The 60,948-nt window shown below is 36.5% G+C and overlaps 5 protein-coding genes and 1 long non-coding RNA gene across 6 annotated transcripts; 2 read left to right on the top strand and 4 right to left on the bottom strand.

Annotated features, from left to right (window-relative positions):
• Positions 1 to 470: 470 nt before the first annotated feature.
• On the top strand, positions 471 to 2,817 carry LOC130743389 (polyubiquitin-like). The gene is made up of 2 exons (XM_057595616.1): positions 471 to 620; positions 1,302 to 2,817. The coding sequence occupies exon 2, from the start codon at positions 1,302 to 1,304 to the stop codon at positions 2,766 to 2,768; it is 1,467 nt and encodes a 488-aa protein (XP_057451599.1). The 5' UTR covers positions 471 to 620; the 3' UTR covers positions 2,769 to 2,817.
• A 4,242-nt stretch (positions 2,818 to 7,059) lies between these two features.
• LOC130743738 (putative F-box protein At1g67390) lies at positions 7,060 to 9,032 on the top strand. Its single transcript, XM_057595966.1, has 3 exons — positions 7,060 to 7,962; positions 8,357 to 8,497; positions 8,631 to 9,032. The coding sequence occupies exons 1-3, from the start codon at positions 7,060 to 7,062 to the stop codon at positions 9,030 to 9,032; spliced, it is 1,446 nt and encodes a 481-aa protein (XP_057451949.1).
• Positions 9,033 to 14,152: 5,120 nt separating this feature from the next.
• LOC130748867 (60S ribosomal protein L18a-like protein) lies at positions 14,153 to 17,811 on the bottom strand. The gene is made up of 4 exons (XM_057602111.1): positions 17,442 to 17,811; positions 16,543 to 16,618; positions 15,048 to 15,162; positions 14,153 to 14,454 (listed from the first exon to the last, which is right to left on the bottom strand). Exons 1-4 carry the CDS (start codon positions 17,701 to 17,703, stop codon positions 14,395 to 14,397), a joined length of 513 nt encoding a protein of 170 aa, XP_057458094.1. The 5' UTR covers positions 17,704 to 17,811; the 3' UTR covers positions 14,153 to 14,394.
• Positions 17,812 to 22,200: 4,389 nt separating this feature from the next.
• LOC130749279 (uncharacterized) lies at positions 22,201 to 24,569 on the bottom strand. The gene is made up of 4 exons (XR_009022886.1): positions 24,357 to 24,569; positions 23,917 to 24,012; positions 23,652 to 23,825; positions 22,201 to 22,863 (listed from the first exon to the last, which is right to left on the bottom strand). It is a non-coding gene; the product is annotated as an uncharacterized LOC130749279 (long non-coding RNA).
• Positions 24,570 to 32,237: 7,668 nt separating this feature from the next.
• LOC130743737 (uncharacterized) lies at positions 32,238 to 33,848 on the bottom strand. Its single transcript, XM_057595965.1, has one exon. It carries the CDS (start codon positions 33,846 to 33,848, stop codon positions 32,238 to 32,240), a length of 1,611 nt encoding a protein of 536 aa, XP_057451948.1.
• Positions 33,849 to 34,398: 550 nt separating this feature from the next.
• On the bottom strand, positions 34,399 to 37,379 carry LOC130743736 (uncharacterized). Its single transcript, XM_057595964.1, has 7 exons — positions 37,232 to 37,379; positions 37,049 to 37,126; positions 36,873 to 36,914; positions 36,332 to 36,770; positions 35,304 to 36,229; positions 34,983 to 35,196; positions 34,399 to 34,633 (listed from the first exon to the last, which is right to left on the bottom strand). The coding sequence occupies exons 1-7, from the start codon at positions 37,377 to 37,379 to the stop codon at positions 34,399 to 34,401; spliced, it is 2,082 nt and encodes a 693-aa protein (XP_057451947.1).
• Positions 37,380 to 60,948: the final 23,569 nt, after the last annotated feature.

Raw genomic sequence — 60,948 nt, 5'->3', positions numbered from 1 at the left:
GGCAGGTGGCCTTGTACCACACGCTTAGGGAAGGAAATGCTTGTGCTGACTTCTTGGCGAAGCATGGAGCGGAGCAGGATTTGCCTTTAGTAGTTATTGAGCACCCCTTGGTGGGCATGAATTTTCTAGTGTTGGTCGATGCCTTGGGAGTCTCCTCCGTGAGACCTTAGCTCTTTTTTGTTTTTATGCATTGTACCAAAAAAAAAATTTGATGACAAAGTCACATGTTTATAAAAAATAGGGCATTGCTCTGGTACCCATTGAAAATAAGAGGGCACAACACCCTTTAGTTCATTTTTTACTATACAAAGGTCGTATTTGTAAATTTTAAAAAGTCTATTATGGAGAAAACATGACTAAAAGGTATGGAACCCTCCATTTTTGAAAGGATTCCAAAGAAATTGCCTAAAATAACTAGTTGAAATTGAAATTAAAAAAAGGAAACCCTTTGCCGGTTGCACATATTTATTCGTCCAATTCAAGGATATTTTCATCATTGGGCCGGTATAGCTAAACTATAAATACGGCTCCTCCTCGCCCCAAATCTTCATCTCGATCACCAATTGAATTCAGCCAAACCTAATCTCGCAGTTCCTGTTCTTTGAGATTCTCGTTTCAAGGTGCGTCTCACTTTCTTTCTTTTCTGTATAATTCTATTAGGTTTTGATTCTTCTTCATGCTTAGGTTTTCAATTTCTTTCATGCGAGAAAAACTCTTTCGATTGATGTTAATTTCCTGTTGCTCTTGTTAATTTGTTTAGATGATTCTGGTCTTTGCCAATTTTAGATTCATCTAATTGCGTTTCTGATATCTATTTTTTATGTATGTGTGATGATTTCGTTCCCAAATTTTATGGTTATGGTTATGGTTTTGATGAATTAGGGTTTGTATCTGATCTCTTTGATGTGCTGATAAGTTTCTGATTTATGGAATAGGTTTTCAATTTCTATCATACGAGAAACACTTTCTTTTGATGTCAATTTCTAGTTGCGTTTCTGATTTTGTTATGTCTAATTTCATTCCCGAATTTGTGGTTATTGTTTTGATGGATTAGGGTTTATGTTTGATTCTCTGATGTCCTCATAATTTTCTGTTTTTTTTTTTTTTTTAGTTTCATGTTTGAGTATTTTGGTACGAGCAGATGCAGATATCTATTTGTTTTGTTATGTGTGATTTCGGTCCCCAATTTTTTGGTTATGGTTTCAAAGGATTAGGGTTTATATCTGATCTTTTTTATGTTTCCTTAATTTCTGTTTTTTAGTTGCTGTTTGATTGATGTTTTAGTGTTTTGATATGAGCAGATGCAGATCTTTGTGAAAACTCTAACAGGTAAGACCATCACCTTGGAGGTGGAGAGTTCGGATACCATTGACAACGTGAAAGCTAAGATCCAAGACAAGGAAGGGATCCCACCAGATCAGCAGAGACTCATCTTTGCTGGCAAGCAATTAGAGGATGGTCACACCCTTGCCGACTACAACATCCAAAAGGAATCCACCCTGCACCTCGTTCTACGCCTCAGGGGTGGCATGCAGATCTTTGTCAAGACTTTGACTGGGAAAACCATCACCCTTGAGGTCGAATCCTCAGATACCATTGACAATGTGAAGACGAAAATTCAGGACAAAGAGGGTATCCCTCCAGATCAACAGAGGCTTATTTTTGCTGGGAAACAACTTGAAGATGGAAGGACCTTGGCTGATTACAACATCCAGAAGGAGTCTACCCTTCATTTGGTGCTGCGATTGAGAGGTGGCATGCAAATTTTTGTCAAGACCTTGACAGGAAAGACAATAACTTTGGAGGTTGAAAGCTCAGATACTATTGATAATGTGAAATCCAAGATTCAGGACAAGGAGGGCATCCCGCCAGATCAGCAGAGGCTTATTTTTGCTGGGAAACAACTTGAGGATGGAAGGACCTTGGCTGATTACAACATCCAGAAGGAGTCCACCCTTCATTTGGTGCTGCGACTGAGAGGTGGCATGCAAATTTTTGTCAAGACCTTGACAGGAAAGACAATTACTTTGGAGGTGGAAAGTTCAGATACTATTGATAATGTGAAAGCAAAGATTCAGGATAAGGAGGGCATCCCGCCAGATCAGCAGAGGCTTATCTTTGCCGGGAAGCAGCTTGAAGATGGTAGAACTCTTGCTGATTATAACATTCAGAAGGAGTCTACTTTGCATTTGGTCTTGCGGCTTCGTGGTGGCATGCAAATTTTTGTGAAAACTTTAACTGGGAAGACGATCACCTTGGAGGTTGAGAGTTCTGATACCATTGATAATGTGAAAGCAAAAATCCAGGACAAAGAGGGTATCCCACCGGACCAGCAGAGGCTTATATTTGCTGGGAAGCAGTTGGAAGATGGTAGAACCTTTGCTGATTATAATATCCAGAAGGAATCCACCCTGCATTTGGTTTTGCGGCTCCGTGGTGGGATGCAGATTTTTGTCAAGACTTTGACAGGGAAGACCATAACTTTGGAGGTTGAGAGCTCTGATACAATTGATAATGTAAAAGCCAAGATTCAGGACAAGGAGGGTATTCCCCCAGACCAGCAGCGGCTTATTTTTGCTGGGAAGCAATTGGAAGATGGGCGTACACTGGCGGATTATAACATTCAGAAGGAATCCACTCTTCATCTTGTCCTTCGTCTGCGCGGTTTGAAGTTTATTTGTTACTCTGTTTGTTTCAAGTTGTGGATTGTAGCCCTGTTTAGTGGCTGTTATAATGTTTCAAGTTTGGTGTATGAACCTGCTCCTTAATTTCTAATATTTCATTTGATCAAGTAGTATCCTTGTGTTGTTTGCCTTAGTTATTCGCTAGTTGCCAATTCATTATCTACAGAACTAGAATCTGGTATGAAGAAATCAACAAACTATGCTTGATCGTTTAATATTTTACCTCGCAAATTTTTATAGCTTATTTCCTTCTCAAGTAATCATGATTCATAAGATAATTCTAAGGTGTGAGGATTCGGTTGATTTTGTTGCTTAGTAGTTATGTTTGATTGTACCTGTTTTGGTAGTTCTAGTTAGATATCCACACTTATTGCACATGAAATTCAAGTATCTTGCCTAATGGTTTAACCATTCTACATTGTTTAACCATTCTTGATTTTTTTTTTTTGATAAGCTTTAACCATTCTTGATACAACTGGACACATTTCATTTAAAATTTCATAAATATTTATTCAAGGAAAACTAAGTATGAAATGGTAACACATTGAAATTAACCTAAATCCATTTACATACATAGGAATCTGGCACCATCCCCTCACTCTAAATTTATTATGTATCAAAGAAACATTTGCCTACATCGATGTAATAGTGGTCCGTGATACATTTTACATAAGGTCCCAATCCCCTACACCAGAAAAACTAACTGAAATCTCATTGCTTCTTAGTACTCTGCAAAGACTACTCGGCAAACGAAGTAATTGTGCCATGACCTTGACCCAAACCTTTCCGTTGGAAGTTGGAACCCTTCAACTACTGAAAAGGATGACTTCATTTTTGGGCCCTTGCAGAGTACCGAAAAGCGGAGTAGAGATGAACAAAACAGTTTGTAAGAGAAGACTAGCTCAATGCTGTAGAGTACATTAGAGAATTAGAGGTTACACCACATTAAAGCAAGAAATATGCTAAGGCCCTTTGCTTCCAAAATTTCCTTCTCTGTACTGTCTATCCTCTCCTCTTATTCCTGATTTCACTTTCTCCAAGCATCAATTAACATCATCAACAGCTAACTCCCACAAAATTATTAGCGGTAAGGTGGTAATTATTAATGCACATCTTGTTTAAAAAAAAAATTATTAATGCACATCTGAGAACCAGAAGTTATACCAGATTAAACTAAGAAATATTCCCAAAGTTGAAGTTATAGAATCAGTCAAATTTGCCTATTTTAACATAATCTTTTCTGTACTCTATTTGTCTCCCTCTTCTTCCTGCCTTTACATTCTCCTAGCATCTATTAATATTAGAATTGCTATTTCTTGTTCAGATACATCCCTGTGGAACTATGTCCCTTTAAGTCTGTCTACTTTTAATCAATAAATAATAATTTAAAAAAATGGCTAAAAGTAAACATATTATCATTACCAGTTAACTCACATGTTAATATTAACAGGATGGTGATAATAATCAATTAAACTTAGGAGCTTGAGATCAAAATTTGTACACTTCAAACTGTTGTTGAGCAAAGGGTTTCTAAACTTGGTATCATTGCTCTGACTTATTTTTACTGTCCATTGCAATCTTTCTCAGCTTTCTCTACTTCAACACACCAACTATTAAGCTTTCTCTGCTTATCATTGCTTTGATGATTTGATCTATTATATAAGCTAGATCCAGACTTGTAATTCATTTTATATACTTGACTGCCAAATAAGAGACTGCTCAATTAAATTAAGTAGAACTTTCTTTTGTAGCATTCATGTACTTCAATGGATTCTTTTGATATGATACATTAAAACTATACACACTTGAATTTTTTTTCCTTTCTCTTAATGAGTTTTGTAGCTTCTACACTCATTAATCAATATCTTTCAGTTGCGTCCGTTCTTTGAAGCATTCCTATTGACAAAGAAATGATTCAACTCAAGCCTACTTCCTATGGCAGATAGGGATCCATCGTAAATATCATGTATTATATCATAGCACATGGTTCATATTGGCATAAGGGAAAAAGAAATTACTTGAGTCACTAATGAAATCAATTTCTACCATTGGATGTAGCACATAGTTCATATTGGCATGAGGGAAAAAGAAATTATTTGAGTCACAAAGAAATGATTCAACTCAAGCCTACTTCCTATGGCAGATAGGGATCCATCATAAATATCATGTATCATATCATAGCACATGGTTCATATTGACATAAGGGAAAAAGAAATTACTTGAGTCACTAATGAAATCAATTTCTACCAATGAATAATATAGTTATTAATATTGTTATTAATTTGAGTCAACTTTACTTTTACCTATTATTATCATTAATATTTTTAATTTTTTCAAAAGTTGTGATTAATAATTCAACTTTAAATAATGATAAATATTTATTTTGAAATATAAAAACTAAAAATATACAATTAGTAATTAATATAATGAATAATATAAAATGTTACTAATAACTAATTAATATTTTTGTTAATATATATTTAAATTAATGTTATTTAATTTTTTTCCTCCACTTATGATTAATAATATTAATATTTAATTTTATATAAGAGATTGAATTTTTTAAAACTAGTAATTAATGTAATAAATAATAAGGTTATTAATAACTAATTAATATCTTTATTAATATGAGTCAATTTTACTTTTACTATCTATTATCATTATCATTTTTAATTTTGTTCTAATCTGTGATTAATAATTAAAATTTAAATAATGATGATTTTTATTTTTGAATATGAAAAGTGAAAACAGAAAAAAATTACAATTAGTAATTAATATAATGAATAATATAAAAAGTTACTAATACCCAATGAATGATACAAATCAAATTAATAATATTTTTAACAAGTTACCTTTATGATCAATGCTACGATCTAATCTGCTTTCTCAAGTCAATTTGACTATTGGGCCCGTTTGGTGGACATGATAGGATAGGATAGGACAGGATAATAATCATATCCTGTTGTTATCTGTTGTTTGTTGTGCCAGCAGGATAGGATAAGACTATCCTGTCTCCTATCCTATCCTGTCAATCATGTGTAAAAGTTATCCCGAGGGGGGAGCTAGGATAGAACAGGATAGGATACCAGTTATATATTTTCTTTCAGTATCCTAACTCCAAATTAATTTATTTTAATATTATATTATTTATAATTTATAATAATATTAATTAATAAATATAAAAATATTAATTTAACTAAAATAAATAATAAATAAAATTATTATTCATAAAAATAAATAATAAATAAAATTATTATTCATAAATAGTAAAATAGACTACTCACTTACAAATATTGATTTATTAATAATAATAGACTAATTTAATATTTTCATTCATATTATTTAAAAATTATTTATCTACTTATATAATAATTTAAAAATAAAGTATTTTTGAAATAATAATATTTTTAATTTAGTTAATTTTCATTGTTTATCATGTGTCACAACTAAGTGGAAACCATTGATTACAAATATTGATTTTTAATAGTAATAGATTAATTTTCTATTTTCATCTCCTATTATTTAAAACTACTTATCTACTTATATAATAATTTATAATTTAAATATAAAGTTCTTTTGAAATAATAATATTCTTAATTTAGTTAACTTTTTTTTGTTAATTATCACGTGTCACATCAAAGTGAAAACCAATTGGTTAACTGCATAATTTTATTTAAAATATAGGCTATCTTCAAAACAATAAAATAAGCTAATTAATAAAATTTAAATTAATTTTATTTATTTTAAAATATAGACTTATTCATGAAAATGTAAAGAAATTAAATTTAATAGAATGATCAATTCTAAATGTATTTTTTATTCAAATTTAAAACCTGATACATTTTTCCTTATCATATCTTGTCCTTATCATGTGCACCTCAAACACAGGATATGATAAGAGTTTATCCTGCTCTTATCATATCCTGTTGCTATCATGTTCACATATCATATCCTATCATATCATATCCTGACCACCAAACGGGCAATTAATCAGAATTTAAACTTTGAATGTATTCAATAATAAATTACATTATTAAATATAAAAATATTTATATATCATAAAAATATAATTTATTTATCATGAAAATAATAATTGTTAAGTATTTAAAATTAATTAATTAATTTATGTAAGTATTGACTACTAATATTATTAAATAATAGAAGTAGTCAATGAAAATGCTAATTGTTAAGTATTTAATATTAATTAATGGAAAATAATAAAATCATTAAATGTTTCAATAACATTTTTAAAAAAATTGCTAATATTTTTTATTGATTAAGTATAAAAAGCAATTGAAATATCACCAAGGTGTTCTTCACAAGAAGCTCTTCTCACCAAAATTCATATTTCTTGTGACCTTGTTTTTCGCTAAGAATGACGGGAGGGAAGATAATAAGCGATGATGGTGACATGACCAACCTTCTCCCAAAGGAGATCTTGCAATACATCATCTCTTCACTTTCTGTCGATGAGGCTGCGAGAACCAGCATCCTGTCAAAGAGATGGAACCCCTTGTGGAGGCACGCTGAGCGCCTTGACTTTGATGGGACCCGCATGGTAAAACCCGTATCTATGCATCGCTATCCCCGCTCTGCTCGCAAATACGGTGAGCTTGTGAGCACCGTGCTGAAAAATCACCTCTCTGGCTTGACCATGTGTCGCTTCAGGTACCTCTATAAGAGCCTAAATGCTAAAGAATTGACAGCTTTAGTTAAGCTCCTCATGGAGAGAAACAAAAAGTTGATTTCTCTTACCCTAGAGTGCATTGACGCTAGACAATATTTTCATTATGTGATGCTTGATTTCCAGCCTGGGATCTTTTTGAATTTGTGTTCACTCGAGTTGAACAGCTACTTGATGAGGAGGGCTACCGCATCTGCGTTTGAGGGATGCAAGAAGTTGACGACCTTAAAAATGAAGAAAATGATCATGGAGGAGGGTGTCGTCAATGATGTCCTAGAAAAATGCTCCAATCTGGAGAGGTTTAGCTTGGTGGAGTCAACTGGATTTAAGAAACTCAAGATTTGTAACCCGAGCCTAAAGTTTTTGGAGCTTCGATGGTTAGTTGTGAATGAGATAGATGTTTTTGTTGAGAATCTTCAGGATTTGGTACTCGATTCTCTTCTTTGCCCACCCAAGGGTCTGAAAATTTACATTGTGGACTTAAGAACATTCCATTCGGGATGCAACCCAATGGCTCAGAAAATTCAAGCTAAGTACTTCGGGCAAAGTGTTATGAAAAGCCAGGACATTCTCGAAAATTCCAGTGGCCTTTTTGTAAGTTTTCTTTTATTTTAAATTATATTTATCATTTCAATTTAGGTTTTAAATTGAGATTTCCCTAATGTTGCAGAAGTGTATACAAGTGGGGTCAATGCGACTACAATTGTCATTACGACACTCTAACGAGATTCAAAATCCTTTACCTGGCAACCACAAATGTTGATGCGAACCTCAATTTAAAATCTTGTTTGAAATAATGTATATGATGAAAAAATTGTAGTTACAATTAGAGTAAAACCTAAAATTTTGATATGTTTCTATGAAAATTGTTACTGCACATTAAGATTTAAATGGCAATTTCTTTTATGTAATGTTTTAGTATGAGCTAGGTTTGCTCATTTTGATAAAATATATTGTAGTGCTGATAATGCTGATCTCTTCTTTGTAGGAATCTCAAACGATCAACATTTTTCGTAATCTGTTGACCATGTCAATTGATTTGGATTTGAATAACATAAGAGAAGCTTTAGCACTTTCATTTGTACTCAGATCGTGCATCTATCTAGAATCTCTTGATATTACTATACCGGTACGTGAGTCATAACCTTGTTACATTCTTACAACTTCAATTTGGTTATTTACTCATTAAGCTAAACATTAAAAGATGGAATTCATTTATGCTTAATATATATGGTTCTTGAAATATTGATTGTGTTTTATAGGTGGAGAGAGATTCAGATTCGAGTGATGATGGTGCTTTACCATTTCCCAAGTCAATGTTTTGGGAGAGACGGACAATGCACAATTGTGTTAATCAAAAGTTAAAATTTGTTACTATAAGGGGGTTTACAGGCAAAGAACAAGAAGTGAAGTTTGTTGAGCATTTGATATCAAGAGCCACCATGATCAAAAAAATTACTATAATTTGCAATTCCTCACTAGTGGAGGAGGCGACAAAGTTACTATCACTGCGAAGACAATCAATTTATCTCTCCATCATATTGAAGATAAAAGAGATGAATGAATTAACTGAGGTTGAAGAAGTAGTCAAGGATAGGTTATCACGTCTAAAGCATAATAGTAAGTTTTTTCAAGTGATGCAAATGATACATGCTAATTTGTAATAAATTTCTATACACTTTTTCGAAACATTTTTGAATTATTCAGTGAAATTTACCTTATCCCATCAAATAAAAAGTGAGGTCTTCTTAATGTATGAGTCGTGAGATTTAAATTTAATTTCATAATAGTACTATAGACTGATGATCGAAAATGTATGTTGAAAAGTGTTTATCACATTTCTAGCTGTAATTTTTTTTCCTAAAGAATTTTTTTACTGAAAGCAAACAAGCATGGGAACAACCCTCTCATGTAGGTGATTACAACGGATCACAAAGGCCCTAAATAAGATCCTCCCAACTACAACCTTGATTAGCTAAATAATCCGCCATAATATTACCTTCCTTGCTCTTGGTCTCCATGATTTCTGATTCTCCAGGGAATTCTTATATTTGTTTTCTTCTTCTTCTTCGAGCATAATGTAGGTGCCCTGAAAACCTTCCATTGGTGTTTCTTTTCCCTGTTACTCGAGTTCTTGTGTATAAACTTCTGTCTTCATCTCTTTCTTCTAAATTGTTTTAGAAATGTGTTTCCTTTGAAAGGTTGTGTTATTTATGAGAAAAAGAGTTATATTCTGGTGAGTTGTTAAAATTTGTTTTAATTTAAAAAGCTTTCGATCGGTTTTTTTGGGTGATGATAAGCCATGTGTGACGTTGATTTGAAAAAAAATAAGGATTTGCTCGTGTTGTTGTTTTGGCAGCAGCACTATGTCTATTTTACGATTGAAAATCATTTTGAAACTTATTTACGGATTGATGAATCCTAGCTTCTATTTAGAGGTTAAAATTGTAAGTTTTTGAAAAGTAGGAGGACCTGATTTTAATTAATAAAAGTGTAAGGACCTATTTGTAATTAATTAATTGTATGAGGATATGTTTTTTTATTATGAAGTTTATTGAAAACCATTTTGATAATTAAGTGGTTTTAAGAGGACCAAAGTTTAATTAATTAAATGCTAAAGGACTCATTCATGAACTATTTTCTTTTGAAGGACCAAATCGTGTTTTCCAATAGTCATTTTAAAACCTTGGGTTCTAAGCATAGTTCATGCATGTTCCTTAGACCATGTCTTAGATTAGGAATGTTACTTGTGTATCTATGAAGGTTCGGTTAGCATGACTGTTAAGGATCTAGGACATGTGCTTCATAAGGAAAGTGATTCGAATAAGGGCACTTCGTTGTTTTTCTATATGATGTATGGCATGTGTTGTTGTTTGGCTTGGGTTGTAGTTTGATGATGTGATGTGATCACTTCGAAATATTGTTTGTTGTTGGCGAATAACAAGTTATATATGTTTAGGTTCTGGTATGATGTTGATAACATGACGATGCCACGCTATGTATAATTTACTTTAAACCCGGTTTGTGGTTATGTGATGTATGTAAGTCGAACATGATCGAATTAAAACGTGATGAGGAAGCTGTGCTAGGTGGGTAGTGCGCACTAGATACTCAGTGGGGAGTGATCCTTGATGAGGCTTGGACTCGTGAGGAAGACGGTTCTGTAAGTTCCAAATAAATCATTCATAAAATCTCAAGTCTTAAGTTTTGAGTAATAATAACGTTCTTAAATGACTGAGCCTGTGGAACGCAAAACTACTTAAGAATTTCCATGTTTCACCTTTTCAGGGAAGTTAAAACATCCATAATCCCTGTCGTCGAAGGAATCAGTAAAGAAGCATCATCCTCTTGGAAAGCCAACATGGTCCGAAGGCAGCATGGTCTAAAGCTCTTAGCGTCCAATTATACAAATGTCATGTTGCCCAGAAAAGGAATGCGACACTTAGTTGAAGAAACAAAATAGATCAGTTGGAGCAACTAAGTCAAAGCTTTATGAAAGAAAATAGATAATTAAAAGAGCGAAGTAACAAGAAGAAAGAGGTGAAAGCACAGAGCTGCCATATCAAGTCAAACCAGGCAGCTACCTATCAGCTCTAGACTCTCTTCCAGAAGATAGAAGATCCACTGCTCGAGAAATCTCACCTAACACTCGAATCACCAATTGAAAGATTTTCTCAGAGGCAAGTACAAAAACGGGCGAAAACAATTCATGCTAGAAAAATGACCGTTGTACTCTCTAGAGGTATGGGCGATCAAGCTTCGAAGCTCATCAACGTTCAAAGGAATATTCACATGAAGTAGTATAAAAGGAAGAATACACACCTGGATAAGTTAAGAACTTCATTGATCATCTAAGCTTTCAAGCAACCAAATCAGAGAATCTAAGTGTCATATCTTCTCTGAAATACTCTTGAGCCTATTAGACTCAAAATCATACATTTGTAGAATACTAGGAGGAGAATCAAAGTAGAACAAAATCCTGTTGGATTTGGGAGAGTCTTGTAGAATACTAGGAGGAGTTCTGTAGAATACTTGTTGGGAGGATTCTTGTCGAATACTTGTTGGGAGGAGTTCTGTGGAATACTTGTTGGGAGATGTCCTGTGGAATACTTGTTGGGAGGAGTCCTGTCAAATACTTGATGGGAGAAGTCTTGTCTAATACTGGGAGAAGTCTTGTTTAATACTTGGTGAAAGCCAATGCATGGACAAAGCTCGCCGATGTTGGGTGAACCAGGAAAAAAATCTCCTGTCTTGTTTTTGCTTACTATTTTTCGTTATCGGTTAAAATCGTTTAAAACAATATGCTGCACAAAACTCTTTCGTAACGATTTGAGAACGTATATTTTTGTGAGCAAAACTTTTTGAAAATATCATATTTCTTTAAGACACAATTCAAACCCCATTTTCTTGCTTCACTCGTATTTTTATCAATTGGCATCAGAGCTTGTCTTTGGGGTTTCTAACACATCTTAACAGATGACAGAGAAAAGATCCATCGCAGAAAGCGACAAGGGAGGAATACCTAAAATTCAAGCGACATTCAGGCTCCCATACTTCGATGGGACAAGTTATCAACAATGGAAAAAGAGCATGATCTTATACATAAAATTCGTAAGCTTCAAGAGGTGGGAAATAGTGAACAATCGAGACTACGTTCCCATAGCACTAGATACTCAACAACCTATTCCAATAGAGAAGTGGCTTGATGACCACAAGATCTACAACCATTACAACTCCAGCGCTAAGTTTTGCCTCATCAATGCTCTAAGCCCAATAGAGTACAATAGGATAAACAATTACAAGACTACTAAGGAAATCTGGGATGCTTTTGGAAAAGCGCACGAAGGAACCTCAAATGTCAACCCAACAAAGATAAATTTGTTGGTGACTCAGTACGAGATGTTCAAAATGCTGGAAGATGAAAGCATCAAGGACATGTTCACCAGATTTCAAGGAATGGCAAACAAAATGAGGTAGCTGGGGAGAATCTACGACAACGCAGATCAAGTCAACAAGATCCTAAGAAGTCTATCGAAGAAGTGGAAACCCAAAGTGACAACCATCCAGGAAGAAAAGGACCTTAGTACTCTGAAGCTGGATGATCTCCTCGGGTCACTGATGGTTCATGAGCTTGAACTAAGTCAAGATGAAGAAGCAAGGAAAAGTAAATCCATAGCCTCCAAATCTAAAGTAAAAAGTTCAAATGCCTTAAAAGCTGATGAATCATTTGAGGAAATCAAAGATTCAGAGGAAGAGTCAGATAAGAACAAGCTTTTATCATTAGAAAATTCAAAAGGATGTGGATGAAAAGGAAGAATGCAATGAATGATTCACGAGGAAAATTCAAGAAAGACTCAAACTTCCGAAGACATTCATCACAGTACAACGATGAAGAAGAACAAAGCTCTAACAAGAGTCCCATGTTGTGTTATGAGTTGTTGAGGCGCGGACATATGAAGAATGACTTTCTCAGACTCACACAGAGGTCTGCGAAGAAGAAGAGCTCCAGGAAGAAGAAGAAGAAGAAGAAAGCGCTCATAAGAAGTTGGGATGATCTCAAATAATCTTCAGATGAAGACGAAGGAATCAACGACAAGGGACTTTTCATTGATGGCCTCCATAAATGGCAAAGACGACGAATATGATGAGGTACAATACGAATCCCTTCAAGATGATTATGAAGAACTGTTAACTCATTCACATGCTTTATCAACCAAATATAAATTGTTGAAAAAGAAATTCTTAAAACTTTAAAAAGATTTCAGTTACTGCAAAACTGAACACGTTAGCCTAGTCAAAGAACATGAGGAACTCAAAGATAATGTCTCAGCAAAGGAAATAAACACTCTGAAGAAAAGAGTGCGATCCTTTATCAATGATCTGTCAAGCTTCACTCTTGGCCATAATAACCTTGTAAGACTGGCCGGTAACAATCGATCCATCTATGATAAGAGTGGACAAGGTCACAATGAGAAAGACCAGTCACATTCTAGTGATACATCGTCCGATATCACATTTCTATCGTCCTCAGTGACATCGTCCAGTCAAAAGTCCTTTACTGTTAAAGTGAGACTTGACAAAGAAAAAGAAAAGCCTTCATATAAGAAGATGCCTTTCAGCCCAAAAAATAACTCTAAAGGACCCAAGAGAATTTGGGTACCTAAGTCCAAAATTGTAGCTATTGCAAAAGTGGTTGATAGGATAAGGAAGACTCTAGTCATGGTATTTGGACAGTGGGTGTTCGCAGCACATGACGGGAAGAAGGTCTATGTTCCCAAACCTCCAAACTAGAGACGATGGTGCACCTGTAACCTTCGGCTGCAATCAGAAAAATTAGAAGGAGACTTGATTGACCTTAAACCACCTACTGCTTATCAACGACGGACCTATTCTCATGCAAATGTTGTTGGATGGGAGACATCATATATTAGAACGCATGCAACAATACCAAGAAGAAATTGCAAAAAAAAAAATATGGGTTACCTACTTTCCTAGACATTGCTAATGACTGCACAATTATATAATTTATAATTACTATTAACAGAATAATTCTAGAATGAAGGTTAAGTTTATTTAAATTGTGGTGATGGTTGTTTAATTTTTGGATGTATGATTTGTGTTTTATGTAATGTATGAAATAGTAATTTTCATTCTAATCTCTCAATAAAATGTCAGACAATTTTTAACTCCTTTTTTATTTTCTAAATTTTACTGTCAAATTTCAAACATTTCGTCTCTTTAATTAATGAAATTTCAAATTATACCTACAAAAAAAAAAACAATCTGTACAACCTGATTCCATTGCATTGGTCAAATTGTATTAAATACTAAGGAGTCATAATAAACCAGACCTGTTTCAGTATCACGATTATTGTCTTCTGTGTTAGTCAATAGCATACAAATTACATAAGGTGGCAGTTTAAAATGAATATGGCAAACCAAACTTGCTCATATTTTCCAGTAACTAATAAATACACTTTAGATACACTCGACGACTAGCAAACTTTACACCTCTTGGCGAGAAGATTACCAGTCGTCTGCTCCCTTTGTGGCTCCAACAATAATGGCAATTGTGCCCAGAACAGCCTGCAAAAGCAATCACACAAAGCTAGTGTTATTATAGGTGCCTTTTCATACACTATGGAACGATTTGATACAGCTAGAAGTAATTAAAAGTCAAAACAACTTCAAGAAATTTAATCCACAATCTAATTATACATGAGTTAATTTTCATGCACTGCCAGCGTAGAACAACAATTTCAAACTGGCATCCAATCTTGCTATGTCATATAGGACCACATTCTAGGGGCAGTTATATTTCTTATTTATTCTAATTAAAATAAGAAATTATTTTCTAATTTGGCGAAAACAATTGGATGTTTAAGTAAACAAATTTTACACTAACAGTGCATAGACTTCAAAAGTTCAAATCCATTATACTTTACAAGCTCATCTTAAGTTTAACAATTATGCAACATGCAGCTAACTACATAAAAGCTTGGATGATCAGGAGATCAAAACCTCCAAAATGATTACCGGTTTATGCCCACAACACTGAATAATACCCGTCGTGTATCTACTAAAATTCAAACAAGTAATGGTACAGCAAATAAAATAAAATAAAAAGAAATTAGAAGTGAATAGGCTTAAGCGAAAAATGAAAGGATGGAATCACTTACACCAACTATACAAGCAATATATCCGGGTTTCTCTCGATAGTCTACTCTGGAACAAAGCATAATTATTGCCCCAACATACCATGGAATACCACCAAGAAAGAAACCTAATATAAACCTACACAACAGGAAAAATTACTGGAAATCAACCCAATATTAACTTTAAAAGTGGCTAATAATACAAAAGGAAAATAACAAATATGAGACTTGGCAATTATAATGGATAAAATAAGAGAAAACATCCCAAACAGTTCCAGCATGTTTGCAAGATCATACTAAACAGAAAAAGGTGAGGATAGAAGCATGTATGAACCATACCCATCTCATACCCATATAATCAGGTAAAAACTGAAATTATCTACCTGGTGCAAGTTAATTGGTACTATAAAGAAAAACATACACAACCAAGACAGGATATAATACTTTCTAAACGATATGAACAATGCTAAATTGAAATGTTTTCAGCAAAAATTAAAGAAAGGCATAGTGAATCATGTGAACAGTTTTGGTGTTTCAAATTCTGAATACAGTGTGTCAACTTTGGTTTATGGTGATAGTAGCCAATGACAAATGTTGGCCACGCCTTAAAATGACAAATTATGATTTCAGCCTAATCCATCATAAGCTGGTCAAAATAAATGCTACATGCCTACAATAATTTTCCTATCAGAATCAATGGAGAAAGAGGTGGGAATGGGTTACTGTTAATACTGAAAAGGTGTAGACACCTATAGAAGAAACAAACTGCTGAAAATTCAAAGCAGGCTTCCTGGAAGGTGACCATTTTTAAAAACATATAGTTGATGTTCGAGAAGGGTCTCATGAAATGGCAAATTCTATGCCATTTCCCTCATCTCACCCTCTCACATAGTAATAAATTTTATAGCCCAGCAAGCATAATGAGAAAGCTATGGTATTCAACTCCCATAAGGAAATTTGCAATCACAAATCATAATATGATGTTGAATGATTTCTCTTCTAAAAAAATGTATTAAAAAGACACCCATCATAATTCAAAATCAGAAATCGTTTCAATTTTCTCTTGGTATCCAATAAGATCAAAGATAAAAGCACATTGGAAGTCAAAGAGACAAATTTGAAATTTTAAGATTTAAGTTGTCTAGCTTTAAATGAATTTCCTTCCATGAAAGTGTTAATGGCGGTAGAAGATTGACATAAGTTGATGCAATTATCCACAAACAAAAAATAGAGGTGAACACATATAATCTGAAGCAATGAATGTTAATACCCGTAGTGAAATGAATGTGTGTGTACTTCCTGGTTAGTTAAAGCCAAAGAAAGACCGGTGATCACATACTCTACAACAAATAGAAATGATAGAGCCTTCTTCCATTACATGGAATAGCACTTTTAAGTTTTAACCAACGGAACAGGCTATGAGGTATCACTTAGATTTGGATTGTAAGATACGTATAAATATTCTGGACCTCATCATATCTAGTTATCTACAAAACCGCTACACTGGAAATTTACTTACAGGCACCACCCGCAACCAATACCACAGCAACCAAGGCGCCTTTCTCTCACAGGTCTTCCTTCAGCAATTGCATAACCTGAATCAGTATCACAGAGGAAACAATCAAAATCTAGTGAGCAGGACAACGAATTCTGTTACACTACATATCATAGTCAAACTCATATCCATCAAATTCTCAAATATATAAACCAACTATACATAACTTCCTTCTAACATGATCATATTAGCCTTTTCTAGATGAACGGTGCATAATTTCTCACCAACCCATTTTCATGCCACCAAAAGGATTGCTCAATACACGAACCCAATTGTTCATATGATAACATAACTCTTAATCAGAACAGCATATACATAATACATATCTCGATGAGAATGGTAAAATTATCAAACAAAGTAGATCCGGTAATTCAACAAAATTATCAAACAACCTACTCATCCTGATCCCGAAACTTAAGTGTCCCAGTTTGATCATAGAGAGTTAGAGGTAAACCTCGAATCAACAGCCATCAATCAAATTCATTGTATTCTAGACTAACAAACAGTCAACACTCAACAACATGTTGCAAAATATATCAAGAATTTGAAGTTAGCCTAAGTCAACCCAAGCATAAAAACTTTTACTTAAACCAAATATTTCACACAGAGATAGTTGATCAACAACTATATCTCGCAGCTGCTAAATTAACATGCATCGAGTTATATTATACACACACAAAGCATGAGCAAACAATTCAATCAGAATTGAATAAAACCAAACCCATCTCGAAATTTCCAATCTTTGATCAAACCCATCACACAGATCATCAAATATACCATCCTAGAATGAAATTATCCAATTTTCATTTCAAACCCAAAAATCAATAATCAAAAGAAGACGACCCAGAGGAGCAGAGCCATACCGGTAACAGCTTGGTAGCCCCCGTGAGGGAGATACGGCGGAGGAGGGGCGGATGGGCCGCCGGCGCCGGGAGGCGGGACGGGCTGAGGGAAGCCGATGGCGGGGTGAGGGCCTGGCCGGGGAGGAGGGTAGTTGGAGACGCCTTGGAAGGTGCCGTATTGAGGCGGCGGATAGGGAAGGGGCTGCGGTGGAGGAGGGTGGTGAGGCTCGCCGGAGCCGGAGCCGGAGCCGGAGAAACCTCTGGGTTTTTCGTCGTCGGTCATGTTTCTTTCAATTCACTCAGTGATGAAAGAAAGAGGCTTTGACTGGGGATGGTTTGAGGAAGTGTGGGTTGTTTCTGTGGAGATGAATGGAGAAGTAATTAATGCTTATTGTTAGGTGGATGCACTTAGTATTGTGAATTTCAAGGGGAATTAAATATTTTAATTTTTAATGTTTATAAGTAATGCAAGCAATCCAAGAAATACCCAATAGAGCTAGTTCAGTTGGTAAGGCAGTATGAGACTATGAGTGTGTGGGAAAAACTCTCGAGTTCAAACCTTACACAATACATTCTCGGAGAGGGATGGTGAGCTTTTACTGTGACTAAATCTCGAATCTGACGGTATTTAAAGAGTGACCGAATATCGAATGTTTATACCAATAAAAATAATGCAAGCATTCCATAATATTATTAATCTTTGACTAATATATAATATTAGTATAACTATGAAATTTTGATTAAATTTTCATGTTTGCATCTCATGTTTTTTTATTTAGAGTATTATTGATGTTAAGGGAGGTAGAGAAATAAGATTAATAAAAAAGAAACATGATTAATGAAAAGATTAGGGGTTAATAGCTGAGTTTCTTAAACATTTAATCCAGGGTCCAATCTCTATGCGGTAAGTATGAAGAATGATTTATTAGAGGAGATCTACTCACTTAATGTGATCTTCGAGTTCGAGCGGATTAGTTTCTTTGGTTGTCAGCTATGAGAATACCCTAGAAAAAAGAAGAAAAGAGATACGATGCTACGTGGTAGATATACTCCATACTACCCATGTTTCGTATCAACTATTCAGAAAAAGAAGAAACACGTAATATGGCTTCTCAGCTCTATTTTATCAGAAATATTGTCGTATTGTGGGTTTTGAAGTCAATCAAAAGGTGTTCGCAATACTTAATCAAGGTGAGGATTCATCAAGCATGAACCAAATGTTTATTTGCTTGGTCCCAAAGATTAAGTGCCCTGAGATCCCAAAGGATTTGAGGTCAATCAGCTTATACAATGTCGTTATGAAGATTGTGTGATCATGCATAACAAACCGTATTAAACCATTCTTTAAGATTTGTAATACAGTATGTTGTAGTAGAGGTTTTAAGATTCATTCAATATACCTTAGAATATGAGTTATTCACAGAAACAAAGGTTTGGTTTTCCTTTTTAAGGATTAGCAAGATTGAGGGAGTTTAAGCATGCATTGCAATAATTTTGAGTGTGAAAATATATTTTAGCTCCAGTGAAGAGATGAGTTATGCAACAATTTCATTAAAAAGTGTTGTAGCATCAATGATATAATTTAAACACGTGTTTCTTTGTGATAAATCTAAATTGATGAAAATAGTTCAATTATATAGAGAAAAATATGTTTGATAGGATAAAACTGATCAAAGAAGTAAAGAAAGAATGTTCGGCGAACCATGAAAGAAATTTGTTTCCTTTACATTAGCTAATTATGTTACACAAAAAGGATTAGAACTTCTCTAAAGGAAAGTCCTAGGAGGAGATGTAAAATTCAAACGTTAGATTCATAATTCCCTAATCTCATGCTATGAGTAATAACGACGTTCTTGATTAATTTTTTATGAATACAAAAATTTCTCCCAAAGACCTTATGTCCTAACTTTTCAGGGAACTTATTGTCTATACTCCCTATCGTTCGAAGAGCATAAGTCTAGTATGTAGAAAGCTTTGTCTAATGATCTTGACTATGGGGTGTGTTTTTTTTTTTTTGCTACAAATGTAGTGAAATTTGCCTTGCCTACACTGTTATGAGTTCCCTCGGTTCTGGTATGTGTGCAGCAAGTTGCTTTGTCTGATGGGTTTGGTTGCTTTACTGCTATGTTACTTTGCTAAAGGGATTCATGATAGTATTTTGAGGGGCCTTTGTTGAATTGGATTTTTGCTTCAAGTCTTGATTCTGTGGGTGGCAGGGACAGCTCGGGTGGTGGAGGATTATTTTATTGTTCATTTTGAATTGCTTGTATGCTTGTAATTGGCTCCTTGGAAGTGCTCCTTTGGCTTTGAAAATTTTGTTCTCTTTTTCCTTACTAGATTCTTCCCAAGGGGGTTTTCCTAGTAAGGTTTTAATGAGGCATTTTTTTAAAGCCTTGCTTCCATGGTTGTTGCTTCCTTCTCTCTTTGTAAATCTTTTCTCTTTCTGCTTCTATTTTCTCTCTTTGTATTGGGCTGAAGTACTCCTTGTACTTCCGTTCAATATATTCTTCTGGCTTATCAAAAAATAAATCAACGAAAGGACCATTGTTCATACTCTTGAAGAAGCAAGTATGGTCTGCTGAAGAAGTTGAAGGAAGCCTAAGAGAAAATAATTTGAAGACCTAAAGTGTATCAAATGAGCTACAAAAGGCAAGTTGAACAAAGTGAAAGAACAACGTTGTCACAATAAGTCACGTCAGACAACTATTTACAAACTCCAACTTTCACTCAAAGAGGAAAGATCAACCGCACAAACCTTCTACCTACCTTTTGGATCACCTTTTCGGAGGTTTTCTCTGAACCAAAGTACAACAACAGACAAAATCATTAATTTCAAAGTAGATGACCGTTTGTACTACGGATACTTTGGACGATTAACTAATAGAAGAAAGTAGACGATGCAACATCTCTTAACCTAAAGTGTGAAGTATAAAAATAAGACTTGAAGATAGAGCTGAAGAACCATCAAACTCATTCAGATTTGAAAAACAAGCGAAAGCAAAAAGTCTTAAGAAATCTCTTGTTCAACATCTTCAGAGCACTCACACGCTAAATCTCTCTTTGAAATACTTTTGATATTCATTAGTGTCAAATCTTGTATACACACTTGAAAAGAGTAGATTGATCTTAAACTTTCTACATCCCTCTTTGTGAAGAGATCTAAGTAGAAGAAACAAAATCCTCTTTCATATTTAGGAAAAGTCTGTGAGAATACTTTTTAAGGAGATGTCCTTAAGAATACTTGTTAGGGGAAGTCTTGTAGAATAGTAGTGGAGGAGAAGTCATTAATACTTGCTTAGTGGAAAATCTTGGTGGATATCAAGGCCTGGGTGTAGCCCATTGATTTATGATGAACCAGGATAACATTTCTTGTGTGATTTTAATTGCTTTAGTTCTTTACTGCTCATACATTATTTGTTACATCAAACTCTTTTGTGAAAAGCTTTTAAGAATTAATATTTGTTTCAAAAGGTCATTTTTCGTTACACAATTCAACCCCCTTTTCTTATGTCTCTGCTTTATTTATCAGATGAGAGGTACTCAGAGTTTCATATGATTCAAGTGATCATTGTAAGGCCCATAGTCCTTACCATATATCGTTACATAATCTTTCCCCCATAGAAATGTCTTTATCATTTTCATCCTTGTTAGGACTTAGGAACATTGATACATATTTCTCGAAGAAGGTCTTGATCAATTTCTTAGTTTCAGATTTTAGAAAGATGATCTCACACTTCAAAGCTAGAGGGGATTTTCTCTTTGGCCAGATGTGTTAGCAGAAAGCCATAAGGAATTGCTCTGTTGTCTTCACTCAAGGAGTCAAGGTGAGTTTGAGGTAGTTGAAGACAAGCTTTGAGAGTTTGAAAGGAATTTTCTTCAGGACATAAAAGATGATAAAAGTTTCATGATTGGAGACTGGGAAGAGATGAGTATTACGGAGACAGCAGGTACTTGTGATGAAGAGATGAACAAGCTTTGTAGCTTGTGTCAGTGAGGAGAATCGGGTTTTCTCAAGATTAGTGGGAAAAGGAATGGAGTAGATTGTTTTGTTGATGTCCTCAGCTTCATACTCATATCACAAATTGTCTCGATATTGTTTTCCTAAGTTCGGAGAAGAAGATGAAAAATCGGTTAAGGTAGTATAAAGAAGAGCTTTAATTTGGAGGCATCAATAGGAAAAGTTGATAAGATGGTTCTTAGTGTTATGAAGAAGGGAAGAGAGACACAAAAAATACATTGGAAGTTATTGTTAAAAGTGACCTAAAGATCAATAATATCCTACAATTTTTTTTTATTGAGCACAATGACATCAAGTAATCTATATAGCCAACTACAGTTAGTTGAATAAGAATTTTGTTGTCGTCGTCGTCACAAATTTCAAAAAGAAAAATCAAGTATTAAAGGTTTTAAACAAAAAATCCATACAAGGCAGATGTTACTTTGGAGTGTAATATCAAAATCAATACATGAATTCAAATAGAAACATAGTTGATACAAATTATGTTTAAAATAAAATTTTTATTTAAAGTATTCGTCCATATATATATTACTTCACCTTCAAGCATGTAGATTAAAAACTTATCCAAATACAAGTTCACACACTTAAGTCTAAATTAAATAATGTATTAACTTTTCATAAAAGTTAGGTAACTTTTTTTTCCGAAAGCATAATGATATATATTAAATAGAAAGTGTCGAGAAACAACCTTTATCAACATGAGTAAAATAACCTAGCAGTATAAACTGACCAAAACCTGCACTATAGCAAAACCCTCGAAAAACCACGAACGCACCAAAGCGTACGTGCTTAAACAAACTAAACCCCCTAGCATCTACCCCGTCCCCATGACAAAGGTCCCATTGAAATTGAAAAACGGAAAAAGTTTCAATCGACTAGGGAAACCATCATCAAGCCGCTCGACACCCACAAACGTAGACCCAAGCCAACCGAGCAAACCAAAGGCCCCACCAACAAAACTCCTTTCGAGTGCTATAGAGTGCTGACCAAAAGCCTAAAGAAACAAAATCGGCGACAAAAAGGGATCCAACATCATTCTTCAAAGGACAAATCAACGGATCAAGGCGTGGTTGAAGAAACCCAATGCGTGGTTGAAAAAAGTTACGTGATTATAAAGAAGTTGTTGTTAATCTTCCTTATAAATTGAATCGTGAAAGACTAAAACTTCTGCTAACAGATTCAACAAAATGGAAACTCAATAAAAGAAGTTCAACAGAAATTATTTAAAATCTTCCTTAAAGTATTACACCAGAAGTGACTGTAAGCAATAGTTTAAAAACTTAAATATCACCAAGTTTTAGATACCTCAACCAACAGATGTTCAGAGTCTTAATTTCACAAGAACAAGCTCAAATTTTAATACACCAACTTAAACATTCGCAGCCCACATAAGAACAAGGATGACTCCTCATTCTCCTTTCCAGCCTGTTAGCATAAGAAACAAAACTTATTAGAAACTCCCTCCCTGATTTGTATTCGACTGAGCATCTATATAGCATCGACACAGAAACACCAACACACGCAATGTCTAAAGTATATGCATATTTATGTGTGTCTCAAAGTAAGTATATACATGCATGTAACGTAATTATTATTTTTACTATTAACTCATCTATAACTTTAATGTGTATAGTAACAATTAATAAATATATATATATATTTTAAATTGAATTAGAAGTATCGTAAAAAAAAAAAACTTCAAATTTAAAAAATACACATTTGCTTAATTTTTCATAAAATTGAAATTTTGAAAGATAAAGAGTAAATTTAAGTTACCTCTTTTAATTTAAGAAATTCATAATATATATATATATATATATATATATATATATATATAGTCAATAATGTTTCTAATGTATAATTTCCAAAACATGTTTCTAAACAAATTTACCAAGCAAATATTTTTATTTATTTGCGTTCTTAAAAAAGTTATTAAAAAAAAGAATTATCAAAACATATTCTTGAATTACTTCCTTCTCAAAAACAAATTTTAAAAACTGATTTGCAAATTGTTTTCCTAAATAAAAAACTAGAACACAATCCAACAAGCCCCTTGGCTTGACTTTTTTTTGCAAAAAAAATGAGGAGGGAGTTCTACAAGATTTATTGCTCAAAATAAAAAGGCAAAAAAGTAATAAAATAAAAAATGCACAATAGCCTATAAATTTTATCTAGAGCTAAAATTAAAGGGGGTCAAAGGTCGTTAAGCGTACCAAATTACCATCGATTGCTTAATTTGATTGCTTCTTGTTCTTTGATCCTGAGGAGCAAGAACCAGCTTTGACTTTCTTAGATGAGATGTCTTTTTTGGAGCTCTTCAAATGTTTCTTGGGCATTGAAAGCTCAGAGCAGTTTGGGCATAGCCATTCTTTTTCAGGAGGAACAGACTTCAAGTAGAATAAAAAATAATATAAGCATACTTGGAGATCAATGAAAAATAAGAGAATGCTCTAATTACAAAACAAAAGTAAAGCATACTTTAAGACCAAGGCATTCCAAGTGATAAGTTCGAGGGCAAGCATCACAGCAGAGCAATTCTCCTCCATCATTGCACAGCTCGCATTCAAAGTAACTCTGCAGGTATATTATGTTTTTATGGCTGAGATCAGTTATAGAACTTTGATCTATATATGTTCATTCAATGAACAACTTTTTGGGGTGAAAACAATCTGATTGTAACATTAATAATATTCAGCTCTATGCAAAAGATATATGTATATTTTGAATACATTGGGTTAATACTAGATATGACTAGAATGCATGACTTGATATAATCATTGGAAAACTTCAATATATCAGAGGTACCCAACATATCATCAATAAAGGAAAAAAAAATACCAAGAACAAAATTATAGAATGGATCATGTTAACTTGTAAAGATCATTCTGCAGATACAAGCAAAGTAAAATAAAACTTACGCCATCATCTCCAATTTCACGTGATCCATCATTTTTAGCCACAGAAGATTCTGAAGGTAAGGCACTGACTTGATTGAGATTTGCTATTTTACTGTACAGCGACAATCTTTTTTTAGAGTTAGTGCCTTTTCTTCTTCTTTCATACACAAAAATAGTGTCTGGCTTCTTTTTTAACCCCCCAGATGAGTCCATCCTCTAATACGTTTCAAATGACACCAAACCTATAAAAGAGAAAGGGATACGTACTGTGTTGATACAAAGAAAGAAATTGAATCACAAAATGAACAACCAACTATTGAACTAAACTACTTACAAAGTAATCACCAATTTTAAAACTTCCAATCAACCAAATACATAATCCGGTACACAGATTATATTTGAATGTTACATTTATTTGGCAATAGAGAAAATCTATCAAGAATTATCAATGATCACCAGTTTGCTTTGCCACCCTCTTGGATAAGTTAAAAAACAAATTTATGAAGTAAACATACATAAACACAACGAACCCATACAGAAATTAATTCCATATTATTAGTAAAAGTGTATAATATATGATCTAGGCAACAAGAAATGACACAAGGAACAGGAAAAATCATTACAAACCACAATCTTTATATGAAAGTAATGCAGTGTTTTCAAACACCAGGAAAGGGAATGGAACTCAAGTATATTTTGGTCGGTGTATTTCTAAGGCTTTGTTCCATTAACCCTACAATAAAAAAAAAAAAGACAAGAAGACCAGAGATTCAGAGGCCCATGCAATCATAACTTCACCCCCTTCATCTTGTTTTTGTCAAATCTCTTACTTTCACTTCATCCGTTCACATTCCCTCTGCCTTCCTTATTCATGTCCTACAATATTATTTTTCCTGTGAAACCCAACAAACAGTCCATGATGCCTACAAACCTACATTTAAAAGGACGACTTTTATTGTAATGAGGCTTCCCAAGTCTATCTTAGAATTTGTGGTCTCTCCCTAGCTAGAGACAGACTTGGTTCTCTATATACTTAGTGTGGGTTCTCAAATATCATGAGCAGACGCACGATGCCATTGCGGGGAACCCAATAAGAGGTTCTCAAATATCACTGAAGCATTCCCTTTTCCTAGTTTGTTATACGTACAACCCAATAAGAGGCTAGATACAAATATATTTTTGTTCATTTAAGCCATCAAAATCTACTCCAAAACAACATCTCTTCAAATGGAAAATTTGCATACTAGATACTTATTATAAACTCTATTGACAAGAAACCATGAATTTTCAAATTCTCCTAAACACACACATAGAGACATAAAGTTTTTGTTCGCCACAAATTTGATTCTATCACAATTCATGAGAAAAATAAACCCACAATAACACCTATAACCCTCCCATCAAAAACCCCACTCCACCCCAGAACAGCACCGAACCTCAGAAAAGAAAGGAAGACATTTTTTTACTTTCTATCACTCACTAAAATAAGAGGCTATAGATACTAGTATATTTTTGTTCATTTAAGCCATCAAAATCTACTCCAAAGCAACATCTCTTCAAATGGAAAAATTTGCATACTAGATACTTATTATAAACTCTATTGACAAGAAACCATGAATTTTCAAATTCTCCTAAACACACACACAGACACAGTTTTTATTTGCCACAAATTTTGATTCTATCACAATTCATTAGCAAAAGAAACCCACAATAACACCTATAACCCTCCCATCAAAAACTCCACTCCACCCCCAACACCGAACCTCAGAAAAGAAAGAAAGGCAGAAACGTTATTACTTTTTATCATTCACTCCAATAAGAGGCTAGATACTAATATATTTTTGTTCATTTAAGCCATCAAAATCTACTCCAAAACAACATCTCTTCCAAATGGAAAAAAATTGCAGACTAGATACTTATTATAAACCCTATTGACAAGAAACCATGAATTTTCAAATTCTCCTAAACACACACATAGAGACACAAAGTTTTTGTTTGCCACAAATTTTGATTTTATCACAATTCATGAGCAAAAGAAACCCACAATAACACTTATAACCCTCCCATCCAAAACCCCACTCCACCCCCAACACCGAACCTCAGAAAAGAAAGAAAGGCAGAAACTTTTTTACTTTCTATCATTCACTCCAATAAGAGGCTAAATACTAATATATTTTTGTTCATTTAAGCCATCAAAATCTACTCCAAAACAACACCTCTTTAAATGGAAAAAATTTGCATACTAGATACTTATTATAAACTCTATTGACAAGAAACCATGAATTTTCAAATTCCCCCTAAACACACACATAGAGACACAAAGTTTTTGTTTGCCACAAATTTTGATTCTATCACAATTCATGAGCAAAAGAAACCCACAATAACACCTATAACCCTCCCACCAAAACCCCCACTCCACCCAAAGCACCGAACATCAGAAAAGAAAGAAAGGCAGAAACTTTTTTACTTTCTATCATTCACTCCAATAAGAGGCTAGATACTAATATATTTTTGTTCATTTAAGCCATCAAAATCTACTCCAAAACAACATCTCTTCAAATGGAAAAAAATTGCAGACTAGATACTTATTATAAACCCTATTGACAAGAAACCATGAATATTCAAATTCTCCTAAATACACACATAGAGACACAAAGTTTTTGTTGGCCACAAATTTTGATTCTATCACAATTCATGTGCAAAAAAAACCCACAATAACACCTATAACTCTCTTATCAAAAACCCCCACTCCACCCCCAACACCGAACCTCAGAAAAGAAAGAAAGGCAGAAACTTTTTTACTTTTTATCATTTACTCCAATAAGAGGCTAGATACTAGTATATTTTTGTTAATTTAAGCCATCAAAATATACTCCAAAACAGCATCTCTTCAAATGAAAAAATTTGCATACTAGATACTAATTATAAACCCTATTGACAAGAAAACATGAATTTTCAAATTATCCTAAACACACACATAGAGACACAAAGTTTTTGTTGGCCACAAATTTTGATTCTATCACAATTCATGAGCAAAAGAAACCCACAAAAACACCTATAACCCTCCCATAAAAAACCCCACTCCACCCCCAACACCGAACCTCAGAAAAGAAAGAAAGGCAGAAACTTTTTTACTTTCTATCATTCATTGCATTTCAAAATTTCTAGATTCCTATAAAAATTAATTATATTTCAACAAAAACTATTGAAATGAAATTCAGTATTACCAGCAACTATAAAAGCCACAAATCATACATGAAATCAAGCAAACAAATAATGAAGAAAAGGAGCACGATGAACATACCTGAGTCGTGAGATACAGAGGTAGGGATAGCAGAGTGAAACAGAAGAGAAATGCAATTGAACGAGGAGTGAAATAGGAATGGGAAAGTAAGTGATGGAAGTAAATACTGATGATGTAAGAGACGACCAACATTGGGTTTTGCGTGTAACGCTTATTCCATAGCCACCGCCACCTGTCAGTGCACTTTGACATTTTGCTTCTATTTTTTAATTTAATGTTTTGTGAAACAAATTTTGTTATTGCTATTCATCGTTCCTACACTAGTTAAAAGTTCTTTTGTTTCTTCAAACAAAACACTCCATTTTCAACAGAAATCACCGTCGTTTTGTCATGAGTAAGTTGACCAAATGAATTTTGCATTGCCTTAGGGTGTGTTTGGTCAAAGGAGTGGAGGGGAAATATATTTTTTTTGAAAAGGAAAATAAGAGAAGCGATATTTAAATGAAGATAAGGGATGGAAATGAGGGGGAATAACCTTTGCTTGTTTGGTTTAGGAGGCATTTTAAAACATATTTATACTTTATTATTTTTACTTCTTTTGAGAAGCTAATGATAAGGAATAACATTCTTATCATTTACATTAATATAAGTATCAATTAGTGATTGATTATATAAAATAATCGAGTTTAACTAATATGCACTATTAGTGTAAAACATTTTTACATTTACAATTAATCACAGTATGTCACGTTAGAGGAACAATTACTTTTATTTTAAATTTTAATTAAAAATATATTTTTTTTCTGATTTGGCGAAATTTAATTGGATTACTGTGTAAGTAATGTTTACACTAAAAATACATATACCTTTAATCTATAATCTAATCTAATATTTAATCAATCAATCAACATATAGGTAAAAAAGAGACTTAATCTTACATTAAATACATTACATAGTAAAAATTTCCATTTTTGGCCATAATCAATGCTACATACTAAAATCAATCATTCATCAATATCAATATAATTATATTAAGTAAAATTGACTTGACTTATACATTAATAACAATATTAATTAGTTATTAATAAAGTTTTGCATTATCATTATATAAATTTGGGATGGTAAAAAAAACTTAAGTTTTTCATATTTCAAAATAGTAATAATAATAATTTTTTTCTACAGAAATAATAATAATAATTATTATTATTATGATTCTAAAATTTAATTATTAGTGACAACTTAAGAAAACAATTTAAAAAATAATGATAATCTATATATATATGTAAAGCTCACTTGAGCTTTTGCATTAAACTCATTAGCAAAGTGTATTAAATGCATTAAACCATATAATTCTCAAATTAAAAACTAAAAAAAATTATTGTCAATATTAAAAATTAATTTTGTTAAAAAAACTGAAATTTTCTTTAGTTTTGCATTTGACAAATATTGAAAATTAAAATTAGTTAATAATAAAATAATATTTTTAATAAATAATGTAGATAAATAGTTTTAAAATTAAAAAGCGCTGCTAAAATGAATTTAAAGTTAACTATAACATATATGTGCATTATTGAAAAAATATCTAATAATAATTTTGATCTATGATATATTAGTAAAAATTACTTATCCATGAGAGGGTTGTTCTCATGAATCATTTGCTATTAATAGTATTCATCTTTTGTTGTAAAAAAAATTTACTTAAGGAAGCATAATAGAGAAAAATAATAATGGTCAAAGTTGAATAAATGTTCGTTGTGAGAGGCATATCTATTTAATGTGATCGTAGAACCTCGAGAGATTATAAGTCTCTTGGCTATCGGCTTTGAGAAAACATTCGGAAACCAAATAAGTTAAATAAATTTAAATTCGCTTGATAATATTTTAAGTTATTTATGTTATCACTTATCATAATTCTAAAATTTAAAATTAATTTATTCTTCTTGACCTTGACAAGTCACAACAAATGACTTTCTTGGTAAAAAGTTGGATTGGGCGAGCCCCCCACACCCTAGAGGAACTTGCCCAGGGACGAACAAGACCTAAAAGAGAGGAACTCGCTAGGGGCGAGAGAAAGGACTTAGGAGATTAGGGACCCCCTTAGGGCAAGCGCCAGGGGCGGTTGATGTATGTAAGGGAGTTGGGCCGAGTGAGGTACGACCCAACAAGCCCCATTAGTGGCAAAGTTAGGGTTTCATGTAACCTCTATAAAAGGGGACTTTATGATCATTGCAAAGGATCATTCGACATTTATTCTAAAGGATTAGGCTATTACTAGACTCATGCTTTACTAGGGTTTGAGGCTTATACCATTCTTGAGTGTTCATTTCCAGAACAAAAGTATAAAAAATGATATTAAAATTTATTTCATGACATTAGCACTTAACATTTTTTTACGTAATTTAAATATTTCAAATTAACTTAATAATTTTTCATAAATTTTTTTATTTCTAAAAATCATTTCTATGCTAATAATTAAATATCAATAATAAAATTTGAGTAATATTAATTATTTATACAAAAAATCTAATAATATTTATTGAAATGTCTTAACACAGTTTATTTACAATTATAATTAAAAATATTTTTTTATTTATTTAAACTATAATAATTTATATATAATGTTAAAAAATATTGTAAGTAAACCCGTGCAACGCACGGGTATAATATCTAGTAATAAGTAAAGGTAAAATTTACTTATCCTTCTAATTAAAAATAATATTAGTTTGATATTATTAAATTTTTAATATTATTCATTATATTAAATACTAACTGTAATACATTTGATAATTTTCTCATTATTCATGACAACTTGGGAAATGAAATTAAAAATAATTATGGTAATAATAGTTAAGAGTAATATTGATTTGACCTTCACATTCGGGAACAAGACCCGACACCATGTTTCTTTCAATACAAATTTTGCATTAAAAAACTTATTAATTAGTTCTGAATAACCTTTTTATAATAGTTACTAGTTGAATTACCCGCTCGCACGGGTGACTTTTGTTATATTCTGTTTTATTAGCTTTTAAGTTTAATGTCTAAAGTCTTGTAGTGGAAATTGTGTTTAGTTATAGCGTTTTAAATTAATTATGTTGTCCAAGTAGAATTACCCATGTAAGGCACGGGTTAGTTGTGTTTAATAAAATTGTTAATCTAAATGTTGTGTTACACTATATATGTTTTTTTTTAGTAAATACATCTTAACCATTGTTTTAAATATATGTGTTTTGAACATTTTTTTTAAAAAAAAATTCAATGTGTTTTAATCTACCGTCATTTGTTTTTCCTTATTTCCTTTTTTATATTGTTTTAGTTTTTTATAATTAAAAAAATTAATTTTAGTCTACTTTTCAAGTCAATCTTATAATAATTCCGTTGACTCGTCAAATATTCTTTCCCACCACAGACCTATTCCTCCGAAAAGTCGCTCACCCAGCTTTCATTCTATTTTTACACAATCATTTCTTTCTCATTCTCCAAGAACATCTTTCTCTAATAAAAATTGAAAATAGATGTAATGTTAAAAAAAAATTTTTTTTTAATGAAATGGATTTATAAGAGGGTTCGCATAGGCCTCAAGTATCCATTCATGTTTTTTTTTAATTTATATTTCTCTATTAATTTACTCTTGAAAATAAAATTGAAGCAACATTACTCAAAGAGAAATAAAGTGTGTTAATTTTCTTATGTTTATTTCACAAAACTGATAGTGGAGGTTTGCTGTTATCCTGCGCCCCTCTGTTTGCCTGACACACCCACTTCAACATCCCACAAAGCGTTAGATCTGATTCCTGATTCTCCATACCTCGTTCGTAATTGCTCATCTTTTGTCTGTCATGAGCTTTTGATTTTTCTCCTTCTGAACCTGAGTTCCGATCTCATTCGTCATGCTTCTTCGTGTATTGCGCTACACAATCGTTTCTTTGAATTCGAGGTGATTGGTGCATCCACAGGAGCTAACATCGTATTGTAATGATTCTCATGTCCTTGTTTATGTTGTTCAGATTGCATTGGATCAGGTTTCAATACGAAAGGGGCAATGCAATGGACAAATTGCCGCAAGGTTGAGAAAGGTCAGTGGCTTTATGCTAATTATTATGTGGGATTAGCTACTTTTGATAAGTGGTCTCTTTTGAGAAATACTTTTTTGTACATTACAAACTACTTATGCGGTTCTCATTTTAACTATAATTAAGATGGTTTAAGAAGTATTACTTTTATGTCAGATAATGTATTGCTTTTGAAATTATATAATGATTCTGAAGTACTTGTAACAGTGCATCAAATTATTTCAGGAATTCTCTTTCAAATCAGTAGCTGGAGTTGTTTGGTTTGCTTGAATCTATAGTTTTAGTAATCTCTTGATTCATTTTCAGTTTTATGATTTTGCCAACCATAATGCATTCAATCTGCTGGATAGATACAACTGACGTGATCTTGTTTTTAACGATGATAACAGGTAACATTCTAGAAAAGCTTTTGGCTTATGCTCAATTTCTTATTTTAACTTAGGTCATTGTCTCTGATTTTTTTTGGTTATATACACGAATTCAGCTAGTAACAAAAGAAATTTCATGTTAGAATGAATGGAATATCATGTAAATGTTTATAGTACTAAATATAAATGAATATGTAGAACTCCATAAAACTGCACCTTATGGAGTTATATTGTCAAACACTTCTTCATACACAGCATTAATTGTTGTATTAGAAGGGAGATCGTCGTGGTTTTCTATGAGGATCCTTAGCCCTTGTTTGCTTTTGACTCTTGATAGCGCCACATATAATTGTCCGTGGCTAAAAACCGGTCTTGGAAGATATAACCCAACACACCCTAGTGTTTGTCCCTGCGCTTTGTTTATCGTCATACCGAAGCAGACACATATAGGCAACTGCCGTCTCTGAAATTGGAACGGTAGATTTGTGTTATTTGTATTCATGGTCATCCTAGGAATCAGTACAGTAGATCCAGCTTTAGTCCCAGTTAGAACGGTGCACTGAATGACATGGTCTCCAAATCTCTTCACCGTCAATCTTGTTCCATTACACAATCCGTTGGACTGGTCGATATTTCTCATTAATATTACTGGGACTCCAATTTTCAAACTCAACTTATGCGGTGGCAGTCCTGAACAGTTCATCGCATTCAATACCTCGGGGGAAAATGCATCCAGCTCACTCTCAACATTGCCGTCTTCTTTGTATATTGAATCAGAGCTCAAGTATTCCCTTTCTTCTGCCGAGACCCGAGACATCATGTAATCATTGACCTTTCCAACCAGTTCAATCGTGGGGGCCAAAATGGATCTTTCCCTGAAGTATTCAGAGTTAGACATGTTACGCAACAAATCAGGGTAGGTAAAATTGACCAAGTCTTCAAAACCGGTTTCTGAGTTTTTTATAAGGATTTCATCTGGTATTTGAATTTCTGATTCGCCGTTAACTGGCTGTCCGACCTTGCCATCACCTATAGTCAACAGCCATTCTGAAAATTCTGCTATATCTGATGCACTTGAGCACGAAGATCCTTGCAGGAGTCTCATATTCTTTGTCAAACAAAGAACTTCACAAAAAGGCCATAGATAGGATGAATTTATTGTTGCACTGATGACATCTTCCCTGGATGCCCTTGGAATTACAGGTAAGATTTGCCTAAAATCACCGCCCAGAACCACAACTTTTCCTCCGAACGGCAAGCTGGAGTCATATCCTGGGGTGAACCTCAAAATGTCTCTCAAGCACTTATCCAAAGCCTCGTAACACCATTTACTCATCATAGGAGCTTCGTCCCAAATGATCAGTTTCGCCTTTATCAGCAATTTAGCATGAGGGCTGTTATGCTTTATGTTGCATGTTGAATCCTCAGTTATAGGTATGGGAATCTTGAACCTGGAGTGCGCCGTCCTTCCTCCAGGCAACAACAGTGCAGCAATACCACTTGAAGCCACATTGAGAACAATATCACCTCTTGATCGAATGGATGCTGAAAGCGTTTTCCAGACAAAGGTTTTACCCGTCCCACCGTAGCCATACAGGAAGAAAAATCCACCTTTGTTTCCATAGACGGCGTTAATTATTTTGTCATACACATGCCTTTGTTCGTCAGTTATTGAGGAGAGACATTGGTCCAAGTATTCACTCATTTCATTCCTGTCGTAATTCAACTCCTCTACAATCAGTCTTTGTCCAACGTCTTCGACAACAATGTTTGAAGGATAAGGCATGGAAACAAAATTGTGCAGGCTCCTGCCATTGTTTTGTAGCATGTTCTCAATCTCAGCGAGCGCCAGGTTTTTTTCTGATCATCTGTTAGATTCAGTCCTGCAGACAGATAAATTAGATGAGTTTGGCAGGTTATCCGCAATTTAGAATGATCCAAAATGAAGGAGGCTTACCTGGGTAATCTAAGCGTCTTCTTTGTCTGTAGAGAATATCATCTGAAAGCTCTTGCCAGCACTTATCCCAAACTACCTCGGGATTTGACATGTTGTTAGACATCAACAACACCACAAACAGTCTTCTAAGATACTCTCCTGACCCCCAGAAGCTGGCCTCTTTTATTGCGTCTACAAATTCTTTGTCATCTTCTAGCAAACCAAGAGCACAACACGCATCCTTAAAAGTACTGTAGGTCACTTCTTTCACAGTGAGAATGTCTTTAAAACTCGTGCAACCTTTTTGAACGTTCAGAAGGATCCTTAAGTAATAGTCCTCGCCGCATGATGGAGGCACATGTGAAATTCTACCAATTGAGAAACCCTGTTTTCTAGGGCGTCATTCTCTTGTGTCGTCTTTCCAAACAAATTTGGTGGGATATTATGAATAAGTAATGTCTCGTCCAGCTGCATAAAGTTGGTTAGCCTCCATCCAACCTATAAACTTGTTTTTCTTAATGTCGGCCTTTTCAATTGCATCCTGTACTGTCTCACCGTCATTGTACACTACGCTTTGCTCACCCGGAAGATGGAATGGCAACCTCACAACTGGAGGATCTCTATAGTGCACTTCAAATCCAAACAATCGCCATGCCGCCTCACATGCAGAGATGTATCTGCAGTCATAGTAATTTTTTATTTCATCAATCACCTGGGATGGATTACTTGAATCCGAAGTTCGGTAAAATTCAGCCGTCACTCTGTCGTTGCCTTTATGGACATACTTGAAAATATATTTTATTGCACTTGCCTGGCACGTGTACTCAATGTTAATGTGAGCTCTATATTTTTGGAGTAGCAATGGGTTGTATGGTACAACATATCTATTATCCAGCACAGTTTTGCCCTTTTTGACAGTCCTGCCATCCTCTCTTCTTCTATATTTAGGAAAACCTTCATCATCAATAATGGTCCTCGTCCTAAACTCTTTAGGAAAGAACTTGGAGCATTTTCCATTGTTCATACATTGGTGACTTCAAATTTAGTACACCGCATGGTCCGTGAATCATATACTTCTGCACAGCCTCAAATAATTCAGGATTGTTGGTACGGTCTGGAATTTCTGCGGATATAACTTTGTCAATGTCTTCGGGGGTCTTGGGCTTGAATTCGGCATGGACAAAGACCAAAATGTGTGCGTGGGGAAGACCTCGCTTTTGAAATTCGATGGTGATTGAATCTGCAAGAATGATAGAGGAAGGTAATAAAAATCTGTGAATTGATTATAAATTTAGGCAAATGGCATGATTTGTACATTATTAGATTTAAAAGTATCAGTAGGCTTACATCCACTAATCTTTCCGAACACTTTTCCGCTCTTCAAGTCATCAATTAGTTCGTCCAACTTCATTTTGAAAACTCTACAAAGTATGTCGGGTCTATCCTCAGGCTTCAAACCTCGTGTTTCAACAAAACGTTTGACTTCAGGCCATTCAGGATTGCATGTCATAGTGATAAATAAGCTAGGATATCCGATATATCTACAAATGGCAAATGAGTGCTTGCAATTGTTGAACATGTATCTCGGCCCTCTAGTAAATGATCCAGGCAATATGATTCGCTGACCTGTTGCAGCTGCATTTGTTTCTCCACGGACCAAGCACTCGTGCAATCCCTTGTAACGTTCCACTCGCAGTTTCGGCTGTATTGTCCTATAATATCGCATTCTATCAGCTTCAACCATGGTATAAGAGTCCACCAGAAGTTGCTGGAACAGTCTCCTAGATTGAAGAACAATAGGTGATTCCCCTTTTCTTTCTTGCAACCTATATGCAAACCACTCGCGCATGGCAATGTCATCCTTTTTTCTCGTTCTTCCAGGTGCGTCATAATCTTTAGTTAAAATACCCCGTCTCCATCCATCCTCCCCGTATGGAAACAATAGTGGATATTGAAGTGCAAGAAATGACGGATATGTAGGGTCAATATGCTTGATCAACATGGATTGTGTTTCAACAATGATCTCTCTCTTAACAGTAGCATCTATGTCACCCACCACCAACGCAGCAACTTCAGATGCTGTGGGAAGGTTATAAGTTCTCCCATCTTTGTCCCTCTGCCGAATTAACCTTAGCTTGACATTAGAAAAATCACCACATCTGTATCGTTCCCTAGCATATCTGTATGACTTAACCAAAGGGTTCTCTGCATCTAGCATGTTTTGTAAGTCTCTGACAATTAACTCATCCAACTTATGAGCATCACTGCTTGGCCTTCAAATTAAAAAGTAATCGGTTAACATAAGGTGTTCAGAGGATACTTGTGTATTAAAAATACTATATAAGAAGATTGTAAATTCATAACGTTATGTATACCTGAGAGCTTGTATCCTATTAGCAACCTCATTTTCAGTGTCAAAAATATAAAGCTGGGCAAATTTGGGACTTTGACCAACTGGAGGTATGAGACTACCAATAGAATGGTAATTTTGTCCTCCGAGCAAGAAGATTGGAGGACCACGTCCATTGTTTATGTTTTTGTCCACCTTTCCAGCCATAGACGTGAATGCAAACATTCCATTGAACATCCTTATGTTCTTTAAGAAATGTCGGCTTTTATCAGTTTCATTTGCGTGCAAGTCTTGGAGAATTTTAGGTGCAGCTTTGAGCAATGGTAGTTGAACCTTCCCATGCAAACAGCATAGAGGAAATTTTGGTGTTCTTGTAGGTACTTTCCTTCTCTTTCTTTCATCATACCAGAACATGGCTCCGCAATGCTCACACTCGTTAGTAGGATCTCCCATGTCCCACATGGCTTAGGTAGAAAATAAAAAAAAAATGTTAAAAAGCTGTCATGTTATTAATGATTAAGAAAGCTATATTGATTATCAAACTGTGATACGATCACAGTAAATACCTGTCGCATGACCAGCTGCAGCAACGTCGTTCATTAATTCATCTGAGTTAACATATGCAAATTTTAATCAATAGAAGAATATGATTTTTTTTTCTCACAGCAGCTGTCATTTTCATAACAAAGAATTATCTGTGTGCATAGAATAGTTACTTCCCTCACATGGAACAATTTATTACCTTCCAAATCTTCATTGTCAATTAATGGATCATCGTCAGCAGGTTCATTCAAATTTATGTCATCGAAACCAACGGGATCTGGAATGTGAATGTGGTAGTTTAAGGTCCAAACTCAATTATAGTTAAATATTGGTGTCAATGATGGTAATCAAGTTTATGCTTATGAATAGTTTGACACAATACCTTCATGTTCTGCTGGAGGGTCAATGTCATTTGCATTGTTGTTCACAGGTCGTCTATCAACTTGACTTGTTGAAGCAATGTTTGGTGATGTCGAATTGTACGAAATTGTTCCAGATAAAGTTGTTGCAGGAATGGCACCTCTGTCCATAGTTGTTGCGTCACTGCTTTGGCACAGGTAATACATTATCTGACACCCTTTCCAATACTTACATATTTTGTTCTATAACGAATGACAATTTTTTGAATTGTAAAGCATAACTACTTACCATCTATTGATGTCTTGCTGTTGAGGAGATATGGTTGGCTCTATATAAATGTTGTTAGAACCCTTATCAAGCATATTTGGAGGACGAAATGATACTCCTAAATTGTTTGTGACAGATTCGCTAATTCTTTTTTTTTTTAAGAATCTGCCTGCCTGCTGTCAGTGGTTCTTTGGAATAATAAAATCTCACAAAGTCATGATCTAAGGTTTTTTTGTTGAAAGCTGTTTAAGAAATAAATAGTAATTGTTGTAATATAAGGTTACATTAGTGTTGTCTTCTCCCTTCTCTAACTTTCAATAGGGGACACATCTTCACAGAATGATGATCTCGCATTGTCATTGTTTACTTTTCCTGCTGGAATTTGCTGGCTAAAGTTAGTAATTGTTATTTTGAGTGACATTATATTCATGTAGTAATTTTGTGAATGAAGTTTGAATGCAAGTAATTACCATTGGTTGTAAGATCAAGATTTGGTCATGTGGTACAACTCTATGTTTTGATGATAACAAGTATTTATTTGTGGATGAACAACTATGATACTCTAATGTTTGTCTTGAGTGTTTTGACAAACAGGTTCTGATTCTGACACCAGAAGAAATATTCGTCAGAAGTTCTGAGGATCAGAAGATCTGAAGATCAGAGGATCTGAAGATCAGAGGATTTGAGGATCAGAGGATCTGAAGATCAGAAGATCTGAAGATAAGAGGATCTGAAGATCAGAGGATCTGAGGATCTGAAGATCAGAGGATCTGAGGATCAGAGGATCTGAAGATCTGAGGATCAGAAGAACTGAAGACCAGAAGCTCTGAGGGACCAGAGGCTCTGAAGGTCCAGAAGCTCTGAAGGTCCAGAAGCAGAAGTTACGAAGGTCAGAGGATCCAAGCATCCCTCTGACTCTGATCACCAAGCTTCACAAGTTCCAACACGAAGCATTCCTCTGATCAGAAGTCATTGGTTAAAGGCAAATGTCTCTATCAAGAAGTACAAGAGCAGTGTACTATTCTGACAAGCCTACCTACCAAGGTTCAGCCACAACAGTTTCTGGAAGTTCCAGAAATGCCCTCCAACGGTCATATTCTCTCAACAGAAATATCCTTTGCACCTTGGACTATTTAAGGCTGAAGAAAAGAAGAAAGACTAAGAGAGAGAAACCAAGAGCTGCAATACAAGAAAAGATTCAAGCCTCCACTTTCTTCATCTGTTCTTATTTAGTTTACACTCAGCTTATTTAGAAGCAAACCTTTGTAAACACCAACCTCAAACAGTTGTTTGATTTTCCTTAAGGGACCGGGTAGGTCAGTATCCTTAAGAAGACTAGGATCTGTGTATCTTAGTGGTGATTCCTTTAGGAGATCAAGGTTGATCGGATCCTAGAGAAGACTAAGAGAGTGAATCTTAGTGTGAGCTAAGTCAGTGTATTGTTAGTCACTTGTAGGTTTCAAGTGCAGTTGTAACAATTATCTGATTAGTGGATTGCCTTCATTCTAAGAAGGAAGAAATCACCTTAACGGGTGGACTGGATTAGCTTGAGGGATTTATCAAGTGAACCAGGATAAAATACTTGTGTGCTTCTCTCTTCTCTCTATCTTTATCCGCTGCACCTTCTATCTCAGAGAAACCGAAAAGATTTACTTTAAATCTTAAGGGGAAAGTTTTTATATTCAAAACTCTATTCAACCCCCCCTTCTAGTCGTTTTTCACACCTTCAATTGGTAATCCATTGAGGATATGTTTTCCAGATTTCAGTTGCTCGTAGCTGGAATACGACCTCTCAACAAGAGCTACACAACTAAAGATCATGTCATAAGGGTCATCAGATGTCTTCCTGAAAGCTGGATGCCCTTGGTGACTTCAATAGAGCTTACAAGAGATGTTGAGCATATGAGTTTAGAAGAACTCATCAGCATACTGAAATGCCATGAGCTGAAGCGCTCTGAGAAGGCTAAATCTGAGAAGTCAAAAGCTCTCCAAGCTGGAACAGAAGAATCTGAAGAAGCATCAGAAGATTCTGATGAAGATGAGCTGACTCTGATATCCAGAAAGCTCAACTGCATCTGGAAGCACAGGCAGAGCAAATACAAAGGTTCATCAAAGGACGAAAAGTCAAAGAAGCATTTCAAACCAAAGAAAAGTCTGATGGTGACTTTTGATGAATCAGAATCAGAGGATGTTGACTCTGATGGTGAATGTTGGTCATTCCGCAAGTGTACGGAATCCACCCGGTTTTAAATATCGAACCACAGGGATTGTGAGTGAATAGATTCGGCTTAAGCCTTGAGTATGAAGGTTTGTTTTATTGAATAAGAGATATGTTGAAGTAGTAATAAGGAAAAAGGAAAATAAAAAGACAATTCAGAAAATAACATGCTTTGGGTTCTTGTTCAACTAGTCAATTTAAGCACATCATTCTATGCACATGTTCTCATGGATCTCTCCTTGATGATATAGCCTAGTTACTCACTTATTGATTCCTCACATAAGCAATTCTCCCATACTAAAAGCTAAGCTCAATTCCTTGTGTACTTAGTCATTTATATGAGGTTTTAGATCATGCAAATTCAGGCCATCAAACCCCAACCCTTCCTCTATTCCTAGTAGCAAGTATAGAAGGGGTAATCCCAAATCGGTTCCCTAATCTATAACAAACTTCCGTTCTGATTATAGAATAGTATAAAGCAAGCATGCATACAAGCTTAGATTGAAATTCAGAAAATGGGATTCAAGGGAAGAAGAAGAACATGTGGGAAAGAACTTAAGATTATAACTTAAACATGAAAAGTCTTACATGAAAACCAAAGCATAAGAAAGGAGATTAGCCAAGCATGGCTCTTGCCATGGTTGGCTAAGAACCTGAATTACAAGCTTGGAAGCCTTCTCTCACTCTCCTAGATGATCCTCTACCTCTGAACTTTACAAAGTATGAAAAAATTGCCAAAGAAAATGACTAAAATCCTATTTATAGGCAAAATAAACGAGGCTGGGCTGTTCTGGGCGCTCAGGCGCCAATTCAGAGCGCCTGAGCGCCAATTGCATGTTGAAAAACATGCCTCTGGACCTAATTGGCGCCTAGGCGCCCATTCCCAGCGCCTAGGCGCTTAAGCTCGCCTGAAAAGGACTTTTTAGCTTCTGAAACTCCTCTTTTCAATCCTCTTTAAGTTCTCCATCAATTCCATGCTTCTTGGCCTTCTTTCTCCTTCAGTTTCTGCTCTCCAAACCTAACCAACAAGTCAAGGAAGATTCTAGAAGCTCCAAGAGCTCATTAGCACAAGAGGTCCTTCATAAAACAAAAGAAAATCATGCAAGTCCTAAACTTAACTTAAAATGCAAGAAAACTCCCTATAAAACTACAAAATTACCAAAACAAAACAAAGACTCAAGAAAAGATAAAAATGCATGAGAATGCATGAAACACTACATGAGACACAAGAAAAAGACTCAAAACCTACAAGGAAAAACCCTAAAAACATCATATAAACCCGGGTCATCACACCACTATACTCAACGACAGCTCGCCCTCGAGCGTCACTAAGATTTGCTTGCCCTCAAGCACAAAGAATTGCTCCCAACACACATGCCAAAAGAAGGATACATTTTTAGAAAACCGGGGGATCAAGTAAATGCAGTTAGTTCCAAGAGAAAGATTCAACAATCAACTTCATGCTACTCTTAGATAAAGAAGAATTAGAGTCCACTATGAGAAGCATTTAGAACTAACATCCTAGCATGAGACAATTGTTAAGTGCACTGAGCACACAAGCAAGTTCATAGGTTCTGAGAATCATTCCCTCAAGAGCAACTAAAGTTGACAATGCATTATTCATTGAGACTTCAAAAGGGTTGTAATGTTGGCTAGGTAAAGCACAAGGTAGGTGGTCCCTAAGGAAGACTAAGGCTACACAAAATTTGAGTGTGGTCCAATTTGGAATTCCGGAGCTTTCAAGCTATTGATACTTAGCAAACAAGTCTCTTAACCCCCTTTTGTTTCAGAATTTTTTCTTTTTTTTTTTTTGGAACTCCACCCATTCCATGGAGCTCATTTTTTTTTCTTTTGACTTTTTTCAATTTTTTTCTTTGGGGCAAGAGACAATTGCATTTTTTATAAACTAGCTCCATTAAGAGTTAAGAACCACAACTCCCCATTGAATCCAACCAATCATCCAGCCCAATAAACAAGGTAACAATAGAATCTCCATAAGGCTCAAAAGGGTCGACTAGGGACAAATATATACAATACAAGCTCTGAAGTCCAAGAAAACCTACCAGTCTCAAAGATGCAAGTCTCCTAAAGCTACACTCAAGGAGGCATAAAATGAAACACAGAACCAAGAAGTGCAAGTGAGTCAGGATCCTCCAGGGAAATTATATAGTGAAGGGTCAAAGATGAACCCTTGTGGACTCACATCAACTCTATCCTCAAGACAACACTTAGAAGACCGAAGTCTCTCCCTCTCTTTCCCAAACATACAATCACTCCCCCAAAGAAAGCACAAAGTATCCACTTAAAAACATTTTCAAAACCAGCGTCATGTGAGTGAGCAAGACTTGGGAACATGTCATTTGAGTAAAGGGTAAAAAGACCAAGGTATGAAAGACTCTATAAAAACAAAATGCATGATAAAAAAGTTAAACAAAATCTATAAAAGAAAAATATGTTAAAAATGCATGGACTAAAATTCAGAGTAAGAAAGGAACCTCCTTCCAAGTGATTGAGTGCTTCCAAGTGTTCTCCTTTGGTCTTTCAAATGCTGGAAAACAAGGTGCTCAAGTGCTAATTGCCACCGCTCGAGCGCCATTGTATCCATTTTATTTCCTGGAAAAAAAACAGAAGAAACAAAACGTAAAACAGAAAAAAGAAACATGGGTTGTCTCCCATTCAGCCCTAAGTTTGAGTCTTAGGTAGACTTTACCTCAAACTCATAACTCAAACCAAAAATCACAAACAATCCCCGGCAACGGCGCCAAAAACTTGTTGGTCATTCCGCAAGTGTACGAAATCCACCCGGTTTTAAATATCGAACCACAGGGATTGTGAGTGAATAGATTCGGCTTAAGCCTTGAGTATGAAGGTTTGTTTTATTGAATAAGAGATATGTTGAAGTAGTAATAAGGAAAAAGGAAAATAAAAAGACAATTCAGAAAATAACATGCTTTGGGTTCTTGTTCAACTAGTCAATTTAAGCACATCATTCTATGCACATGTTCTCATGGATCTCTCCTTGATGATATAGCCTAGTTACTCACTTATTGATTCCTCACATAAGCAATTCTCCCATACTAAAAGCTAAGCCCAATTCCTTGTGTACTTAGTCATTTATATGAGGTTTTAGATCATGCAAATTCAGGCCATCAAACCCCAACCCTTCCTCTATTCCTAGTAGCAAGTATAGAAGGGGTAATCCCAAATCGGTTCCCTAATCTATAACAAACTTCCGTTCTGATTATAGAATAGTATAAAGCAAGCATGCATACAAGCTTAGATTGAAATTCAGAAAATGGGATTCAAGGGAAGAAGAAGAACATGTGGGAAAGAACTTAAGATTATAACTTAAACATGAAAAGTATTACATGAAAACCAAAGCATAAGAAAGGAGATTAGCCAAGCATGGCTCTTGCCATGCTTGGCTAAGAACCTGAATTACAAGCTTGGAAGCCTTCTCTCACTCTCCTAGATGATCCTCTACCTCTGAACTTTACAAAGTATGAAAAAATTGCCAAAGAAAATGACTAAAATCCTATTTATAGGCAAAATAAACGAGGCTGGGCTGTTCTGGGCGCTCAGGCGCCAATTCAGAGCGCCTGAGCGCCAATTGCATGTTGAAAAACATGCCTCTGGACCTAATTGGCGCCTAGGCGCCCATTCCCAGCGCCTAGGCGCTTAAGCTCGCCTGAAAAGGACTTTTTGGCTTCTGAAACTCCTCTTTTCAATCCTCTTTAAGTTCTCCATCAATTCCATGCTTCTTGGCCTTCTTTCTCCTTCAGTTTCTGCTCTCCAAACCTAACCAACAAGTCAAGGAAGATTCTAGAAGCTCCAAGAGCTCATTAGCACAAGAGGTCCTTCATAAAACAAAAGAAAATCATGCAAGTCCTAAACTTAACTTAAAATGCAAGAAAACTCCCTATAAAACTACAAAATTACCAAAACAAAACAAAGACTCAAGAAAAGATAAAAATGCATGAGAATGCATGAAACACTACATGAGACACAAGAAAAAGACTCAAAACCTACAAGGAAAAACCCTAAAAACATCATATAAACCCGGGTCATCAGTGAAGTTCAAGGACTCATGGCTATTGTCAAAGACAAAGAAGCAGAGTCAAAAGATGCAACTAACGCTGAATCTGCATCAGAGGAAGAGCCAGACTCTGACGATGAAAATGAGGTATTCGCTTCTTTCTCAACCTCTGAACTGAAACATGCTTTGTCTGATATTATGGATAAGTATAAATCCTTATTGACTAAGCATAAAAAATTGAAAAAGGATTTCTCTGCTGCTTCTAAGACTTCTTCTGAACATGAGAAAATTATTTCCGATTTGAAAAATGATAATCATGCTTTAGTGTATTCTAACTCTGTGCTCAAAAATTAATTTGTCAAGTTAGAAGAAGTTATTGCTTATGATGCCTCTGATAATAAGAATGAATCTATATATGAAAAATCTTTTCAAAGATTCCTGGCTAAAAGCGTAGACAGAAGCTTAATGGCTTCAATGATCTATGGCGTAAGCAGAAATGGAATATATGGCATTGGTTATTCTAAACCTTCTGAAGTTGCTCCATCATTTCTTAAGAAAAGAACTTTCTCTATGTCAAAATATCATGCTCAAATTCCTTTATATTATCCTGCTGAAAGACCCAAAGTTGTCAGAACTTCTGGGCTAACTAACAAGAAAGGACCCAGAAAGTGGGTACCTAGGGATAAGATTATATATGTTGCAGATATCTTCAATAGGTCCATCGAAACTCCAACCATGGAACCTGGACAGTGGATGCAGGCAACACATGACGGGAGAAAGGCATATGTCCCAAGATCCAAAACTTGAACCTGAAGGTGAAGTTGATCTTGGATGTTTCAGTAGAGTAAGATTTGGTCAAGGAATCATTGGTTTTTGATAAGAACCCCTCTGTTGATATTCTGAACGCTATTCATGTTAGAATTAATGATAAGATTGACTCTGACAAGTCAAAGCTAGCTGAAAAAACTTGCAGAGATGAGCATGACTGTTTCAGAAAGAAACAAAGACTCAGAACTTGTCAAACCAGAAGCAACAACATCAGAAGATACACTAATCAGAAGCCAAGTATCCCTTGGTATTCCTTCTGAGGGGGAGTATTTCGTTTTATGCTCTTACTATTTTTTTTCCACCTTCATTCTTTTTGCTTATGACAAAAAGGGGGAGAACTTATAGTATCTTGACAACTCCTATATTATTTAGCTCAGAATCTAGATATTACTAACGTTGATATTAAGTATTAGATTCAGGGGGAGCTTAGCTCAGAATCAAGCATGAGTCTTGGATTCAGAAGGAGCAAGATAAACTATACACATCAGGATAAGTTTTAACTCTGATACCTTATACTCTGAGTGTATTCAGTTTATTTGTTTAGAGTTGTTCATCAAAATACATGGTTTTGTCATCATCAAAAAGGGGGAGATTGTAAGATCAAGATTTGGTCATGTGGTACAACTCTATGTTTTGATGATAACAAGTATTTATTTGTGGATGAACAACTATGATACTCTAATGTTTGTCTTGAGTGTTTTGACAAACAGGTTCTGATTCTGACACCAGAAGATATATTCGTCAGAAGTTCTGAGGATCAGAGGATCTGAAGATAAGAGGATCTGAGGATCAGAGGATCTGGAGATTAGAGGATCTGAGGATCAGAGGATCTGAGGATCAGAGGATCTGAAGATCAGAGGATCTGAGGATCAGAGGATCAGAAGATCTGAGGATCAGAAGAACTGAAGACCAGAAGCTCTGAGGGACCAGAGGCTCTGAAGGTCCAGAAGCTCTGAAGGTCCAGAAGCAGAAGTTACGAAGGTCAGAGGATCCAAGCATCCTTCTGACTCTGATCACCAAGCTTCACAAGTTCCAACACGAAGCATTCCTCTGATTAGAAGTCATTGGTTAAAGGCAAATGTCTCTATCAAGAAGTACAAGAGCAGTGTACTATTCTGACAAGCCTACCTACCAAGGTTCAGCCACAGCAGGTTCTGGAAGTTCCAGAAATGCCCTCCAACGGTCATATTCTCTCAACAGAAATATCCTTTGCACCTTGGACTATTTAAGGCTGAAGAAAAGAAGAAAGACTAAGAGAGAGAAACCAAGAGCTGCAATACAAGAAAAGATTCAAGCCTCCACTTTCTTCATCTGTTCTTATTTAGTTTACACTCAGCTTATTTAGAAGCAAACCTTTGTAAACACCAACCTCAAACAGTTGTTTGATTTTCCTTAAGGGACCGGGTAGGTCAGTATCCTTAAGAAGACTAGGATCTGTGTATCTTAGTGGTGATTCCTTTAGGAGATCAAGGTTGATCGGATCCTAGAGAAGACTAAGAGAGTGAATCTTAGTGTGAGCTAAGTCAGTGTATTGTTAGTCACTTGTAGGTTTCAAGTGCAGTTGTAATAATTATCTGATTAGTGGATTGCCTTCATTCTAAGAAGGAAGAAATCACCTTAACGGGTGGACTGGATTAGCTTGAGGGATTTATCAAGTGAACCAGGATAAAATACTTGTGTGCTTCTCTCTTCTCTCTATCTTTATCCGCTGCACCTTCTATCTCAGAGAAACCTAAAAGATTTACTTTAAATCTTAAGGGGAAAGTTTTTATATTCAAAACTCTATTCAACCCCCCCTTCTAGTCGTTTTTCACACCTTCATTGGTCACTGTAGTTTTGCTATGACTGCAGCTTTCGTGTGGAACATTAGGCTTTTCAGAAACAGTTGTTTGATAACCTGCATCTTAATTTTGCATGGCATAAGGGTGAATGAGTGAGAATTTCATGAGGTAGTTGACGGTTTTTCTATAAGAAAAAGTAAAGTAGATTATATAGTATTGTTTTCATGTTTGACTATTTTTCTTTATATTTCCTTTTGGACTTCAATATAGTATTATCACATAGGTTATAATGGTTCTCTATATAGGATTTGTTGGTGTTGGTGTCATAGTTCTTTAGATTAAAAGTAAAGATTATAAAATTTATACTTACAAACAATGATAAAAATTCATACCTGGAACAATTATGTTTGGATGGTTGATGGGATGCTGTCTTTTTCTTTTATTTCTCAATATTAATTGTATGTTCCATCTAGCTTGTCTGGCGTCCATGTTTGAGTAATTGGTGTTCAAGTTGCAGAAATTATCAAGTAGGTAAGAAGGTACTTAAATTAAATTTTTTAAAAAAACCACAATCAAACCTTAGAATTCATGTTGTGTAAGCTATGGTATCTCTAACAATGTGAATGGGAAATATGATATTTTAGTCCGAGAAACGCAGTATAAATAATAGTGATTGATATGTAGAGTTAATAACAATCTTTTTAAAAACAAATGTAATATATTAGATTTGCTTGTCCATTACAAAAATTGAACGTGGATGTCTTTTTTTTTTTAAACTTTGTTCAGTTTTTTTAGTATAAAATTAGATTTGTTTTTGCTTTTATAAATTTGAACATAATAACGGACCTGATGACCCTATTTTAGTAGTGTTTTTAGGGTCATTTCTTAGTTTGTTTTGAGTCTTTTTGTTGAGTCTCATGTAGTGTTTCATGCATTCTCATGCATTTTTATCTTTATTTGTGTTTTTACTTTGTTTTGGTAGTTTCATAGTTTTATAGGGACCTTTCATGCATTTTAAGTAAGTTTAGGACTTGCATATCTTTTCTACTTGAATTGAGGGTCTTTTGTGCTAATAAACTCTTGGAAATCCTAGATATTTTCCTTACTATGTTCCCAAGCAGCTAGGTCTGAAAACTGATGAAGAAAGAAGGTCAAAAGGCTTGGAAAATTGAAGGGAGGCTTAAAGGGGAGTTAAGAAGAAGGTCAAGAGGCTTTCTAGCATGTAGAGAGCGCTCAGGCGCTCGTGTTGAGCGCTTGAGCGCCAATTGATTCGCTGTTTACATGATGCTAGAAAGGAATTGGCGCCTGAGCGCTCCTGATTGAGCGCCTGAGCGCCAATTACCTCCAGAGAGCTTGTTTTGGCTTGGAATTGGCGCTCATGCGTGCTTAATTGGCGCCTGAGCGCCCAGACTCGACCTGTTTGCCTATAAATAGGCTTTCTGTCATTTCTTTTGTAACTTTTGTCATTTCTATACATTCCTAAATAAGTTAGAAGTAGGGTTAGGCTCTGGAGCTTGAGGAGAAGCATTCTCCAAGTCCATGTTCCAGGTTTTATCCTTCTTTTCTTGTATGGATTCTATAGCCATGCTTGGCTAAAACCCCTTTTGTTTTGGGTTCTTTGTAAGACTTTGAATGTTTTAGCTATCAATCCTTTTCTATTCATGTTGTTCTGAGTAAACCCTTGAATCTCACTTCTATGATTTATCTTCCAAGCTTGAATGCATGCTAGCTTTTTACTTTTCTATAAACATAACGATAGTTTGTTATAGAATTGAGACTTGTTGTGAGATTACCTCTTCTATACTTGCTGCTAGGAATAGAGGAAGGGTTGGGGTTTGTTGGCCTGAAATGCATGCTTAGTGCTTCTAACAAATGTTTAGGTTATCAAGGAATTGAATCTATCTTTTGTTTAGAAAGAGTTTTCTTTACGAGGCATCGATAGATGACTATCTAGGCTAGAACATCAAGGAGAGACTCAGGATTAATTGAATAGGAAGGTTTGCTAAAACTGAATTTGTTGAGCAAGAACCCAAGGCAATCTCATCTCTAAATTTCAATCGCTTTATTACTTGATCACTTGTCTTTTTACAAACTCAAGAAACAACCAATCATTAAAACTGAATTTTACTCGCTTTTCAACCTTGAACTTGACTCTTAAACTGAATTCACATTCCAATTCCCTGTGGTTCGATAAATTAAAACCCGGAGGTATTCGTACACTTGCGAATTGACCAACAGGACCAAAACCATATGTGATCAGATTTGCTTTTAAAAATTTGAACGTGGATGTCTTTTTCTTTAAACAATCTTTATTTATTTGTTCAGTTTTTTTGAATATAAAATTAGATTTGTTTTTGCTTTAAAAAATTTGAACGTAATGGAAAACATATAAACCATATGTGATCAGACTTCCTTTTAAAAAGTAAAAATATTTGTTTTCTTAATGCAGATTTAATATTGAAAAACATGTAGATTTAATATTGAAAAACAAAATTTGTATATTTTTTATTGGGATGATGTGGGGGTGACACGTGGCAAAACCCTCTAGAAAAAAACCTTCCTTTAGTATATTATATAGATTATATTAATTACTAATTCTAAACTTTTTTAATTTCCCATATTAATCGTAACTTGAGGAAATACTTTAAATAATAATAATAGTGAGTAGAATTGACTTTAATTAGTTATTAATAAAATTTTATAGTTAAAATTAAATAATAATAATTTTTATAATATTAAGTATTTCTTAATAATATTTATATTTTTTTTCAAGAAAAATTAAATAGATATAATATGAAAAATTTAGGAAAAATATTAAATATTAAAATTAAATATAAGAAATATTGATATATAAATATTATTAATAATTAAATCTAATTAATACTAAAATACATTTTTTTTCAATATGAAAACATATTATTGAAGGAGTGAGAACAATGGAAGGTACTCGACTTCATCAGCGTATGCACTCCTAACCGGGAATGACACTTCACCATCGCGCGTTTGGAAGTTGATTTGGAAGTGTCGAGCTCCAGAGAAGGTCAGGTTCTTCTTATGGCTGGCGGTGAGGGAAGCACTACCGATGAATCAACGAAGACAGCGGTGTAATTTGGCAAATTCTGCTGCTTCTGGCCGCTGTGGTGCTCAGGTTGAGGATGTAGACCACATCCTGCGTTCGTGTCCAGTTGCTCAGCAAGTGTGGAGTCATTTTCGAGCCATGCTGCCATCGGTTTTAGCAGCTACAGCGTTGCGTCCATGGCTGGTTTCTAACTTGCAACATGCGGATCATGCCTTGGCTTGTACAGTGATGTGGACTTTATGGAATTGTAGAAATAATGCTATCTTTGAACCCCAACCGTGGACAATGGCAGTGGTACGTGCTCCGTAAAGTGCAAATTGCAGTGGTTGAGTTCCAAAGATGGGGGCGCTTGAAGTTGATTAAGACTGGAGGGGAAGCACATATGAGACACAAGGACAACTTGCAACATGCGGATCATGCCTTGGTTTGTGCTGTGATGTGGACTTTATGGACTTGGAGAAATAATGCTATCTTTGAACCCCAACCGTGGACAATGGCAGTGGTTCTTCGTAATGTGCAGATTGTAGTGGTTGAGTTCCAAAGATGGGGGCGCTTGAAGTTGATTAAGACTGGAGGGGAAGCACATATGAGACACAAGGACATTGAGGTAGGGGCGATGGAGTTATGCACAGACAGGAGTATGATTCCGGGATCGAATGTTGTTGGCGATGGCGGGGTGGTCCGTGATCGGCAGGGACGGTGGTTATCTGGGTTTGCAGGGTCATTTGGAGTTGGTGATGCATTCTTGGCAGAAGCTAGAGCTCTCCTTGAAGGGTTGCGACATGTGTGGGACCTGGGTTATCGAAGCGTGGTTTGCTTTTCAGATTGTGCAGAGTTGGTTGATGTGGTTACAGGGTCAAGGGATGTGAATCAGTTTTGGCATCGAGACATGATTCAACAAATCCGTGAGCTTCTCCATCGTAGATGGAATGTTTCAGTGCGTTGTATTCCTAGGGAGCGGAACATGGTAGCAAACGCCTTAGCCAAGTATGCGACTCGAGTTAGCTGCAGCTGGCGGGTGTGGAGATTGCCTCTAGCGCTTGTTGTGTCCTTGCTCTGCCAGGATGTTTTAGATTAGTTTGTTTCTTTGTTATCTTCCATTTGTAACTAAAAAAAAAGATGAAACGTCCCTCTCAACTAAGAGCAACACACATTACCTACAAAATTCCATTTCCATAAAGGTAACATCCCCTATCACACCCACTTTTGGCCAAAAATTCTTAACAAAAAGTCTTAACAAGCTAAAGCAAAAAGTCTTAAGAAATCTCTTGTTCAACATCTTCAGAGCACTCACACGTTTAATCTCTCTTTGAAACACTCTTGATATTCATTAGTGTCAAATCTTGTGTACACACTTGAAAAGTATAGATTGATCTTAAACTTTCTATATCCCTCTTTGTGAGGAGATCTAAGTAGAAGAAAAAAAATCTTCTTTCAGATTTAGGAAAAGTCCTGGAGAATACTTGTTAAGAAGATGTCCTTGAGAATACTTGTTAGGATATGTCTTGTAGAATAGTAGTGAAGGAGAAGTCATTAATACTTGCTTAGTGGAAACTCTTGGTGGATACCAAGGCCTGGGTGTAGCCCATCGATTTATGATGAACCAGGATAAAATCTCTTGTGTTATTTTAATTGCTTCAGTTCTTAACTGCTCATACATTATTCGTTGCACCAAACTCTTTTGTGAAAAGCTTTTAAGAATTAATATTTGTTTCAAAATGTCATTTTTCATTACACAATTCAATCCCTTTTCTTGTGTCTCTGCTTTATTTATGAGATGAGAGGTACTCAGAGTTTGTTAGAAGTCCCACATTGGCTAGAGATAGAGCATAGATAACATTTATAAGGGTTGTGCAAACCTCAACTCTTGAGCTAGCTTTTGTGGTTGAGTATAGGCCACCCAATTTCTAATTTGGTATCAGAGCCTATCCTAGATCCATTTGTTGTTTGTTGTGGAGACCTCCCATAATCGGGTCAGCCGTTGTTGTTGATCCCATGTTCCAGGTTGTTCAGTCCTAGACGTGAGGGGGTGCGTTAGAAGACCCACATTGTTCCGGGGAATTCTGGCCAGGGACGGACAGGATACTCGAGGCGACCACGGTCCCCACAGGACGTCCCTGACGTGGGACGGTTTAGTATGAGGATCCCTGGTTAGGGAGCCTGGGAAGATCCTGCTTATGGGCCCTACCACCTAGGGTAAGGACAAGACCTAGGGCCCACCGAATAGGGGTTGACCTAGGCCAACCACCCTAGGGAGTAGGCTGGCAGGTACAGATCCATAGGGGCCCCAGACCGTTGGATCACTGTTCCTCTGCAGGTACCGCAGGTAATCCAACGGCAAGCTGTGCCCTGCGTACGAGCCATGCATGACGTTGCATGGCTCCAACCCTAAACCCACCTCCCCTATATAAGGGGAGCCTCTCTTCTATTGAAAGGTAACGTATTCTCACCATTTTAACCATTCTCACTACTTTCCTTACTGACTTTAGCATCAGAGTACTTTGCATGAGGCCCCTTCTGCGCGTCCAGATTCCCCCTCTCCTACCCCTTGTCAACGGGTAGCTTGATCAATTGGCGCCGTCTGTGGGGACTCTGGTAAAACTCTTCCCAACACCGCGTGCCGTCGTCTCAAGTCACCTGCTAGCAAACTATGGTGGAAACACGTCAGACTTCGCACCGTCCTATACCAACTCCTGAAGGCCATGTGGAGACAATCAACGATTCAACGGATCGCAGAACTCCTCCTCCTCAACCCCAACACCCACCTCCGCCAACTCCTCAACCTAAGCCCCGTCACTCACCAGAGCCCGCGACCATTACCCCACGTGCGGCCCACGAGGCACTCTGCCACTTGGAGGCACGCATCAGGGCTATGGAAGAAGACGACGGAGCAGGAAGGGAGAAAGTCCGCAGCGTCAGGATCCGAGACGCTCAGGAGGAAATTCTTATGCTCCGAGCGCGTCTACGCCAACTTGAAGAGCAGGAGATTCACTCGCGCCCTCAACACGCGTTTTCCCAGGAAGGGGAAACGAGCGGGGGCCAAAACCCAACCCCTACTACCAGGAAGAGCTCCGCCGAGCACCAGCGGCGAAGAGAGTGGTTAGCCATACACCTAGGAGACACCACTCTCCCCGACGGAGCCCTTCCAGGCGAAGGAGCCCTTCCCCGACTCGGGGCAGAACTCACTACCGACCAAGGTCCAACAATGCACTTGTCACCTATCCAACACCGATTGGAGGTCCTCTATCCCCTGAAGTTATGACTTTCCCTTTCCCCCAGGGGTGGGCGCGACCCAAAGTGAAACTCTACGAAGGAGACACCGACCCGCAGTAACACGTGAACTTCTTCGTAGGCGCGATGCAGTATGCCGGGGCCAGCGACCCCTTGTACTGCCGATGCTTCCCCATGAACCTCGAAATGGGGCCCATGAACTGGTTTCAGAACTTGCCGAGCAACTCCCTGCACGATTGGAACGGGGTCGTATCCTGCTTTTTATCTCAGTACTCCTCGGTCCGCAGCATACCTAAGACCGCACAAACCTTAGCTCTGGCTAAGCAGAAAGAGAAGGAGTCTCTGAAGACATTTCTCAATCGGTTCAACAAGGAGGCCGGAGACATCACCGGTTTCCTCCCCGACACTGGGTTGGTCCTTGCGACCGCAGCTCTCGCTCCAGGACCTTTGCTGACACTCTAGAGGAATTTTTAGCCCGGGCAGAGAAATTTATAAACATGGAAGACGCCGCGACCCTACGAGCCGCGAGTCAGACACTCGCGATCAAAGGACCGCAGAAGATGAAAGAGCATAAAGATCAACCTTCGACCCGGGAGTCCCGACGGAAGGGTCAGGACGAACGGAAGCCGAAGCGGAAGAAGTATGATAGCTATACTCCACTGAACTCCTCCCTGTCGCGCATCCTGAGGGAAAAGTCCTCCACCGACCTTAGGGACCGACCCCCTCCACTTCTGACAAGAGGGGACAAGATGGATTCGAAGAGATTTTGTGAATTCCACGACAGTCAGGGCCACAACACAGACGAGTGCCTGAACCTCAAGGACAAGGTGGAGGAACTGATCAGAGCAGGCAGGTTGTCTAGGTATGTAGCTGTAAGATCAAGTTTTGATCTAGTAGTACAACTCTATGTTTTGATGATTACAAGTTAACCTTTTGATATGAACAATTGTGGTACTCTAACGTGTTTTTCTGAGTGTGCTATTTGCAGGTTCTGACCTCAACTCAATCTCACACAAATCAGAAGCACTGTGTATAAAGAGCTACCCAAGCAACGCTTTCGCATTCACCATGTTCAGTATGAACAGTGGAAAAGCTTCAGAAGTTCTGAAGTTATACAAACTTTGATGTGGACTCAGTCACTAGAAGCTCTGAAGATCCAGAAGTTCTGATAACCAAGAAACACTGAAGGTTCAGATGTTCTGATGGTGTAGAAGACTCTGAAGATCCAGAAGCTGAATAGTGGAAACTCTGAAGTCCAGAAGCAAGAAACTCTGAAGGCCATGTTCTTCCCTCTGAGTTCAGAATCAGAAGATACAATGGTCAGAGGATCTGTGCTTTCCCTCTGACTCTGATCAACCGGCTTCACAAGTTCCAATATGAAGCATTCCCCTGATCAGAAGTCTCCTAGGTTTAAAGGTCGCGTCGCTATCCAAGTACAAAAGCTACTGTACCTTCCTGACGACCTACCTAACGTTCTCAGCCACAGCAGAAGCTGGATTTTCCAGAACTGCCCTCCAACGGTAGCATTTCCCATGCATTGCTCAACCCTAATCCTTGGAGTATATAAAGAGGCTGAAGACTGAAAGAAACACTAGAAGCATTCACATACGCAAGACATATTCGAAAATCTTCTAAGTTTTCTTTCATCTGAAATTCATTGAGTTTACTATTAGCTTTTTAGAAGCAAATCTCTTGTAAACAATTCTTTGATAAACAGTTTGTTTAGTTCCTTTAGGAGATCAAGGTTGATCGGATCCTAGAGAAGACTAAGAGAGTGAATCTTAGTGTGAGCTAAGTCAGTGTAATTGTTAGTCATTTGTAGGTTTCAAGTGCAGTTGTAACTCTTACCTGATTAGTGGATTGCCTTCATTCTAAGAAGGAAGAAATCACCTTAACGGGTGGACTGGAGTAGCTTGAGTGATTTATCAAGTGAACCAGGATAAAATCCTTGTGTGCTTTTCTATCTCTTATCTTTAGCACTTAAGTTCTCGAAAGATTTGTCAAAATCTTTAAGGTGGAAGTTTTATACTGAAAACGTTATTCAAACCCCCCCTTTCTACCGTTTTTCATACCTTCAATTGGTATCAGAGCGCAAGTTCTGATTACCACACCTAACAGTGTTCAGTGATCCGGGCCGGTGTGAAAAACAATGGCTGCCACCACCAGTGAAACTCAAAGAGATGGTTACAATGCAAAGCCTCCTATGTTCGACGGTCAAAGGTTCGAATATTGGAAAGATAGACTGGAAAGTTTCTTTCTGGGTTTCGATGCAGATCTCTGGGATATTATTGTGGATGGCTACGAGCGTCCAGTTGATGCAGATGGCAAGAAGATCCCAAGGTCAGAGATGACTGCAGATCAAAAGAAGCTGTACTCACAACATCACAAAGCAAGAGCAATTCTTCTAAGTGCTATTTCCTATGAAGAGTACCAGAAGATTACAGATCGTGAGTTTGCAAAAGGCATTTTCGAATCTCTGAAGATGTCTCATGAAGGAAACAAGAAAGTCAAAGAATCAAAGGCATTGTCTTTGATCCAAAAGTATGAATCCTTCATCATGGAGCCAAATGAGTCCATTGAAGAAATGTTCTCCAGATTTCAGTTGCTTGTAGCTGGCATACGACCTCTCAACAAGAGCTACACAACAAAAGATCATGTCATAAGGGTCATCAGGTGTCTTCCTGAAATATGGATGCCTTTGGTGACTTCAATAGAGCTCACGAGAGACGTTGAGAATATGAGTTTAGAAGAACTCATCAGCATTTTGAAATGCCATGAGCTGAAGCGCTCAGAGATACAAGATCTGAGGAAAAAGTCCATAGCCTTGAAATCCAAATCTGAAAAGGCTAAGGTTGAGAAGTCAAAAGCTCTTCAAGCTGAAGAAGAGGAATCTGAAGAAGCATCAGAAGATTCTGATGAAGATGAGCTGACTCTGATCTCCAAGAGACTCAACCGCATCTGGAAGCACAGGCAGAGCAAGTTCAAAGGCTTTGGAAAGGCAAAAGGAAAGTATGAGTCCTCAGGCCAGAAGAAGTCTTCAATCAAGGAAGTCACATGCTTTGAGTGCAAAGAATCTGGGCACTACAAAAGTGATTGTCCAAAGTTGAAGAAGGACAAGAAGCCAAAGAAGCACTTCAAGACCAAGAAGAGTCTGATGGTGACCTTTGATGAATCAGAGTCAGAGGATGTTGACTCTGATGGTGAAGTCCAAGGACTCATGGCGATTGTCAAAGACAAAGGAGCAGAGTCAAAGGAAGCTGTTGACTCTGACTCAGAATCAGAAGGAGATCCTAACTCAGACGATGAAAATGAGGTATTCGCTTCTTTCTCTACCTCTGAACTGAAACATGCATTGTCTGATATCATGGATAAGTATAACTCCTTATTGTCTAAGCATAAGAAGCTGAAAAAGAACTTATCTGCTGTTTCCAAAACTCCTTCTGAACATGAGAAAATTATTTCTGATTTGAAAAATGATAATCATGCTTTGATCAATTCTAACTCTGTGCTTAAGAACCAGATTGCTAAGTTAGAAGAAATTGTTGCCTGTGATGCCTCTGATTGTAGAAATGAATCTAAGTATGAAAAGTCTTTTCAAAGATTCCTAGCTAAAAGCGTGGATAGAAGCTTAATGGCTTCAATGATCTATGGCGTAAGCAGAAATGGAATGCATGGCATTGGCTATTCTAAACCAATTAGAAATGAGCCCTCTGTGTCTAAAGCTAAATCCTTGTATGAATGCTTTGTTCCCTCTGGTACCATATTGCCTGATCCTGTACCTGCTAAAGTTGATAAAAACCCTCTTAAAAAGGGATCTTTCTCTATGACTAAATATCACGCAAATATTCCTTTAAAATATCATGTTGAGACACCCAAGGTGATCAGAACCTCTGGGCTAACTAACAAGAAAGGACCCAGAAAGTGGGTACCTAAGGACAAGATTATCTATGTTGCAGATATCCTTGATAGCTCCACTGAAACACCAATCATGGTATCTGGACAGTGGATGCTCGCGTCACATGACGGGAGAAAGGCGTATGTTCCGAGAGCTGAAACTTAAGCCTGGAGGCGAAGTTGGCTTTGGAGGAAATGAAAAAGGTAAAATTGTTGGTACTGGTACTATTTGTGTAGATAGTAGTCCATGCATTGATAATGTGTTATTGGTAGACGGCTTAACACATAACTTATTGTCTATAAGTCAATTAGCTGACAAGGGTTATGATGTTATATTCAATCAAAAGTCCTGCCGGGCTGTAAGTCAGATCGATGGCTCTGTTCTGTTTAACAGCAAGTGGAAGAACAACATCTATAAGATCAGATTATCTGAGTTGGAGGCTCAGAATGTGAAGTGCCTTCTGTCTGTTAATGAAGAGCAGTGGGTATGGCATAGACGGTTAGGGCATGCCAGTATGAGAAAGATTTCTCAGCTGAGCAAGCTAAACCTTGTCAGGGGCTTACCCAATCTGAAGTTCGCTTCAGACGCTCTTTGTGAAGCATGTCAGAAAGGCAAATTCACAAAAGTCCCTTTCAAGGCAAAGAATGTTGTCTCAACCTCAAGGCCGTTGGAACTTCTGCATATCGACCTTTTTGGACCAGTGAAAACTGAGTCTATAGGTGGCAAGAGATATGGGATGGTTATCGTTGATGACTATAGCCGCTGGACATGGGTAAAGTTTCTAACCCGCAAGGATGAGTCTCATGCTGTGTTCTCTACCTTCATTGCTCAAGTGCAAAACGAGAAGGCTTGTAGGATTGTGCGTGTCAGAAGTGACCATGGTGGAGAGTTTGAGAATGACAAGTTTGAGAGTCTGTTTGATTCCTATGGAATTGCACATGATTTCTCTTGTCCCAGAACTCCTCAACAAAATGGTGTTGTTGAGAGGAAGAACAGAACTCTTCAGGAGATGGCTAGAACCATGCTCCAAGAAACTGGCATGGCTAAGCACTTTTGGGCAGAGGCAGTAAATACAGCATGTTACATTCAGAACAGAATCTCTGTGAGACCAATTCTGAATAAGACTCCTTATGAATTGTGGAAGAACATTAAACCCAACATTTCTTATTTTCATCCTTTTGGCTGTGTTTGTTATGTTCTCAATACTAAGGATAGATTGCATAAATTTGATGCTAAGTCTTCTAAGTGTCTATTACTCGGTTACTCTGAGAGATCTAAAGGCTTTAGATTTTATAATACTGATGCTAAGACTATTGAAGAATCTATTCATGTTAGATTTGACGATAAGCTTGACTCTGACCAGTCAAAGCTAGTTGAAAAGTTTGCAGATTTAAGCATTAACGTTTCTGACAAAGGCAAAGCTCCAGAGGAAGATGAGCCAGAGGAAGATGAACCAGAGGAAGAAGCTGGTCCCTCTAACTCACAAACTCTGAAGAAGAGCAGAATCACTGCAGCTCACCCTAAGGAATTGATTCTGGGTAACAAAGACGAACCAGTCAGAACCAGATCTGCCTTCAGACCCTCTGAAGAGACCTTGCTCAGTCTGAAAGGATTGGTGTCCTTAATTGAACCCAAGTCCATAGATGAAGCTCTTCAGGACAAGGATTGGATTCTGGCCATGGAAGAAGAACTGAATCAATTCTCCAAGAACGATGTTTGGAGCTTAGTGAAGAAGCCTGAGAGTGTCCATGTTATTGGAACGAAGTGGGTATTCAGAAACAAGCTGAATGAGAAAGGAGATGTAGTCAGAAACAAGGCAAGGCTAGTTGCTCAAGGCTACAGCCAGCAGGAAGGAATAGACTACACCGAAACATTTGCTCCAGTAGCAAGACTGGAGGCAATCAGACTGTTGATCTCTTTCTCAGTAAATCACAACATAGTTCTACATCAGATGGACGTAAAGAGTGCCTTCCTAAATGGTTATATCTCAGAGGAAGTTTATGTTCATCAACCCCCAGGTTTTGAAGATGAGAAGAAACCAGACCATGTGTTCAAATTGAAGAAATCACTCTACGGTCTGAAGCAAGCTCCCAGAGCATGGTATGAGAGACTTAGCTCATTCCTTCTGGAGAATGAGTTTGTAAGGGGTAAAGTAGATACAACTCTTTTTTGCAAGACTTATAAAGATGATATCTTAATTGTGCAAATTTATGTTGATGATATTATATTTGGTTCTGCTAATCAATCTCTATGCAAAGAATTTTCTGAGATGATGCAGGCTGAATTTGAGATGAGTATGATGGGTGAATTAAAGTACTTTCTGGGAATACAAGTTGATCAAACACCAGAAGGAACATATATCCATCAGAGCAAGTACACTAAAGAACTTCTGAAGAAGTTCAATATGCTGGAATCTACAGTGGCCAAGACTCCAATGCATCCTACATGCATTCTGGAGAAAGAAGATAAAAGTGGTAAAGTATGTCAGAAGCTCTATCGTGGCATGATAGGTTCACTTCTATACTTAACTGCATCTAGGCCAGACATATTATTTAGTGTTCACTTATGTGCTCGTTTCCAATCAGATCCAAGGGAAACCCACTTAACTGCTGTTAAGAGGATCCTAAGGTATCTGAAAGACACCACTAACCTTGGCTTGATGTATAAGAAAACATCAGAGTATAAGCTTTCAGGTTACTGTGATGCTGACTATGCTGGAGATAGAACAGAGAGAAAAAGTACTTCTGGAAATTGTCAATTTCTGGGAAGCAATCTAGTCTCATGGGCAAGCAAGAGGCAATCAACCATTGCACTATCAACTGCAGAGGCAGAATATATCTCAGCAGCAATATGCAGCACTCAGATGCTCTGGATGAAACATCAGCTGGAGGATTATCAGATCCTTGAGAGCAATATCCCAATCTATTGTGATAACACTGCTGCAATCTCATTGAGTAAGAATCCTATCTTGCATTCAAGGGCAAAGCACATTGAGGTAAAGTATCACTTTATTAGAGATTATGTACAGAAGGGCGTACTTCTTCTGAAGTTTGTTGATACTGACCATCAATGGGCAGATATCTTTACAAAGCCCTTAGCAGAGGATAGATTTAATTTTATTCTGAAAAATCTAAACATGGACTTTTGTCCAGAGTGAAGATGGATCAGAACCTCTGACTATGATACTTCTTGATCAGAAGATGTCTAGTCCAGAAGGTAACTCAATCAGAGTGTGTGTACCCACTGGTACTGACTCTGAAGCTGAGACAACAACACGTGTGTCAGTATTTCTGATGCATAGTTCCTTGTGCCCGTGTGACAGTCTGTTATGATTGCGTGTAGATGTGCTTCTCTCCTGTGTGTGATTGTGTATTTACTGTTACTATCTATCTTTAATTTTCAACCGTTGATCTTAAAGTGCTTTTTGAATCAACAACGGTTATTTGATAAAACCCACTATACACACACGATCTCTTTCACTTCCGGTTTTTACTCTCGCTCTCTCTGCTTTTTCAAAAACCGCTTTTCTCGATTTCTCTCTCGATCTCTCTTCATCTTCCAACCTTCATCTTCTACCTCAAACCTTCAACCGCTTCAAAGATGGTGAGTCAAACCAGAAGATCTACTGCAGATGCACCTCAGTTCCCTCACATGGTAGTTGGTCTAGCAACGGGTCAAAGGGGCCCTGAGAATCCGACACAAGATCAAGGTCAAGCTCAAGACCAGAGTGTTCCAATTGCAGAACGGGGCTGTGCCGTTCACTGTGTATATGCTCCTGATGAACTCCAAGTCCTGGCAGAATGGAGATTCGACCTTGACAACCTGGCTACAAATGGGTATGATCTTCGTCCCGAAGTCCAAGCTCAAGGTTGGGGAAATTACTTCAACAGACTTCGAGGACCGGTGTATGATAGATTGGTCAAGGAATTCTGGAAGCACGCCGACTGCGATGATACTCAGGTGGTATCTCATATTCTTGGCAGAAAGATCATCATCACGGAGAAGTCCTTCGTGAACTTGCTGGGTGCAGACACTGCTTATGGGTATCGTTTCCAACTCACGGAATCGAAGCTGAAACCCAGCACCAAGGATACAATCAACCAGGCCCTGTACACCACTTACAAACCGGGCAAGACGAGTTACAAGGTGATGGACCTTCACCCCAAACTCAGGATCTGGCACAAGATCCTGCTCCACTTCATAAACCAGAGACCGAAGGGCAGTTCTCCAGACTACATCAACTTCAACCAGAAGGTGATGTTGTTCTTCATCCAAGACCAGAAGAAGATCTGCCTTCCCTACTTCCTGTTCTCCTACTTGAAGGAATGCATCCGGAAGTCTCGCACCACTGCCTCCATCAAGTCAGCAATCAAATATATCCCCTTTGGGAGACTGCTCTCAGAC

This window comes from Lotus japonicus, chromosome 3 (genome assembly GCF_012489685.1).
Source record: "Lotus japonicus ecotype B-129 chromosome 3, LjGifu_v1.2".
NCBI classification, from domain to species: domain Eukaryota; kingdom Viridiplantae; phylum Streptophyta; class Magnoliopsida; order Fabales; family Fabaceae; genus Lotus; species Lotus japonicus.
Note: the sequence above shows the minus strand (reverse complement) of the source record. Positions and strands in the feature narration are given on the sequence as shown.

Coding starts and splice junctions, on each gene's coding strand:
- LOC130743389 (XM_057595616.1), top strand. CDS start 1,302: ATGCAGATCTTTGTGAAAACTCTAACAGGTAAGACCATCACCTTGGAG.
- LOC130743738 (XM_057595966.1), top strand. CDS start 7,060: ATGACGGGAGGGAAGATAATAAGCGATGATGGTGACATGACCAACCTT. Junction 7,963..8,356: donor AAAATTCCAGTGGCCTTTTT/GTAAGTTTTCTT, acceptor TCTTCTTTGTAG/GAATCTCAAACGATCAACAT. Junction 8,498..8,630: donor CTCTTGATATTACTATACCG/GTACGTGAGTCA, acceptor TGTGTTTTATAG/GTGGAGAGAGATTCAGATTC.
- LOC130748867 (XM_057602111.1), bottom strand. CDS start 17,703: ATGACCGACGACGAAAAACCCAGAGGTTTCTCCGGCTCCGGCTCCGGC. Junction 15,163..16,542: donor ATTGGTTGCGGGTGGTGCCT/GTAAGTAAATTT, acceptor CCTGTTGTGTAG/GTTTATATTAGGTTTCTTTC. Junction 14,455..15,047: donor ATATTGCTTGTATAGTTGGT/GTAAGTGATTCC, acceptor TTGCTTTTGCAG/GCTGTTCTGGGCACAATTGC.
- LOC130743737 (XM_057595965.1), bottom strand. CDS start 33,848: ATGCTACAAAACAATGGCAGGAGCCTGCACAATTTTGTTTCCATGCCT.
- LOC130743736 (XM_057595964.1), bottom strand. CDS start 37,379: ATGGACAGAGGTGCCATTCCTGCAACAACTTTATCTGGAACAATTTCG. Junction 36,230..36,331: donor AATAGGATACAAGCTCTCAG/GTATACATAACG, acceptor TTTAATTTGAAG/GCCAAGCAGTGATGCTCATA. Junction 35,197..35,303: donor GTTCGGAAAGATTAGTGGAT/GTAAGCCTACTG, acceptor TCATTCTTGCAG/ATTCAATCACCATCGAATTT.